The 72,089-nt window shown below is 35.5% G+C and overlaps 1 protein-coding gene across 1 annotated transcript; it reads left to right on the top strand.

The window, feature by feature from the left end:
- The first annotated feature begins 19,885 nt into the window (after window positions 1–19,885).
- On the top strand, window positions 19,886–66,057 carry Dnajc10 (DnaJ heat shock protein family (Hsp40) member C10). The gene is made up of 23 exons (XM_048345136.1): window positions 19,886–20,112; window positions 21,240–21,591; window positions 23,390–23,552; window positions 26,530–26,580; window positions 30,488–30,570; window positions 31,038–31,169; window positions 31,706–31,799; window positions 32,871–32,948; window positions 34,578–34,621; window positions 38,737–38,874; window positions 41,162–41,251; window positions 41,835–41,948; window positions 44,129–44,243; window positions 47,594–47,721; window positions 48,020–48,136; window positions 51,600–51,701; window positions 53,339–53,494; window positions 53,803–53,936; window positions 56,129–56,182; window positions 56,434–56,581; window positions 59,759–59,878; window positions 63,341–63,445; window positions 65,393–66,057. Exons 2-23 carry the CDS (start codon window positions 21,388–21,390, stop codon window positions 65,402–65,404), a joined length of 2,382 nt encoding a protein of 793 aa, XP_048201093.1. The 5' UTR covers window positions 19,886–20,112; window positions 21,240–21,387; the 3' UTR covers window positions 65,405–66,057.
- The last annotated feature ends 6,032 nt before the right edge of the window (window positions 66,058–72,089 follow it).

Genomic DNA, 72,089 nt, shown 5'->3' with positions numbered 1-72,089 from the left:
CTGGTAGAACCAATGAATATGAGATTTTTGTCCTAATGACTATTGCATCATATAGCAAGAAAAGGATTTTTGCAGATATAATTAAGAGCCCAAATCAATTAAACAAAAAGAAGGTGTCTGTGTGGCCTGGCCTAATGAGGGATCCTTTACAAGCAAGAATTTTTTCTGGTCAGCTTAGTAAAGAAAAGGAAATAGCCATGTTGTGAACTGTCTGCCTACATATGGTAGCCTACATAAGGCATAGCCTTTAGTAACTTAAAGTGGTGATCAGAATACCTAACAAGAATACTAGATCCTCAGCCCTAGAGCTGCAGGGAATTGAACTCTGCCATCCACTCCAAAGAGTTTGCATAATTCTTCATATCTGCTGAGAACCACAGGATAGCTGGCAGTCTAAGGGCAGCCCTGTGAACATGAGCAGAGAATATAGCTAACCAGTGCTGAGATGCCTGATCCATGGAAACTCTGAAAGATAAAACAGGGATTTGTTGTTGTAGTTGCTTTGTTTTGTTTAGAGACAAGTATGTAGCCTATAGCTTGGGCTGGCCTCAAACTTGCTGTCCTCCTGCCTCAGCTCCCTAATGTGTGTGCTGCCATGTCTCCCAGAGAATTGTTTTAAACTGCTCACTATGTGTAATTAGTTATAGTGCAAAAGAAAACAAACACAGCCGCACCTGAAAGAAACAAACACAGAGCCTGACTTCCTCTCCCAATGCCTACTATCAGTTTGTGATGGAAGGAATAAAAAGAGCTTCTGAAGGACATGTCTAAAATTGCAGTGTTTATTCCTAGTGAGATGACATTAACAGATGTTTAATAATAGCAATTTTGTCATAAATCAATTCTCAGTCACAGAGTAATTCCTTCGTGGTTATGACAGAGATTTAAAAGATTCTTAAGTTAACTTCGCCTCTGGATAATTTAAACTGCTATCCCAGATTGCAAAGCTCCAATCACTTTGCATTTAGGACCTGGGGAGGTTTTATGCCTGACAGAAATGTTCTAACCTGATGTATGTCCATGTACTGGAAAAAATATTTAGCAATCACCTGCTCTGAACCAGATATTTGACAAAATGCTGAGATCAAAAACAGCTTTCACATCATTGATTACAAGCAAAGACCATGGCTCAAAATGAAAGGTTGCAATTAAAATTTGATAGCCCCTGTCATTTCATTATTTAATGTGGTACAAGAAGGCTTCTGCATGAAGAAAAATAAGAAGCAATATAAAGATGGAAGCTTGGTGCTGATGACTCACAACTGTAATCCTAGATACTCAGGAATCTGAAACCTCTAGAGCTAGCGTAAACAGGAAAGTCTGTACAACTCTTATCTCCAATCAACCAACAAAATGTCAGAAGTAGAGATGTGGATCAAGTGAAAGAGTGCTAGCCTTGAACAAAAATACTGAGAGAACACCCTAGCTTTGAGTTCAAGCCCTAGGTCTAACATCAAAAAAGAAAAAAAAATACAAATATGGAAATGTTGAAGTTAGCAATGACAACTACAAAAATGACCTTATATACAGGTAGTATGACTGTCTATTCTAAAATCCTACAATAAGCCATAGACAAATTATTAAGACTAAATGGATATAATGTACCAAATATATTCTCATACATTAACAATGATAGCTAGAATATATATCTTAAAGATACTTTAAGTAGCAGTAAAATATATAAATTTAGCAAAGAATGTATGAAATGTTACAAAACCCTATAAAAGTATACAAAGGCTAAATACAGAAAACTGCGGTCTGTCCAATTAATTTATAAAACATGTAATTCCAGCCAAATGCAATTCTATGATTTCAACACACTGATTACTAAAATTTGCAGCACAAACAGCTAAAACTATTTTGAAATTTTTATTTAAAAAGAAACATGAAAAATAGAGTGCAGGGAGGGGAAGGTATGGAGACTTAACCAGGATTTAGCTACAGACATGCTTGATCACATAAGCCTATAATTCCAGTTCTTCAGCTGAGGTAAGAGAAAGGCAAGTTTGAATTCACCCTACACTATATAGCAGGACTGCTTCAAAGAAGAAGAGGGAAAAAGACTGATTACACAGCTTTCGATGATGCTACATGACCTCAGTCACCATAAATGACTTCATCTTTGGCAGCTAAATGCCACTTTGTCTGCACTGTTCCATGATTCTGTCATCCCTGCTAAAATCATAAATCTAGGGAAAGGAGAACCATGACAGTGACCTTTAGGGGGATGAGGATGGGAATGGGGTGTAGTCCAGTGGTAGACCATTTGTCTAGCGTGTGTGAGATACTGGGTTCAATCTCTAACACTTAAGGAAGAAACTTTTCAAAAACATAAACGTGGTAATGGGTGTTTCCCTTATTAAACTATTTGTTATTCTAGTGATTTGTTAAAAAAAATCCTCTAGCTTTTCTCAGAAGATTCTGTTAAGGCAGAGAAATATAGGATCCAAAGAACAAATTTGTTCTATCATTCCTGTCCCATGCCTAAACCTTCTTGTACTGGGCAAACTTTGCCCAGATTTTAAGTATTTCAGGCATTGTAAGTAAAGACTAAAACTCAAGGAGATTCTACCACAACAGGATTAAAATGTTATATCAAGAAAAGAATAATATCTATGTTCGACTTCCAAGACTACATTTTATGACTCAAGGTGAAGGTTTGATAAATTCTCAAATTTTTTCTAATAAAGGGCAAAGGCTCAGTGTCTAGAAGTAGGTAAATCTCAAGGCTCTTGTATATATGAATTACTTCAGTCCTAATAATACTCTCTGAGGTAGGCATTCTCACTTCTGTTTTTCCCCCCAAATGTGGGATCAACCAAGATATTTGAACTGTTCCGCCCTTCCTCCTGTTAACAGACAGCTTCCTGTTAGTAAGTTTTAACAAACTTTATATCTTACAATTAAGCCAATTTCTCAGCAATTTGCTCCTTACCCCCAATTGTTTAGCCCAAGACAACATCATTGCTATACAGTCATGTTTAAATTGAAATCACAGAACTGCATAACAAATTTCTCATCTTGAAAATATGTGTTAGAGTCTAGGAACTGATTTTATCCCCTTCATGTATCTCTATTTTGAGCTTAAGCTGATCATTATAACTGTTTTCAATATTATGGATGATTTATCATTTGAAAAATGTCAAACAGACCTTTCTGGTCAACGAGATATCTAAAATATTGCTCTCCCCCCTTCCCATGAAAGCCATTCTTGTCCCTTAACATGAGTCTGCATCAAAATGCCAGCATAAAAGGAGAAGACGGAACTCATAAGAACAGAAGCACTCCCAGCACTAAGAAAAGAACTTGGGCTTTGGGGTCTGATATACATGTATTTAAACATGGCCTCAGATACTTGCACTTAGCTAAGTGATTGTAGAAAGTTGCTTAACAATCTGAGCTTTGGGTTCCAACCAACAAAGTAATTCCAGTTGTCATAATCTTTCGAAGACTATTTATGGTCATTTGGAGGTATAAGGGATCTGAATGCTAGTTCCCTTCCTTGTCTTTCCTCAAGGACACTTCTTTCCCCCAGAGGAAGAATAGTGACAAATGAGCAATGAGATGGACAGAGAGGAAGCTGTTCTTCAAGGAGGACAAGATGACAAGATGATAAACTTGACTAGACAAGAAGACAAGATGGTACACTACCAGGAAAATTAAAGGACACTTACTTTCTCTCTTGCCCTCTTTGGTCTTTCTGTTCCCTTATATAGTAGGCACTTATGTTTTAAATGTTTGTACAGTATGATGACTGAGAGAGGGCCACTTTTACAAATCTGCCATCAGATAGAAGAATCAGAAACATGAGGATCAAAGGTTAGGCTTGTGGGTGGGGAGAAGTGGCTCGTGCCTGTAATCCTAGCTACTCAAGATGCTAAGATTGAGGATCATGGTTCAAAACCAGCCCAAGCAGGAAAGTCCATGAGACTCTTTTCTTCAATTAACCACCAAAAAGCCAGAAGTAGAATGGTGGCTCAAATGGTAGAACACTAGCTTAAGGCACAACACTCAGGCCTTAATTTCAAGGCCCAGTATCCACACACACACACACACACACACACACACACACACACACACACACACACACACACTTGGAGGGGGAAATTATAAGTCATTTTGAGATCTTTACCCTGGTTGACTCTGATCTTGCTCTTCCCTTTACTATATTGAAGAGACAAGTAGCATAGCTCCGCTCCAATGATAATAAATGTAAAATAATGATCACTATGCCTCAAGCCAAATGCCAGATCATCTCCTCCACTTTGAGGATTTCATCAAGCTAAAAATTGTTCTGTTTTCTATTCAACTTCCCTCAGATATTAGAAGAGTGACATTGAAGAGCAGCATTTTCCCCTAATAGTTGTGCTGCTAGGATGACTAATATCTATTCAAAATAAATATAAAAAAAACTCAGTGTAAGGCCTGAAACCTTAATAGTACTACAGAAACAAAAAGCAATACAATTTATTGGCATAGGCAGGAACTTTCTGAGTAGAGTTCCTTGGGCTTAGCACATTGAAGAGAGAAGTGGCAAGTGAGACAAGTGAGATTACATCAAGATAAAAAGTACAGTAAAGCACAGTAAAGGACACAGTTACTCAGCTGAAAAGACAGCCTACAAAATAGAAGATAATTCCCAGTTACATGTCTGACAAGGACCTAAGTAAGATACAAGGAGCTCAAGAATCTAAAACTTGAAAGAAATGATAAATCTGTTAACAAATGGGCAAAGGAGCCAAACAGAAACTTCTCAAAATAAGAAGAAAACATGGCTTTAAATAGAAACAAAACAAAAATATTTCAATAATTTTACAGATTGTAAAAAAATACTTGGTGCATAGAAACATGCTAATACCAATTATTTCAATGTGATGAATGTAAACGTATTTCTTTTTTCTATTCTTTTTTATCCTCTTACCTATTTCTATTATAGGGAAATAGTTTCTTTGAAGGCCTAGAAAATATTAGCATACAATGAGCTTGTAATTTTCCCATCAAACTGACTAGCTATGACTTTGTTCTCCCTTGAAGGCTGTTCTTGATGTTCATTTGAAGTTGATTTCATCCTGAAATGTATTCATGTGGGAGAACACAATATATTTCATTCTGAGACCTCTCTAGTTCCCAAGGGATATAGACATTTAATAATATTTGTCAAACAACAGGAAGATCAGGCAATAACATATTTATTATTCTTCGCTATTCATGATGGCATGCCTTTCCCTGCTACATGCCTTTACTACTAATAATAAATTATCTTGATCTATCCCTCTTTGACTCAAATCTCTTCTGATTATAACTCAGGGAGGAAGGTATAAGTTGTCATATTTGGGCCCCAAACCTCTCCTGAAAGTCCATAAAGCAATTGTGTTCATCAAAATAAGCAAGGCCTATAAACAAAGTCCAATACTAATAGCTGACCATCCATAGTTAAGTCCTTTTCCCAGCAAAGAAATGAGTCTGATCATGTGATTGCTTCAGGACCACAAAGTATCACATTATGATAAATGGAATAAATTACAGAAGTATTTTCTTACTATTTGGTTTCTAAAAATTGATATTATCAATTCACTGACTAGATCATAAATAAAGCACTGGTCATTTCGATGCAAATAATACACTTTAAAATAAACAGAAAAATCAAGCATGTTAATGCATTATTTTCTGTAAGGCATTTGTCATCTGAATTGAGTTAATCATTTTTCAAATCAAGAATCAAGAATATAGGAGATTACATTGAGTAGGTAGATTTTTAGATGACAATTGCAAACAACTAAGAAATATTTTTCCCAACCTAAAACGGCATGATAAAATAACATTCTCTGCTGCATGAATATTTTTGTATAACCAACAAGTTTATTTTCCTTTTCTGTTATCATTTGAGAAATCCTTCTTATATACCATGCTCCAGGGAAAAAGAATGGTCTTTTATAATTTTCAGAGGAATCCTGTAACATAAACAGAAAGATAGCTATTTTACAGATAAAGTCCAAGGTTAAGAAGGCATCGTTGGAATTCAAACCTATCTCTGCCCCATCTTTCTTTTTTTTAATTTAATTTTATTGTCAATGTAATGTACAGAGAGGTTACAGTTACATACATAAAGTAGTGAGTACATTTCTTATCAGACATATTACCCCCTCCCTCCTTTTTCTCCCACTTTCCCTACCCCCAGACCTTCCCCCCAAAACTGTACAGTTAATATCCAACAAATTGTCTTGTGAGTATCACTGCTGCATTGGTTTGCCCTTTTCCTTTGTCTCACAATTTGGATGTTCCTCTTCCCTTCTCTACTTCAGATAAGCATATATACAATACCCAGGGTGCCAAAAACAGTGACGACAGGGGATAAGTCATAGGAAAGAAAAATGAAAAAAGACATAATTTCACATAGTACATTAAAAATAACAAGGAAAAACCTCTTGTTTCCATATCTTGGAGTTCATTTCACTTAACATCATCTTATATAATCATATGTGTATATACCTATTGAGATATTGTGATCCTCTGCTAGGACTACCCTAGACATACATTAATTATTGCCAATGAGAGAAACCATGGAATCTATGTTTCTTTGGGTCAGGCTCACTTCACTTAATATGACTTTTTCCAAGTCTCTCCATTTTCTTATGAATGGAGTAATGTCATCCTTTCTGATGGAAGCATAGAATTCCATTGTGTGTGTCTATGTGTGTTTTTGTGTGTGTATATATATTACATTATATATAATATATAAATATATATTTTATATATTATATTATATATAAACATGTATATTAATATATATATTACATTTTCTTGATCCATTCATAATATGTATATATTACATTTTCTTGATCCATTCATCTATTGAGGGGCATCAAAATTGGTTGCATATCTTTGCTATGATAAATAATACTGCAATTAACATGGTTGTTCTGGTAGCTTTAGTTTAGCCTTGCTTGTTATCCTTTGGGTAAATGCCCAGACGTGAGATTGCTGGGTCATAGGGGAGCTCTATGTTTAGCCTTTTGAGAAACCTCCATACTGCTTTCCAGAGTAGTTGAATACATTTACACTCCAACCAACAGTGTAGCAGGGTTCCCTTTTGGCCACATCCCAGCCAGTATCTGTTATTAATTTTCTTCATAATGGCCATTCTAAGATGAGATAGAGTCTTAATGTTGTTTTGATTTGCATTTCTTTTGTGGCCAGAGGTGTTAAGCATTTCTTCCTGTGTCTACTTGGTTATTCCTCTTTCCTCCTCAGAGAAGTCTCTAAGTCTTTAGCCCACTTATTTATGGGGCAATTGTTTCTTTGAGGATTTGTTTTGGGAGAACTTAATTTCTTGAGTTCTAATTACATTTTAGATATGAAGCCTTGCCTGTCATGGCTAGGGAAGATTTTCTCCCAATCTGTGGGCTTTCTGTTTACCTTGCTAATTATGTCATTTGCCGTGTAGAAGCTCTGCAGTTTAATGCAGTCCCATTTATCCAACATTTCCTTGTTTGTTGTGTTTCTGGGTCTTTATTAAGAAAGTTTCAGGGCTGGGGATATAGCCTAGTGGCAAGAGTGCCTGCCTCGGATACACGAGGCCCTAGGTTCGATTCCCCAGCACCACATATACAGAAAACGGCCAGAAGCGGCGCTGTGGCTCAAGTGGCAGAGTGCTAGCCTTGAGCGGGAAGAAGCCAGGGACAGTGCTCAGGCCCTGAGTCCAAGGCCCAGGACTGGCAAAAAAAAAAGAAAAAAAGAAAAAAAAGAAAGTTTCAGCCTGTGCCAAGGAGCTGTAGTATTTATCCTTTTCCTTCCTTCAATGTTTTCAGGGTATCTACTTTTACCTCAAGTTCTTTGATCCATTTGGAATTGATTCTGATGCAGGGTGATATATAAGGATCTAACTTTAGTTTTCTACAGGTGTTTAACCATTTCTGCCAGCACCATTTATTGAAGAGGCTGACTTTCTTCCATTCTATTATTTTGGCTCCCTTATCAAAGATTAGGTGGCCACAGGACTGAAGGTTCACTTTTGGGTCTTCGGTCCTATTCCATTGGTCCTCAGGCCTGTTCTTGTGCCAGTACCAAGCTGTGTTTATTACTATCGCTTTGCAACAGAGTTTGAAGTTTGGTATTGATATTCCTCCAGCACTGTTCTTCCTGCTAATGATTGATGATGGTGTCTTTCATTGTTCCATATAAATTTTTGGATTGCTTCCTCTATTTCATTAAAGAATGATGTTGGGATATTGATTGGTATTGCATTGAATTTGTAGATAGACTTTGGTAGTATTGCCATTTTCAGAAGTTAGTCACCCCAATCCAGGAGTCTGGGAGGTTTTTCTACCTCCTTAGTTCGGCTTTAATTTCCTATTTCAATTTTTTCACTGTCCCTGGCTTCTTTTTGCTCAAGGCTAGAGCTCTGCCACTTGAGCCACAATGCCACTTCTGGCCGGTTTCTGTATATGTGATGCTGGGGAATTGAACCCAGGGCTTCATGTATATGAGGCAAGCACTCTTTGCCACTAGACCATATCCCCAGGCCCTCAAATTTTTAAAGTTTCTTTCACAGAGATCTTTCACTTCTTTCTTTAAGTCTTGCCCCATTTTTCTATAATCAATGTTCTTATCGATAAGACTCACCCTGCTGCCTACAAGATCCTACACTCCAAATTTACCCAGTCTATGAATAACATTATCCTAAGGCAAACCACTTCCTCATTCTGGCTATCATTGTGTCACTCTGTTTAAGGTTAGCATAATTAATTCTATAGTAAGCCACATTTCCCCAAAATAAAAACTAGTGGCTTACTCACTGGTTGAGTTGTGAAAACACTGGAGGGGAAATACTCAACATCTGAGCCATAAAGGAAATGAAAATAAAAACAATCTGAGATTCCATTTCACTCAAGTTAGATTGCCCAAGAAGAATATGAACAACAACATACTGGTGGAGATGGGGGGACAGGGGGAAGAAATGCTAAGTAGCAGAATTGTGGCTCAAAGTGGTAGAGCATTGGCCTTGAGTAAAAGAGCTCAGGGGCAGCACCCAGGCCTACACCCAGAGGTCAAGCTCCACAACAAACAAAAAGAACAAAACAAAACAAAATGAATGCTATTGCACTATTACACTAGTACAACCACTCTGGATGGCAATTTAGAGATTCCTCAGAAAACTAAACATAAAACTTTCCTCTAACACATCCATACCTCTCTTGGGCATTTCCCCAGAACATTAAAAGTCAGACTACAGTAAAATAAAAAAATACATATAAAAACAAAGTTTAAAAAAACACTTGGGCATCAATGTTCATTGCTACATTGTTCACAATGGAAGGGAAGGGAGGGGGAAGGGAGGGGAAGGGAGGGGGAGGAAAAAGGAGGGGGAGGAGAGGGGAGGAGAGGGGAGGGGAAGGGAGGGGAGGGGAGGGAAGGGAAGGGAAGGGGAGGGGAGGGGAGGGGAGGGAAGGGGAGGGGAGGGGAGGGGAGGGAAGGGGAGGGGAGGGGAGGGGAGGGAAGGGAAGGGAAGGGGAGGGAAAGGAAGGGTGGCATTAGCCAAAATGAATTGTATTCACTTGTGAAATGGTAACCCATCTGTATAACACCTTAATAATAACAGTAAAATTATATATTTTAAAGCACCTCTTGGCTTAGTTTTCTTCGAACTAAAACATATGGCAAATTACTTCTGAGAAATTTTCACATTAAAAATTAATCTAATCTGAAATTTAAGAAAAGTGAGAGAAAGGATAAGGTAACAGTGTTGGGTAACAATGTTAAAAGAGGTGACTCTGTACACAAACTGCTCTGTTGAATGGCAACTCCTTTTTACAACTGTATAAAGAAAATAAATACAACTTTTTGAAAATTAATCCATAAAGTTGTATACCTTGATTTGTTTTTAGTAAAGAAGATTTAATGATCCTCTCTTTAAATTTTATTTCATTTCATCCTAAATATTAAGGTCTGTCTTTTATACCTATGTCCAAATATCTAGAGTACTGGGTTTTTCCCAGACAAATCTCCCTTGTGATTCTGAATAGTCTTCAAAGACATGATAGAAGAGACCTTATCTATATTCAAAAGACAGAGCTTTTATTCCAGTAAAATTAATTGACACAGACAAGGCTACAAAAAAATGATTCATTATTTGGCTGTTTCTTGTATTTTGTGTTAACAATCATCTAAAGAAGACAAAAAATAAAATCTAAGGAAAAACAACTAAATTTTGGTAGGTTCTAAATTCCTCTTAATGAAACCAGCATAGAATTAAAAACTTAGTTATGATTTTAAAACGTCAGCATAGCTAATGAACAATTCATTTGTATAAATATTGGTCCCCCACAATAGGCAAAGCATTGTATTGCTTTCATTAACAAGATAAAGGTAAATGACAGGTTACATACTAATGAGGGAAAGGAGCAATGTGTAGACAAGGTGGTATGTGCTAGAGATATAACTCAGTGGTAGATCTTTGCCTATTATATGTGAAGCCTAGGTTCGATGACCAATACTGAAAAAAAAAAAAGGTGATATGTGATATACATAAAAGATATCTGATGAATGAATATGAGGGGTCTTTGTCCTTTTTTCACAATTATAAAAGCAATCAGAAAAATACTTTTGTGTAAAGTGGCACATAAACAATTAAATCAGATTCATATTTTTTGTGTATGCAAGACCTGGGGCTTGATCTCAGGTATTGAGGGCTGTCCCTAAGCTTTTTTGCACAAGGCTAGAGCTCTACCACTTGAGCCACAGCTCCACTTCTGGCTTTTTGGTGGTTAACTGGAGATAACAGTTTCAAGGATTTTCCTGCCCCAGCTGGCTTTGAACCATGATCCTCAGATCTTAGCCTCCTGAGCAGCTAGGTTTACAGGTGTGGCTACGGGCCTACATCAATGCTTTTAAAAGCTGTTTTCTAGTTTCTTAGAACTCTCTTAACTTACTTCCATATGCTATCTTAATAAGTTTTTGCTCTGAATCAATTTGAACTCTTTATTAGGAAAATGGTTGGCACTGTTCTTCCACCCTCTTCATGTAATTGAGCTCAACTCAAGTCCTTTCCTGATAGAAATGAAGTTAATAAATTGGTGACAGTTAAAATATATTACTTTGAATTTGTGCAGATTATTCACTATCTTTCTTGTGATCTTTCAGAGAGAAAAGCATACAGAGAATATGTTCTGAAGGATAAAACATTATTTTTAATGCTTTAGTTATAATGGCAAATAGAGATGAAAGTTAATGATGTGAATTTGTTCATGTACTTAGGCTGATTAGTAAAGTGGAACTGAACCATCCAAATTAGTCTAGATACTCTAAAAACCAGACCAAATTTCTTTTACATAGGGAGGAGAGGAAATTACATCAAGATGTACATTTTATGTTACATAAAAGCAGGGTTATTCTTAATAACATTTCATTACTTACTGACAATTTTTTAAGTTCTGTTAATTTCAGTTGACATTGTAGAAGAAACAGGCCTATCCTATCTTCCACATTAATTTTCTCAGCTCTTGAATAACTAGTGACTATGTTTAAAAAAAAAACAACTAGAAAGATCCCTATCGATAGCATATGGTATATACTTATGGGTGTGTAGGAGTGATTAGAAATACTGATTCTGATCAGTGAACTGAATAACAATGAGAGAAAAGAGGAAATATCCCAAAACAGCTAAGCACAACCCAGCCCTGGAGCCCTGGATGGGTCAAATTTATGCTCCCATTCTTTAAAAAAAAAGAATTTCTTAAGTGTATGTTATAATCTAGCCCTCTTAACACAGTCTAAAGAATAAAATTTGTTATAAAAGAAACTCAAAAAGGGCTAGGAATATGACCTAGTGATAGAGTGTTTGCCTCATATATATGAAGCCCTGGTTCGATTCATCAGAACCATGTATATAGAAAAAGCCAGAAGAGGCACTGTGGCTCAAGTGGTAGAGTGCTAGCCTTGAGCAAAAGGAAGCCAGGGACAGTGCTCAGGCCCTGAGTTCAAGCCCCAGGACTGGCAAAAAACAAACAAACAAACAAAAACCACCTCAAAAAGCATCTTCTATTCAGACAGCCCAGAGACAATTCAAACCATTTAGGAATCTCAACACCATGGGCTAGCTATCTTGAACAAATTTCACTTCTCTCATCCTCCATTTCCTCTCCATTAAAAATAGGTCAATTATGCATTTGAGCAGCTCAGGATTAAATATAAAAGACAGAAAGTATAAAACAGAATGTTAAACATACATCAGATGTCCACAAATAATATGACACTAGACCTGGTTAATGCTTGACTTAGTGATAGTGATAGATAGTTATAGATCTAGTATCTATAAAATTCAGTTCTTTAAAAGTTTATTACTTTTCTTCTTGCTCAGAGATAGTACCTAGGTCCTGAAGGAAAGCCCCAGAACCAAGAAAAAATAAAGTTCTCCAAAATGAAGAAGTATGATAATATGGTAATAATTTTTACATATCTTTAAATCTTGTGCATTTGTGGCCCTATAAAGAAGATAAGATCTTCATATCTGTTTCTGTATGCAGTCTACAGAGCAGGTAGTCTGGAAAAATGTCCTTATACACTTGGTTAAGAACAAGGGTGGGCTGGGGATACAGCTCAGTGGTGGACCACTTGCTTAGCATGTGTTCAGCTTTGATTTAAATCCTTGCCAATGAAAAACTAGACATTTAATAAAGAAACCTGATTCTTTAAAAACATGAATAAAAATGAGCATCTCGTTATTATCACAAAAATAGTTTGGGCTTTACAGATCTTGGAAAGAGATTGGGAAACCTCAAGAGCATTGGGTCATACTTCATGAAACACTGGTCATGCATACACTCCTTTGTTTTAATGATTATTTCAAATCTTCAAAGAAAATGATTTTTTTTACTTCTCAGATACATCTTCAAGACAGTGGCAAACTATGACCCATAGGAGGAGGTTTGCATTCACAAATATCTAATTGATAGAGAAAAATCCACTAGAAGGCTTAGTGTTGAAACTTTCGTAATACAGAAGATGGGAAAACCTTCAGGTATCTAGAGGTCCAACTATTGCATACAAGTTTATAAACAACAATTCTTTATGAAATTATGCCTTTCTCACTAGGAAGTCCTTTTCTTTCTCAATATATTTAGCAGCTCCTGTTGCTTAATTAATAGTGGGCAGCACCTTTTGCTGGCTCAGAGGCATTTTTTAAAATTGAACAAAAGCAATTATAGTAGCACCATAAAGAGAGGGCATAGTGACAATGTGCTTTCTACCATCAGCAGGAAGGCAATTGGCACTTTCAATGTTCAGTAATTTTTTTTAATTCTTTGACTAATTAACATTGCTAATTTTAAAAGGAGAACAAATTGAGATTAGCATTTTATGAGAATACTTTCACAAAGAATATAGTAATTCTTTGAAATAGGAATTCATCTCCATAATGGTTGTCTTTAAAAGAAAAATTCATTACAGAAAGAATTAAACAGTGATATTTAATGGCAGAATATTATTGATTACATTATTACACTGTAAAAATTTTTTATTAATGGAAAAATTCTTTTAAAGACCCCCTGCTAATGACAATAAACAGCAGATTTTGTGTCCACTTAATGCCAAGAGAAGTAATGTGAGATGTTGGCTGCTAGGGAAGACAAATGCAAAAGAAGCCATCATCAGGTCAGCCTTGTATCTAGACAGGAGCAGTGGTTCAGTGGTTCAGGGCAGGTTCAGTGTCTACCCCCTATCTGAAATCCTGTTCCCTCCATAAGGAACAGACAGCGCATCTTATTTATTTAGCAATTCCATGAAACCCTGAATGAGACTCTAAACATGATGGCCTACAATGGAATTGGAAGTTTTTTGTGTAATCTTATCTTTGATCATATCAATTTTGGCAATACCACATTCTGTTCTGCTTTGTGGTTTAAAATGTTGAAGAGAATAAAAAGAAAAAAACCTTCTCCTGAAAAATGACAGTTTTTAAAAAATCCCACTAGGGGTAAAATATATTCATTAAGAAGTATGTTAAACTTGAAAGTGGTTATATAATACCTGAATGAATACTGCTCTAAGATAGCCAAAGTAAACTTTTCTGATTAAAAAGAAGACAATTATGGATGCAACAAGATACGTTTGGGTTTGGTTTTAATATCCTACCTGCGTTTCTTTTTGTATTCTGGACACACAATAATGAAAGGCACAGGGCTGCTAAGGCAATCAGAAGTTGCTAAAGACAAATACTGGTGTTTCTCATCCAAAGTCTAGTGATTCCAAGAAACAAATTAGCAATAGGAGAATAACTGGACTTTAAAACTATTCAGATTTCACACTGATAACAAAGGAACAAGAATAGAGGTGACTTAAATATGTCCCAGTGTTTACAGACACAGAGGTTAAGAGAAAATTGAGGTTTCTCTTTATATCAGAAGGAAGAAAAACAAAGGTAAATTGAGCAAAGAAAATAATAGCTGGAAGCATAGCAATTATTATGGCAGGCACTATTATAAAGCACTTCATTTCTACAATACTCTGGTGTCTTTTATTATAAGGAGGTGTTAGTGGATTTCTCATCACATCCAAAGAAGGATCCATGGCCAATATATACATAAGAAAGGTTAGAAAAGATCATCCTTGAATTAAAACAAAGCACCAAGTATCAAAATGTATAGGATACTGCTAAAAGAATATATGGAAATGTATAGCTTTTGTGTGTGTGTGTGTGTGTGTGTGTGTGTGTGTGTGTGTGTGTGTGGTGTGTGTCCATGCTAGGGCTTGAATTCAGGGCTTGAGCATTGTTCTTGAGCATATTTGCTGAATGATAGCACTCTATTACTTGAGCCACAGCTTCACTTCTGGCTTGGGGGAGGGGGAGCTATTGGAAATAAGAGTCCCACAGTCTGTGGGACTGGCTGGCTTTGAACTGTGGTCCTCAGCTCTCTGCCTCAAATTGTTAGGATTACAGGCATGAGCCACAAACACCCTGTGGAAATTTATAGCTTTAAATGTATGTGGTAGGAAGAAAGAAAGCCATAAATATATCAATAATTTAAATAGTTATCTTAAGAAGTAAATCATTTCTACCCAATACAGACAAGGCCCTGTCTTATACCTGATCTTCTCTGGACAGTTCCATACTCTTAATTTCTTCAGTTGCTAAAAGATGGCTAAGCACATCTCCTCACAGAGATACAGTTAAGGCAAGTGCAGCATGAGGAAGGAAATGCAGACAGTCTACCGATGGGATGTCTACCAACAAACTGGATTAATTTTGCTTCTTCATTGAATTATTCCAGCTCATTATTGTCCACACATTCTACAGGTGGCAGAGTTCTTGTCTAGCAAGTGCAAGGCACTGAGCTTAACCCCAAAAAGAACTCCAGCCTTTAGATTCCAGGTTATTACAGTGCCTTGGGCACCAAGAAACAAGAACCATGCTTTGCATTCCCTTTTACATTTGGATTACAGTGTCTTTGAGCAAGTTACTGATGAATCTTCCTAGGTCTTTAGTTTTCTCTGGTTCCAAATTTTGAAATACTTTGAAGAATTTTTTTTAAATTTAGGAGCATCCATAATTTTCTCTAAGTCTCTTCTGTGTACTTCACCCTAAAATCAAGTCCCTGTATAGTGTTTACATTGCTCGCTTAACATTTACTTTCTGTGAATGTGTTCTTCCCTCATCTCCGCCATCCCAGACAACAACTGTAGGAACAAAGAGCTATTCTTTCCTCTTTGTACATAATAAATATTGATTTTTTCAATCAAATCTAGTGAATTTATTGTGTAGATGCCAAGTACTGTTCTAGTCATACATTGAAAAAAAGATTCTTGATCTCAAAGAACTCAGTATAATAGACCAACCAATGAAATGTAATTATAAGATGTTGTGATAAATGCAATAATAAAGAATAGAGTGATCAAATATACTTGGAAGGCTGCAGAAAGTATTTTCAAAGGAAATTGATCTTGGGAGGTAAGTGGTTCCCCAGATAGAACTAAAACAATGAAATGATCCCTTTATTACACCTTATCTCGTGTATACATGATGGAGCTGACGACTTTTGATTTATTGTACTGAAGCTGGCTCTGATTTAGTCCCCATAAGAGGACATCCTTGACACTAGTTATTTGAAGTAGAAATGTGTCTTCAAATATCTTTATCTTCCTCACTATGGACAATTTATTATGAAATCATCTATACTTTTCACTTTTTCTTACATTTAAAGAACTAGCAACTGCATGTACTCTAGATACACAGCACTTTTGATGTATGTATACATTCTATACTAATTGCTATAATTGAATTGATTTACATGTTTGTCAGAACTCATAATTACTGTCATGGCAAAAATAAGAACACAGGATATGTTTTTATCAAACTTCAAGTAGACAATGCAGTCTATGCTGCACATTATGCTGCACAGTCACATGCTGCACATTAAAATCCCAGAATATATTTATCTCATAAATGAAAGCTTGTTTTCTTCCATTTCACATACCAAAGCATTTTCTGCATCCCTTTACCCATGCTCCTGGAAATCACTGTTTTACTCTTCTATTACTGCAATATTTTAAGATTCTACAGGTGAGATCATACAGTCTTGGCCTTTTGTTGTCTGGAATCTTTTACTAAGAATAAGATCCTAAAGATTTATCTATGTTGTTTCAAATAGTGTTTTCCTGGTCCATTATATATGTACTACATTTTCTATTTGGATTGTTAAATGAGTACTTATGAATAAACATTCCTTTATTTCTTTACATCTGAACTAATGCCATCCAAACCACTGTCTACCATCTGGGCCATTTCAGTTATCTCTTACATCTACTCTTGATCTTTTTCAATATGTTCTTAAAATGTAGTTTAAAGTGTGGATTTAATAATAGTTGTGGCCTTTCTTTTTGTAGCAAAATAAATCATTACATGGACTATGGCAGTGTCAGAGACCAACCAGTATGAGGGCAGGGGCAAAAGGCTCTGCACAACTTGCAGTATGAGGCAGAAATCCATTTTGGCACAGACGGGAACCTGAATGGAATGAACAGTCCAGTATAAATTGTGGAATACTAAAAGCAATTGCATAGGGAATAGGCTAGCATCAGCGATGGGAAATTGATAACATAAGAGGAAAATGAACAAATGAAGATATGAAGGATAATGGGATTTTCATCATCAGGGAAAGGAAGAAAAGACAATAAATGCTAGTGTGTTGCATTGCATTGCAATTCCAAGTATTGCTACAAACTCTGTTACAAACATATACATACACAGAGGCATGAGTTGGTGGCTATGTATGTGTGTGTATGTTATATGCACATGTTCCTACCTTTGTCTACAGAGAAGCAACAGTATCTCAGTTGAATGGATCACACTCAGCACATTTTGCCACCAAAATACCATTCTTAAAATGAACCAAGATTATTGAGGTGTGACAATCCCAGCACTCTGGAGATGGGGGCAGGAAGATGTGGTAGGTTTAAGGTCAGCCTGGGATACCGAGTGAAAACTTTCTGAAATACAAGGGGGACAGGGTAAAAATGAAAAAAGGAGAGGAGTGTAGTGGGGAGGAGGAGAGAAGAGGAGGAAAGGTAGGGAAAGGGGGTGGGGAAGGAGGAGGAAGAAAAAGTTTTCTTCTTCTGCAGAAATGCCTGATACCAGGACTGAAGCAGAAAAAGTCCTTGAGAAACTTGGGATTTTGTGCACTCGAAAAAGTCTAAAAGAATGATGGAAGCATCTGGGACCAGAACTGAAGCTGCTGGAGAAGTCCCTGGGGTTGAGTAAGGAGAATAAATACAGTGCCCAGGGCAAGCGTCAGGCCCTTCATAAAGAGTTGTCCCATGATGGAAGAAACCAGTTAGAGTTCCGGGCCACCTCTTCAGATGGTCTCCCCAAAACCTCAACAAACTTTAAATTCCAGTTGTTCAAACAATCAATGGTCCAAGTCTAACAAGATTGACCACTATAGCAACTCACCTAGTCAAGCAAGCCAACAAAGAGTATTATTTGCTGGGAAATACTGCAGAAGAAAAAAGTTGTAGTTCAGCAGTGGTTAGAATACAGAGTCACTCGTGTAGCTGGACATTCCAATAAAGAAGATATCCACACTCTGTTGAAGGATCTTAATTCATATCTTGAAGATAAATTCTACAGTACAGAAAATAACTTTACCTTAGCAGATATCCTATTGTATTATGGGTTTCATCACTTTATAGTTGACCTGGCAGTTCAAGAAAAGGAGAAATATCTTAATCTGTCCTGCTGGTTTTGTCACATTCAGCATTACCCAGGCATCAGGCAACAGCTGTCTAGTGTTGTCTTCATCAAGAACAGACTGTAGGGCTGGGGATATAGCCTAGTGGCAAGAATGCCTGCCTCGGATACACGAGGCCCTAGGTTCGATTCCCCAGCACCACATATACAGAAAACGGACAGAAGCGGCGCTGTGGCTCAAGTGGCAGAGTGCTGGCCTTGAGCGGGAAGAAGCCAGGGACAGTTGTGCTCAGGCCCTGAGTCCAAGGCCCAGGACTGGCCAAAAAAAAAAAAAAAAAAAAAAAAAAAAGAACAGACTGTACACTAATTCCCACTAGAAGATACCCCTGATATGAAGAAGCCTACAGAAACACTGAAAATGTTTAATGGAAAATGTATTCTGGACCTCAGTGCTAACATAAATTGATGAGTAGTCATTGTTAAAGTTTGTTTGATTTTTAAAGTACAAATTGGTGTCTAAGTACTTTATTTCTCTAAAGTTTTGCATTTTATGTAGAAATTGAACTGCTATCAAAAAAGTTGAGATCAAGTTATAAATTACCTTGTTTTTGGTCTAGGATAGACCTATCAGAGGGTAACAATAACTCAACAATTATGTATGGATGATTATATAAGATGAGGTTAAGCTCATGAACTCCAAGAGAAGGAAACAGGAGGATTTTATTGTCTTTAGGTTTAATGCACTAGGTGAATTTCCTTTGGCGTATCCCATGTGGTTACTGTATATGATTTTGGTACACTGGATATTGTTATACATGCTTATGTCAACTAGGGAAGGGAAATAAAAATGAGGGTGTAACAGAAGTGACAAGAAGGGTACTCACTACCTTATTATGTAACTGTACCCCCTCTGTACATCGCCTTGTCAATAAAATTTAATTTTAAAAAAGCTCCACTAATGGAGTAATTTTAGTTGAACAAAAAATAATAAATTGCCTTGTTTTATAGATGAGATTTATTTTAATGATAGTTGCACATCAGTGACTTAATCTTAAAAATCGGTAGTCCTTTCAGTGGTTGAAATGTTTGGCTATTAACCTCTCTTTCGTATTTTAAAATTTATTTTCCTTTTGTGGATATCTACAGTAGTTTATTAGCCCCTCCAGTAACTTATGCCAAGAATACAGATCTATTTGTTTTCAAATGTTAATGTGAACTAGTAAATGTGATTGAAAAAGAAAAAAAACCCGAAAAAAAAAAGAAAAAAACATAATGGGTTTTTCAAAAGAACCCCGAAGCAACTTGACAAAATTCCTTTAAGTGGCGTCTAGACCCACCTAAGTGTCTCAGTGAGTAATAAACTTCTTGGTGAGGGTAAACGGGGTGTGGAGCCAGGATTTCCCCGTCACCCCCGGCAACGGGAGCAGGAAGGGGCGGGGCCACTCGTCCAGGCTTCCGCCCTCCCGCCGCGCCGGCTACTTCATGGCTGGGGCTGCACCGGGTTTCATAGGCGCCTACATCACCTACAGGTTGGAGCCGGACCTAGATCCGGACCCGGATCCGGACCTAGATCCGGAGCTGGCGCCCGCTCACGTAGCCACGTCCTCCTAACCACGCCACGATCCCCCACCCCGCCTCAGCGGCGGGTGTCCCAGGCCTGCAGCTTCCACGCCTTTCCCACAATGCCCCGCGCCCGACCTCGCCCCGCCCAGCTCGCCGCGGAGACCGGCGCGAGCGGCTACCGGAGCCGGCCGCAGTCCTCACTGCTGGTACAACCGGCCGTCCTCCCCGCCCCGAGTCCCGAGCTCGGCCACCCGGCGGCTGGAGACAGCGGCTGACTGCCTTCATTCCGTGCACACGGGCTGGGCACCTCTGGGCTGGGTCTGCCACCGGGGACTGGGGATGGGGAAGTAGCTGCCGGACCCCACACTGAGGTGGGCGCGGGCGAGGGCTGGGGCGGCCTGGGCCCTGCGGGAGGGGCGGGGGACACCGAGGCTCGGGCCCTCCCTGTGGAACCTCGCTCGGAGCCTTGCCTGCCTTCCCTCTTCGCCCACCTCCGGTCCTGGCACCCCCGCCTTGGACTCGGCATCCTCCCCCCGACACACCTCTGCCCGTCGGGGCTCTGCTGGAGCCTTAGTTTCTCAGACTCTCCTCTCGGTCAGTCCAACCTGACAGTAGGGGCACACACCTGTTTCCCCCGCCCTTCCCGCCCCCCCCCCGGGTCTCCTACCCTCTCCCTCTTCCCCCTCCTGGCTGAGAAGTACCCTGAGGCGAGGAACACTTTATCTCCGGGTGGTGGTTGAGATTTGTTCTTTTTTCTTCCCATCCATTCTTGCTTCCTAACTTCCCCCCCTCCCTTCCCCGTCTATCTCCCCTCCCCTTTCTCTCCTCCCCAGGCCGCTTCTCTTTCCTCTTTTCTCTCTTCCCTTTCCCTCCCCCCATCCCTCCACATCCCCCCCCCTTGGGGATTCTCAATCTAAACCTGGATATTCTTCCTCAGGGTATTTTAGAGGTATATTTTTGTGGGATGAGGATCGTTCACATTTGATAAAGAGACAATTCTAATTACTAATCACTTGGGTTTATGAAAGGAAATTGAAGATGATAGGAAAGTTAAATTTTCATGAAGCTATTATAGGACCATTAACTGCGAAGTGACTATCCGTCAGAGATGAGCATGTCTGCTTCCCTTGTCCTTTCCTGTTGTCATATTTTTATTTATAACATACACTTGTATCCGCAAACTTACACTAACTTGCCATTGTCCCTTTTTTATTTGTAAAGTAACCTATTAAAACACTGTAAATACTTAGAAAACGGTGTAATGTTGTAAAAATCCATGTAAGCCATCTATTGTGTCCTATCATTCTCAGACATTTTAAAGGTGGCATGCATAGTACAAACTCCTTGGAAGAATGTGTTTCCTACAGTTGCTATCTGATCTATCTAGCTAAATACCACCCCTACATTTCCTTTAATGCTTGAATGATTTCACAAATCTGATTTTGTTATGGCTGTTCAGTTTGCAATGTATTTTAACTGCCTGGTTTGCTTTCTTTAGATAAATGGTTCCGGAATCATTTCGGGATGCTCGATTCACCCTTGAAGTAATGTGGACAGAAGTTCTCAAAGTTTCAAATTATATCAGCTGTACCCTGAAGTGTATACTAAAGTTCGCTTAAATTGGAACTTTAAAAAAAAAAAAGAGAATGGGAGTCTGGTTAAATAAAGATGACTACATCAGAAACTTAAAAGGGATTAGTTTCTGTCTTCTGATAGTGTATATGGCCGTTTTAGTAGGTACTGATCAGGATTTTTACAGTTTACTTGGAGTGTCCAAAACTGCAAGCAGTAGAGAAATAAGACAAGCTTTTAAAAAATTAGCATTAAAGCTACATCCTGATAAAAACCCGGTGAGTGAAATTTTATTTGTAACAGCATGTCTTTTAGTATGTTTTGATGTGTATTTTAAATTGTTTTTATATATATTTAAAGGGCTTAAGATCAGTTACCTGTAAAAATTGTAATTCAGGGAACAGAGAGGTAAATCAGTGGTATAGACATCTTGCCTAGAATATTCAGGGACCTGGCTTCCATTTCTAGCACCACACACAAAAAAAGTTTTTTTAAAAAAAATGCAATTTGTATGCTAAAAGTAGATGCAACGGAATGTTCTCGTCTTCAATAGGGCAAAAATTTGGTCAGAGCAAATGTGCAGTTCCCTCCTAATTTGTAAACTTAGTTTCCAGCAGATGTGTTAAAAGATATTAATCTACACCCCATGCTGTCTATTAAGTAAATGAAGCATTATTTATAGTAAAGAAGGTTAAGATCTAGTCTTCTAAAGAATTGTCAGAAAAAAAAGTTTTCTTTAGAACTCATAAGGTATATTTTGCTAGGAAATAACAGCATGCTTTAAATTTTTTTGTTTTCTGTGCACATGGCACAGAGCAGTTAGTTTTAGGAATTAAAACATGAGAATAGTTAAAAAATTAAGAGCAAATGGTAGCCCTTTTGTATTACTTAATAACAAAATTGAGAGCAGCCAAATATACCTTCAGTTATAAGTATTTCATTTGTATCTAATTATAATTATATATTTTATATATTTATATAATATATATTTATATATAAATATATAATATATAATTGTATATAATTATATTTGTATCTAATTATAGTCTTTAAAATTTAAATTACTTTTAATTTTTATAATTTAACTAAATGAGATTTAAACTCTAGTTATAAGTGAGGACAAGGACATGTAATTTTCTTTCTAAGCAGGATTTTTAGGTTTGATAACATCTTATTTTGATTGTCTTTCCCAGAGATCTATATTTTTTTTCTTTCTTCAAAGTTTTACTTTAAAATTTCAGAACACAACTTATAACTTTACATATAAAAACTGGTAGACTATCTTAATTTAAATGAAAGCATCCTTCAGAAACCTTCTGCAAAACTGAATCAAAAGAAAAAAATATTTCCAGTCTAGTTTTGAATAGCTTCTGTGATCAATTGGAACACATATTTTAGCTAGTGCCTTGATTTAGATTGAAATAGAAAAATAACCTACAAACATTTGCTATCATTTTGAAGGTAAGTAGCATTATTGGTAATTGTGTGTGTGTGTGCGCGCGTGCTCGTGCGCGTGTGCCACTTTGGCGCTCTTAGCATTTTTGTTCAGGGCAGGTATGCTGCCATTTTAGCCACATCTTCATTTCTGTTTTGGTGGGGCTAAGTGAAAAGCATATTTACCGGCTAGTTGGAGTTAAGAGTTTCATGGACTGTTCTGCCTGGGCTAACTTCAAACCCTATTCACACATCTTAACCTTCTGAGTAGCTAGGAATAACAGTACCATTCTTTTTAAATTAAGGGCTTTGAAGTTTTCTCAGCTGTATTAGAAGCAGATTTTTAGTCTATATCCATTATTAACATGTTTTAGCCTACTTTATGTAGTAAGAAGAAATTGTATTACCATATCTGTTAACCTTTTGGACAGTTTTTATTTCTATTACTTCCTTTTTTGGCAAGAAGGTAGCTTCTTAGATAATACTTCCCTATCCCATCCTGTGATAACTTACATTGTCCCCTCCCTTTTATGTTGGTATCTAGTTTCTTACAAATCTCTGGGTTAATTATATCTATTTATTCTAAAGAGACATGGATGATATATCTGAAATAAGCTCTACTATGTCTGATACTTTTAACAGAATAACCCAAATGCACATGGCGATTTTTTAAAAATAAATAGAGCATATGAAGTACTTAAAGATGAAGATCTACGGAAAAAGTATGACAAATATGGAGAGAAAGGACTCGAAGATAATCAGGGAGGACAGTATGAAAGCTGGAACTATTATCGTTATGATTTTGGTAAGTTGTAATATTTATGAGGTTTTTTTTGAGTTGAAAAATCATTTTATCTTACTAATTTTTGGTATTTTACTTGGCATCTTGATTAGCACTTTGTAACTCTAGTGAGATTCAAAAGGAAAGTCTGTATAGAAATTATCTGTACAGATAGGAAAATATATTCATCAAATTATATTTAATGCTTGTAAAATAAGAATTCCTGTGTATTTAATAAGGAATTGCATTTGAAAATATTAAATATTGAAACCATTATGATTTGTAAGCCACATAATTTATGACAAAGACTAAACTCTTAAGTTCAACAGTGGTTTCTTCCATAGAAATGCCTCCCTTGTGTTGTAGACCCTTATTGATAATTTAAGATGTTGACAGGAATAGGAAAGGCCATGAGCAAAGAAGTTACTGAAACTAAGGGAGAGGAAAAGTAAATAAAGGTATCAAGGCAGCAGGGTGTGTTCAAATAACCAAGGTTTCTGATCATCATTACTTTACCTCATATGTGGTCTAAGAATTGAAGTATGCTTTTATATGAATCACTTATTTCTGGAGACTTTGCTTGTTGAAACTGATTTTCTTTGCAAAATAGTAGTTTCAAATATATTCCCACAGTCTGCTAGCCTGTATCAGGTATTGGCAAACTGAATTTCACTGGCCAAATCTGACTCACCACCTGTTTTTCTCATTTGTTACATACTGCTGATTATTTTTTTCCATGTTGAAGGAAATATGGAGCATTTGTGACAAAAATATACCCCATACAAATTCCAAGGTATTTACTAGTGCCTTCTACCAAAAACATTGGCTGCCCTTTAACCTGTATTCATTGTCAATATTATTTGGATATTTTCTATATTCCTGAGAAATTTTCTTACACTGATTTAAAATTATGTTAGATAAAATTTGAAGGGGAGGGGCTGGGAATATGGCCTAGTGGTAAAAGTGCTCGCCTAGTATACATGAGGCCCTGGGTTCAATTCCTTAGCACCACATAGAAAAAGCCAGAAGTGGCGCTGTGTCTCAAATGGTAGAGTGCTAGCCTTGAGCAAAAAGAAGCCAGAGACAGTGCTCAAGCCCTGAGTTCAAGCCCCAGGACTGGCAAAAATAAGTAATGAAAATTTTTGTTTGCTTTTTTTTGTTGGTTGTGAGTCTTGAACTCAGAGTATGGGTGCTGTCTCTAGGGCTCTATGTGCTCAAGGATAGAACCATACCAGTTGAGTGACAGCACCACTTCCAGTTTTTGAGTGGTTAATGAGAGGTAAGAGTTACAGAGGGACTTTTCTGCCTGGACTGGCTTCAAACCACTATCCTAAGATCTCAGCCTCCTGAGTAGCTAAGATTATAGGTGTGAGCCCCAGGTGCCCAGCTAAAATTTGTATTTTTGACTAAATGTTTCTCTCTACCTCTGCAAATTTTGTAATGATAAGGTGTTTTAGCAAAGGAAAATATTTTAAAGTGCTAATACTAATTAGACTCCCTGTAATCTGAAATTTTAATGAGTCTGTAGTCTAACAATCATGTATTGTTGTTCTAAGTGTGGGTACTTTACCATGTCATCATCAGATTTAAGTTAATGAAGAGTTTCAAAAGGGTCATACTATTTTTTTTCAATTTCTGCTCTCTCTCTCTCTCTCTCTATATATATATATGTATATATATATATATATATTTTTTTTTTTTTTTTTTAGCCAGTCCTGGACCTTGGACTCAGGGCCTGAGCACTATCCCTGGCTTCTTTTTGCTCAAGGCTAGTACTCTGCCACTTGAGCCACAGCGCCACTTCTGGCCGTTTTCTATAGATGTGGTGCTGGGGAATTGAACCCAGGGCTTCATGTTTACAAGGCAAGCACTCTTGCCACTACGCCATATTCCCAGCCCTCTCTATAATTATTTTAAAATAAAAATGAAAATTTATTTTAAAATAAAACTTAAGATTTTCTGTAATTATGAGAAGCTACCTCTCCCACACAGACTTCTGGTATAGATCATGTCAAGAAACTAGTGTCTTTGAGTTGCTCTTTAAATGTGTCACCAGTAGTGTTATTTACTTTAGATTTTTCTTTTAGTTTGTTGCATATTGAAAGTGAGGTGTAGTATAATAATCTGATTTTTGATGATTTGAAAGAAGAGGAGTAGGGGGCTGGGAATATAGCTGAGTGGTAGAGTTCTTTTTTTTGCCATTGCTTTTATTTTTTATTTTATGTATATATATTTTTATTATCAAACTGAATTACAGAGAGGTTACAGTTTCAAACATTAGGCATTGGATACATTTCTTGTACAGTTTGTTACCTCATCCCTCATTCCCCCTCCCCCCTCCCCTTTCCCTTCCCCCCCCATGAGTTGTTCAGTTCATTTACACCAAACAGTTTTGCAAGTATTGCTTTTGTACTTGTTTGTCTTTTTTTACCCTGTGTCTCTTGATTTTGGTATTCACTTTCTGAGTTCTTGCCTAGAAAAAGCCAGAGGTGGCTCAAGTGGTAGAGTGCTAGCCTTGAGCAAAAAGAAGCCAGGGTCTGTGCAGAGAGAGAGAGAGAGAGAGAGAGAGAGAGAGAGAGAGAGAGAGACAGAGACAGAGAGACAGAGAGACAGAGAGAGACAGAGAGAGACACCCTGGGTTCAATTCCCCAGCACCACATATATAGAAAAGGCCAGAAGTGGTGCTGTAGCTCAAGTGGCAGAGTGCTAGCCTTGAGCAAAAAGAACCTAGAGACAGTGCTCAGAGTTCAAGCCCCAGGCCTGGCAAAAAAAAAAAGAAGAAAGAAGAAAGAAAGAAGAGGAATAGGAAGTGGTGCTGTGACTCAGAGTGGTAGAGCACTGGCCTGAGTGAAAGAGCTTAAATGTAGCTCCCAGACCCAGAGTTCAAGCTTCAGGACTGAGAAAGGAAGGGAGGGTAGGGGCGGGGAAGGGAGGGGAGGGGATAATTATGTAGTAATATGTTTTTATGTGGTAACTTATTTTTATATACTTTTTAAATTAGGTATTTATGATGATGATCCTGAAATCATAACACTGGAAAGAAGAGAATTTGGTAAGTTTGTGGGCATATGATTTTCTAAAACAAATAGAAGTCTAGTCTCTTACCTAAAAAACTCTTAGGTCTATAGGTATAAACAAGGTAGAAGTTGTTTAGATTTTTGAATGGGAATACAGTATAGACTGTATTTTAAAGCAGTGTTGCTAGAAGAATGTGGAAAAAACTCTAATTTAATTTCTACAGCAGAACGCATAAATATATATCAAATAAGAGAAATAAAAATAGAACTGAGATGTGACTCAAGTGGCAAAGTGTCAGTCCTAGGGAAAAAAAAAAAGCATTAGACTCTGAGTTCAAGTTCCAGTGTAGGTACACACACACGTACACAAGAGAAGTAAATATATAGCTTCATATAGTTTAGATCAAGTTTGGGTGTCAAATCAGCTTGCCTCCAAACTTGTAAAAGACTTGCCATTTCAAAACGTTTTTATTCCAATGCTTTTGATAAGTATAAAGTTTAATTATATGTGATTTATGTGAAATGCATATAAGAATACAGTTCTACAGGGAGCTGGTAGCTCATGTCTGTAATCATAGTTACTCAGGTGGCTGATATCTGAAGATTGCAATTTGAAGCCAGCCCAGGCAGGAAAGGTATTTAGACTCTTACTTCCAATTAATCACCAAAAAAGCCAGAGGCGGAGGTATGGCACATGGGGTAGAGTGCTAGCCCTGAGCAAAAAAAGCTCAAGGACAGCACCAGGCCCAGGATTCGAGCCTTAGTACTAACAACATTTTTTTTTTCTTTTCAAGAACTTTTATTTGATCTAGGATTTAATGATTAAAGGCCAGGTGAACTGAACACATTTGATAACAGTTTAAACTAGAATTAAGTTTTAATGTTCTATGGAGATTGGAAATTACCATTCATTTTTTGGGAGCAGTAACTAGAAAACAGCTTTAGATATAATGAAGATACAAAGGATAAAAGACAAACCAATGCAACAGCAATACTTACAAAACTATATGCTGTAAACCAGCTGTACAACTCATGGAGGGCACAGAAGATAAGAGAAAAATAAGGAAAGAGGTACAAGTTGGATAAGAAATGTACTCACTGCCTTATGTATGAAACTGTAACTCCTTTAACAATAAATTAATTAATTAACAAAAAAGGAAGAAATTGCTAGTGGACACAACATAGAAATGTTCTAATATAAGATGTTATCAGAAATACACCAATATAAATTTACAAATACATTAATAATGAAAGGACTAAAAAATATTTTATCCTGATGTGAGACTAGGGAAAAGAATGTGGCAATGGCTTTATTGAGTGGATAAAGTACATTTCTGAGCAAAGTAACAACTTTTTTTTAAAGAATACAGTTCAGTTCCACTGCCTTCTATTTTTCTTTCTTTTTTGTTTTTGGCACTTTAGAAAATTTTAATACTGGATTAAATTCTTATATGATAAAAATAGATTTAATTATTAGAAATGAATAAAAATATGTATACTTTATAAAGAAAATGGTAAAATTTGATTCTCTGTCATTATAGGCATAAAAAGCCAATTCAGATGTTGTGCTTTGGACCTTTAAGAGGACTGGTCACATTTTAGATCATTTTTATATACAGAACCCTTCCGTAGATGTTTTTATCCTCTATCCCAATAAGATAGTCAAAATCTCTGCTCAGCTTTTTGCTTTCATCTGTCTCTTCTCCAAAGTGCAAACATTGGCTCTTTAATTCTACCTTTTTCCCCCCACAATGCTTTACTGGTAACTCTCTGATCCTTTTTCAACAAAGATTGATATTCTGTCTAGTTTTCCAGTTGTTCATAGTGAGAGAATTAATCCAAACTACACAATTCAGTTCTATAAGTAAAGGAACCCCATGATGTTCAACTTGAGTGTCAAAAAGAAAATGTAGTTAATACACTTTTCTTACAAGTGCATGTGAAATATCCTAATTGATCCTTTGCATCAGACATGAGCATATTATCTTTTTACAGTATTATGTCGGGCATTATAATCAAGTTTTATATACTGTTTACAGAAGCAGAGAACATCCCACATACATACTTGTTATTCTGAATAATGCTACATAATACAAGCTTTCTTAGAAAGAGAAACTTCTAAAAACAGGAATTCAGAGCATTTCTGCCTTTTATATTTTTTTGTTAGGAGAATCTATATAGCTATTAATAGACAGTTGTAGTTGTATATAGTAAAGACAAAAGCACGTTTTAAAATATTCTCATCTATTCTGGGTCACTGAGTAATGAAAAAGCATTGTATTGTGCTATGGTGAAACACTTATAGCCAGGCACAGTGGCCCAAACCTATTGTCCGAGCTACTTGAAAGCTGAAGATCAAGGTGTCATGGCTTGCAGCCAGCATAAAAGTTTACCAGAATGCATATAACTCAATGGGCAGTTGCAGTGGTATGTACCTGTCATCCTCAGTAACCCAGAAAAGCACAAATAAGAGAATCACAGCCCAGACATTCAACTAGACCCCACCTTGAAAAATAACCAGTGTAAAGAAGGAGACACACACACACACACACACACACACACACACACACACCTTTTAGCCCAATATTGTGACTGTCAGCTACTTAGAGGCTAAAGCTAAAGGATTATGACTTTGAGTCCAATCTGCTTAGGATAACCAAATGTTGTCCTTAAATTAAATAAATAAAATGAAAATACTTTTAGCCTTAATTACTCAGCAGTCAGAACTGAGCAGTTAAGTTAGAAATGCTCTGTTAGAAGTACCAAGATTAGTAGCTGTGTTATAAGTATATCAAGTTTATACATTTTCATAATGAGGTTTTGTATCAATTGCAATTTCGATCTCTTATATCTCACTTTTAAGACTTATGAACAGAAATACTTTGTGTGCTTTTTATATGTAAAAAATCATTATTTTTCATAATAAGATAACCTCTTCTAATAAAATTTTCATTCTTTTAAGATTTTTACCTAAGTTATTACTATTGGTAGTCTACTCTAACATAGCACTTATTTTGACTATGTAGATCAAGTAGTCTATTTGTCAGACTTTAACCACCTGTAAAAAACAATTGATAAAATTGATAAATTATGTATTTTGCCTTTTTCAAATTGTTTTCTTTATATATGTTTTGGCATTGAACATTAGGCAACCAGTGAGTCCTGCTTTTTTCCAATTAACCTGAACATTTGCACACATTTAGCACAGTGTGCATGTCTTAATGATTATTATCATGTATGAAATTCTTGTTTTTAAGTTATAGTAACTGATTTTGATATATAATTATATAAAAACTTAATTGCCTTCACCGTGTTATCAGGAATATCAGAGCATATCCTTATTTAGAATTTTATGGTTAATCATATTAACTGTATCATGCCATTTTACAGATTACAAAATATACTGCTGGTCAGACATATGTTGTGTTCATATGTGCTATTCCAGCAAATATATCAATGTACTAGAAATGATGAAATCTTTGGTATTTGTTAAGCAACATGATTTTCCAAGTAAATATCTTATTTGGGACATCCCTCATATTCCCTCTTTTAGATCTTTATGGATTTGAGGTAGCTATGAGAATTGACCAGATTTAACCTATGTGTCCACAGCCCAGAGTGCATCCTTCCTAGTTACTTTTATAGTCTTCCTTATTCCTCCTATCCACACACAAGTCTTATATGAACATTGGCTGTTAGTTCTTTCTGCTTCTTACCATATATATCTTGTAGTTCAAGGCTACTTCTTATTCAACTATGGACTTAAGAGAGTTTTTAAATTTTTATGTTGGCTTGATATTTGAAATGCTTTCATTTGAAAAGGAAACAATTTCACCGACAGTGATAAAGATTTTTGCAACTATCTATTTTATTCTGATATCTCCAAAACGGTTTTTAACTGAAATGTGCACTGTTTAGTAAACATGATTTTTGTAATTTTAGATGCTGCTGTTAATTCTGGAGAACTGTGGTTTGTAAACTTTTACTCCCCAGGATGTTCACATTGCCATGATTTAGCTCCTACTGTACGTATTTTTTTTTACATCCTGGTTATTAAAGTTTTGTTTCTAAATGAACTGAACTGTTATCTATGCATTTTTTTCCTCTTTTAAAAAATATGTTGGTTGGGCTGGGGATATGGCCGAGTGGCAAGAGTGCCTGCCTCATATACATTAGGCCCTGGGTTCGATTCCCCAGCACCACATATACAGAAAATGGCCAGAAGTGGCGCTGTGGCTCAAGTGGCAGAGTGCTAGCCTTGAGCAAAAAAGAAGCCAGGGACAGTGCTCAGGCCCTGAGTCCAAGCCCCAGGACTGGCCAAAAAAAAAAAAAAAAGTTGGCATTGTTTTAATGGTTCTATCAAGTAATTGAGTACTTTCACATATATATGGTTTCATTTGATAAAGTTTTCTTCTTTAAAATTACATAACTTCAAGTGTTTTCAAGAGAAGTAAATTGACTTTATCAGAAAAGTACTTTCTTTTTCTCATAGTGGAGAGACTTTGCTAAAGAAGTGGATGGATTACTTCGAATTGGAGCTGTTAACTGTGGAGATGATAGAATGCTTTGCCGAATGAAAGGAGTCAACAGTTATCCCAGCCTCTTCATTTTTAGGTCTGGAATGGTAAGGGATAAGTTAACATTTTGTACATTTGCCTAACTCTATGAAAGCAACTGAAATACTAGAGGAAGTGCAATATATGAATTGTTACAATGTATTGGTTTTTAAACTTAACTTTAGATAGTAAAATCTAGTAATAATCATTTTGGATTATTTATGAATACCTTTAGATTATATTCCTTTTACTTTACTGTATTTCACAATTAAATATTTACTAATTTCAATTTCTTAATTTATTCAGAATACATATTTTGCTTTGTACTTCATATAGATTTTGTATATTATCTCAGTGAACATAAAAGCTCTACCAGCTTTTTTTCCCCAATTTCCAAAGATGAAGCTGCAACTAAAATGATATTAAATGCATTAATATCTTTTATAGCATCTGTACGTTCCCGATTGTGTTTGGAAATTTAATGTACTATTGAGAGACAGCTTTCTTCACTGTTCAGGATAATGTAAAGTCAACATATTTGGTATTGTTTAATGAGCTTGTAAATGAAAAATAAAATGCTTTTTTTTAAAAAAAAAATCAATAGGCTGCAGTGAAATACCATGGAGACAGATCAAAGGAAAGTTTAGTGAGCTTTGCCATGAAGCATGTTAGAAGCACAGTGACAGAACTATCAACAGGTAATTTTATTTTCTTAATTTGCTTTGACCTTCAAAAATATTTTGAATCAGTATTTTGAATTTTACAATGGCAACATTAACAATTGGTTCACAACATTGGAATTTTAATGTATTTTTCCTGCTACATATTAAAGGAGAATGTATCATAACTGATTTCTTCTTCTAAATATTGGGTATTCCAGCAAACTGTATTTGTGTAGAGTGTAAAGCAGTTAAGGTGGTAGAAATGGATATGAAATTGGACTGGGTGAAAATACAACTAAATGTTCAAGCTTTTTTTTTTCTTTCATAAATACAGGTAGCAAATACATGCTTGTCCAGTTTAATTTTAAAGTTCAAACACATTTCTAAATTTAGACCTTTAACTCACTAAGAGATTTTTAGGCTGGGTGTTTATTAATCAAATCCCTGAAGTAGTCAGTATTCCTGGCTAAGTGACTATTCATTCGTTGAGCACTGGTTATGTGTGAGAAACTTCAAGAGCTGCAGCAGCAATAAGGCATATAAACCCTGCTATCACCAACTCAGTATTTCAGTGAGGAAGATACCAACAACCCATTAAAATGCAATGTAATGGCTAATACCATAAAGGTAAGCTTAGAGAAGCATAAAGGATAAGAAAGCATAATCCTACTCAAGTGAGCAAAAGGGAAAGTTAGAAAATACTTATACAAAAGGTCATTCACAATATCTTTTTCTAAAAGGAAGTCTTTAAGGAGTACTATATATTTTAGAATTGCTTAACATGTCATGAAGAGGTGACTGTGGGTTGGGTTGTATAGGGAGAAATAAGGCTGACTAAATTGGTACACAAAAGCCAGATCATATGGAGCCTTAACTTGCCAGTTTTACATTTTCTTCATAATGAAATAATGAATATACATTTTATGTCATACAAAGCCAATGAAGGAATTTAATGTTGCTCAAGAAATTTCTTTAGAAAGGTAACTTGTAAAATAGAGGATAGATAAGAAAAGGGTAAAATTAAAGAGGAAAAAAATGGTATTTGGAAAATTGCTTCCTATTATTGAGTAATGGTAATCTTACCTATTTGCTTTCCTTTGTTTTAAGGAAATTTTGTTAACTCCATACAAACTGCTTTTGCTGCTGGCATTGGCTGGCTGATCACTTTTTGTTCCAAAGGAGGAGGTAAAGTTATCATTTTGTTTTTAGAATAAAATGCTATAATATTTTAATTTTAGGTTAAATGTATTATTATTGGAGGCTTTCAGTCAATAATTAACTAATTAAAATTACTATTTATACTCAGATTTACATTTTTAATGAACATACACACCCTATTGTCAGTAAATAATTATTTTCAGTAAATAATTAAAACTACTATTTATACTCAGATTTGCATTTTTTATGAAAACATACACCTTATTGTCATTTTATACTTCAGAGGTTATCAAAATTATTACTTTATGAATATATATCATATATTAACCATGTGTTAGGTTTGCCTTACAAGTATTTGATCTTCATTGTACCCATGATAATTTGTGCCTTAGTTAGCCACAGATACATGTGACAGCTTACAGAAGTAATTAGTTATCAAATATGGTCTTTCCCAAACAATGGTTTTTGAAATTGTAGGCTTTGCTTAATATGCATATTAAAACTTTGCCTTCTAAAATTATTAATGTCAAGATGAAACTTCTTGCTTCTAGGATCTTTCCTTTCATAAACTAAGTTGAAAATTTAGTATTAAACTATAATGAAAGTTGTATTTAATAAGATAAATTACAATGTATCCCAATATGAAAAACTACCCTAATTTCTTAATACTTTCTCATGTAATCCCACACATTTGACTTCCAGTCTGCACTACTTCATTAAGAAGGTATTATCACTAGTTCTTGACTTGTCACTCATCTCATCCTGTAAGACCTGTGTTAATGGTTTTGAGTAAAATCAGCCTTAACTGAAGTCTTTTACCAAAGAGTTTTGTTTTATTCTGGCCCAATTACCAGATTTCAGTCCATCCTCACATGATCAAAACTTTCATTAAACGTTCTTACATTTTTTTCTTTTCTTTCCAATTATGGGTCTTGAACTCCGGGCCTGAGTGCTCTCCCAGAGCTCTTTAGCTCAAGGCTAGTGCTCTACCACTTTGAGCCACAGTACCACTTCCAGCTTTTTGGTGGTATTAAGAGACTCAAAAAGGCAAACGACTACAAAACCAATACTTGTAAAACCATTTGGTGTAAACCAACTGAACAACTCATGGGAGGGGAGGGGGAGGGGGAGGGGGGAGGGAGGAATGATGGAAGAGGTAAAAAACAGTACAAGAAATGTACCCAAGGCCTAATGTATGAAACTGTAACCTCTCTGTACATCACTTTGACAATAAATAAGAAAAAAAAATTTAAAAAAAAAAGTCTCATGGACTTACCTGCCTACACTGGCTTAGAACCACAATCCTCAAATCTCAGCCTCCTGAGTAGGGAATATTACAGGTATTAGCCTCCCTTTCTCAGTGAGATTTTTTTTTCTTATAGTTAGAAATCTTCTTACCATGTGACTTCTGTGTGGCTAGAAATCATGTGAAATTAGAGGAAGGAAGTAAAAGAATCTGAAAGTGAGAAAGAGAAAGAGAATATGAAAGTATCAGTGAGACTTTAGTCTCCATATCTGTCTATTAAAGGTTTCAATATTACCAGTATATAGCTCAGTTATTTGCCTTAAAATCCACATGGTACTTTGGGAGAAAGTCATGAGAACATAGGCTTAATAAATCTAAAATAGGCTCATAAAATTATCTTTCTCCCTCAGATTGTTTGACTTCACAGACACGACTCAGGCTTAGTGGCATGTTGGTAAGCATCTATCACTTTTACAAAACTAGCACCATTTAAAGAAGCACATTTAGAAATTGCCTCCAGATTTTTTAATAGTTTTTTAAGCAACCTAGGCTTTCTTTTTTTGATACACATTTATAGCTATAAGTTTATTTCTAAATAGCTTTGTTCAGTAAATTCTGACATGTCTCTTTCATTACAGTTCTATTGTTGGTTTATTATGAACTCGCTAGTATTTTTTTTTTTTTTTTTTTTTTTTTTTTTTTTTGCCAGTTCTGGGCCTTGGACTCAGGGCCTAAGCGCTGTCCCTGGCTTCTTCCTGCTCAAGGCTAGCACTCTGCCACTTGAGCCACAGCGCCGCTTCTGGCAGTTTTCTGTATATGTGGTGCTGGGGAATCGAACCTAGGGCCTCGGGTATACCGAGGCAGGCACTCTTGCCACTAGGCTATATCCCCAGCCCCTCGCTAGTATTTTTTGACATTTATAAACTATATCTTTGTTCTTCTGTTTTTATATTTGTTATTTACTTTGTTCATGTCATATTATGGTCAGTGAATATGGTCTGTATGATGTTTTCTTTGATGTTATTGAAGTTTCCATTGTGCTATTCAAGTTTATCATAAATTGGGAAAGTGCTACATGAGCCTCAAAACTAGTAAGTTTCTATGTATGTTAAGTCTGCTTTTATATCTATTTATATACATATATATAAAGTTAGACTATATACAGTCTGCATCATTTATTTTTATCCCATTGATCTATAATTTCTGAATCATTTAAAAATCTCCAACTGCAGTCTTTGCTTTTATTTCTATTATTTACTTGCATATATAATCACATATCACTTAATGATGGCGATATAGCTAAGAAACATTTCATTAGGCAAACCATTATTGTGTGAGCATCATAGAATATATAAACACAAAATTAGGTGGATATGATCTGCTTTCCACCTACCCTGATGGTATAGACTAATGCTCCTAGAGTACACTGTATTACTATTCTGACAATTGCAGACAATTGTAATACAGAACTATCTGTGTACTAAGCAGGGAAAAATGTACTTATGTAAGTATGTTATAAAAAAACAAAAGTGTAGAGTTTCATAGGGCATTTACTGTGAATGGAACTTAAAGCACTAGAAGTTACTCTTGATGTGTCAGTCAATTAATGATAAGTGAATTTGAAGGTCTAGGACATAAGTGAGCACTATAGTAGACTATAAACATATGACACTTAGGCTATACCAAATTTATGAAAACAACCTTAGCTTACCACAAGTTTTAAATATTTTTGTTAAAACTAAAACACCATCTTTTTATTTAACATTTGTTTTGTTTCATTGATTCATTCACTATTTCCTTCCTTCTACTTTCTTAGAGTTTAATTTGCTCTTTTAAAATTGTTGAGATGGATGTTTAGGCCATTAATAGTTACCTCTTTAAGATGTGAATTTAGACTACAAGTTAATAATTACACATAGCACATACTTGATATGTATACTTTGAATGATCAATTTGGAATGTTCTCTAACCGTTCTTTGGAGGTTTTCTTTTAAACTAAATTATTTTATTTAGTAGTAGATGTTCCCAAACATGGAGGGGATTTTTATAACTAGCCCAAATTAATAGCACAGGGATTTTATTGTAATTATTCCATAGATTACTACAATTAACTTTGAACAAGTTTAACCCTAAAGTGAATTTTTCTTAAGTTGTTTTGTATTCTTTTGTTAATTACGAACAATTATCTTAATTTCATCATGTGGAGAGTTTCAGTTTTCAAGAGTTTCAGTTTAAGATTATTGAGCCTTGCTTCATGGCCCACTGTGGTACATTTTTTAAAAATAAATATTAGTACGCATTTTTAAAAAATTCTATAGTTCATAGTTCTTTAAAATCTGTTGGGTTAAGTGGGTTCTGTTCAAATCTAGATCTTAATGTTATGCCTTTAATCAGTAACTGAGAGAGGTATCTTAATATCGCCCACTGTTATTGTGAATATTTCTGTTCCTGCCTTTAGTTCTGTCAACTTTTTCTCTACATATTGTGAGCCTCTGTCATTATATGGAGACTAGTTTAAAATTATCTTCTCAAGTCTTTGTTGATATGAACTATGGCAACTCCAACTTTTCTTCCATTAATGTTGGCATTATATAACTTTTCCTACTTTCTTTTCTTTCTTTCTTTTTTTTTTTTTTTTTTTTTTAGACAGGTCTTGCTAAGTAGCCCAGTCTTTCTTAGAACTCATGACCCTTGTAAGCACTGGGATTACTGACAGTACACCTCAGTACCTTGTGTCTTTCTTTACTGTCAATTTTTCTGTCCCTTATACTTGAGGTGTATTATGTAGTCAGAATATAGTTAGGCTCTTATCTAGTTACATTCTTTATTCTTAGTCCATTTAATATTATTCCTGGTATATTTACCACCTCATAAACATATGCATTTCCCGTATGCTAACCTATGTTATGAAACCTTTTCTTTTTTGTCTTCTTTTGGATTAATCAAGTAGGCTTCTAATTTCCACTTTTCCACTGTCCCTCTAGTAGCTTCTTAACTGCTCGTTTTTTGGCCTTTCTTTCAGTGGACACAACATGCCTTCCTGATTTGTCTATCTCCTAGACAAAGCAAGAGGCCTAGGCATTACTCTTCCAGAATGTATGCTTTCATATACTTTAATCCCATATGGAGTATATTTTTCCCTTTTTAAAAATTATGTGTTAATGAACAGTAAGTACATTCGTTGTTGCAGTTCTGGGGATTGATCGAAATCTTACATAGGTGATATCCCCATCTTAAGTGAGCACATCTTAAGTATAACTTAACTTTTCTATTCATGCTTCCATGTAGTATCACCTAGATATTTATCCTTGCAGCTTTCAAAGTATTTGTCTCATTTTCTGAAGTTCTGTTAAGATTCATTTAGGTGCAGATTACTTTTGTATTCTGCCTTGAGGTTCATTGGACTTCTTTTTTTTTTGGCCAGTCCTGGGCCTTGGACTCAGGGCCTGAGCACAACTGTCCCTGGCTTCTTCCCGCTCAAGGCTAGCACTCTGCCACTTGAGCCACAGCGCCGCTTCTGGCCGTTTTCTGTATATGTGGTGCTGGGGAATCGAACCTAGGGCCTCGTGTATCCGAGGCAGGCACTCTTGCCACTAGGCTATATCCCCAGCCCCTCATTGGACTTCTTGAATCTATAGGTTAATATCTTTCATGGTTTGAGACACTTCCTAGTTGTTATTTTAGTTGTTGATTTTTTCCACACTTTCTCTTTTGTCTTTCTTGAGTCCCAGTTAAATATATGTTCCTCCTTTGTGTGTTTTTTACCAACCTTCCTAATCCAGAAATTTTTTTCAATAACTTGGAAGTTCTGGGACATGTTCTTTCCTTTTCTGTTGGTTCACTTAGATAGCGTTTTAAAATGTAACTTAGGCTGATCTTGAACTTTCTGTATGGCTCAGACTAACCTTGAACTCTTCATCCTTCTGCCTCAGCCTCCTGGAAATATATTTTTCATTTAGAATTTTAGAGTTCATTAAAGGACCTCAGCCACCACTAGGTGAAAACTGACCAGGTACTAGTCTTAAATGTGCATTGTAGACACACATAGAATATCTGATAAGCTGTATAATACATATTGAAAATACAGTCATAGTGATAAATCATGCACAGGTTGATTTTTTTTTTTTTTTTTTTTGGCCAGTCCTGGGCCTTGGACTCAGGGCCTGAGCACTGTCCCTGGCTTCTTCCCGCTCAAGGCTAGCACTCTGCCACTTGAGCCACAGCACCGCTTCTGGCCATTTTCTGTATATGTGGTGCTGGGGAATCGAACCTAGGGCCTCGTGTATCCGAGGCAGGCACTCTTGCCACTAGGCTATATCCCCAGCCCCTACACAGGTTGATTTTTTAACCTAAGATTGTTGAACCACCTTCTATAAGAAATTGTAAGTTCTAGTAGACTGATAGAAAAATATATTTAAAATAGATGTGTATTATTGAGGGAATACTACATTTTGTTTCAAATAATAATTGAGTATGTTTAAGAAGTTTAGGTTTTCAGCTATGTACAGGTGAATCTCTTTGACTTTTTTTCTTTCATTTACCACATGTTTTTGTTTCTTTCTATTTTAGGATGGTCTAGTTAATGTAGGATGGATGGACTGTGCAACCCAGGACAACCTTTGTAAAAGTTTAGATATTACAGCAAGTACTACTGCATATTTTCCTCCTGGAGCCACTTTAAATAACAAGGAAAACAATAGCATTTTGGTACGAATAAGTTTAAAGAAATTTCTTTACATTACAAATGTGTACATGCTCATACTTGCAAAATATTTTGTACACAGTGGGAAACAAATCCATTTATATCATTTGGTTACAGAACATTTCATTACTTATCACTAGTATATAATTCTTAGTTTTTTTTATGTATACTTTAGTTTTTGAAAGTCTGAAAGATTATTTTAAACATCATATTTAAAGCAAATACGCTTTTTTGCGGTTTTAAACCACAAAGGTTATTAGGAAGGCATTTTTGGCTAAATGAAAACATTTATATCATGAATCTTCATTTAAATGGTTATTTTCCAGTATTTAAAAGACAGATAAGTAGATTCATAAGTAGAGTAAGTATGTGAAATTTCTCAGCACTCTGTAAATTTTTGATGTAAACCCAATTTGGAAATACAAGATTCTTCTCTCTACATTTATGAATGAATGAACTGAAACTAAAGGTAGGTAGCTGTCAAGGTGATAAGGTGAATAATAATATGCTTGGACAGACCCTTTAGGAATCTCAAAAGAGTAAAAGACTCGGGGGGGCAGGGGAGAATTCCTTAGTTTCTTGTGGTTTAATTTTTTTAGATGTTAATACATAATCATTTAAGAAATTCATGTACAGCACAATATTATAGTAAAAAAAAGTTTTGTAAGTCTAAATTCTTGTGAACAACCACCATGAAATCTTGATTAAATACTTTTTCAAGAAACCTACAGATGACTTTCAATTTTAACTTCACATTACATATGTAGACACAGCTCACACCTGTGTCTTCTACTCTAGAAGTATGATATGCCCAAATACACACACACACATATACATATAATACTTTCTGTTCAACCTCTCTAAGATACTAGTATTTCAAATCCAAATGTCTATTAACTATATTGCTAATGTCCCCATATAACTACTTTGCTTATAGTTTCAGTATCTCAATGGATCAAAATACTATCTTCTATTTTTCAGGGCAAATATTTAGAGTCTCTATAATTTGCTTATTAAATTTAAGTGGTTCACTGATGTATGCCAAATGCCTAAAAGGGTTCTGGTATGTGTGTCTGTGTGTGTGTGTGTCTGTAACCAACTATGTACACATAGATATATGTATACTACATATACCTGTATGCATGAAATAGATGAATATATGCAAAAATTATTTTTATAAACATGGTCTTATAGTAGATTCTATTTCATGATCTTGTCAAGGAATATATTTGTGTATAGATTTTCTATTTAAGTGTGTATATATTATCATTTTAGTAATTACATCACTGAGCCTTATCCACTAAGTCAATATGACATATAATTATGTCATATCCAGTTGCTTGTGGCTGCAATCAACAATCCTAGCTATTTGGGAAGCAGAGATGGTGGATCACAGTTCATGGCCAGCCATAGCATAAAAGTTTTCTAGACTTCAACTCACTTCGTCACTGGGCCTAATAGCACATACACATGTTATATCAACTACAGGGGACCTAGTGGCTAGGCATAGTGGTCCATACTTGTCATCTCCAGCAACAAGAGGAAGCACAAACATAAGAATTACAGTCCAGGCCAGCCTGAACATACAGCAAGAGACTCTACCTCAAAAACATTCAAGGCAAAAAGGACTTGGAGGCCTGATATAGTGCCTATCCAATGAGTGTAAATCCCTGAGTCCAATTACTCAGTACTTCCTCCCAAAAGTAGAGCATTGTCATTCTGTAGAACATTGTTACCATTAGAAACAAAGTGAAAATAATGTATTTCCATAATGACATAGAAGTCACTCTGAATGAAGAGAATTACCACAAAAAAATTGCAGTTAAAGCCTGGCACTGATGGCTCACGCTGTTATCCTAGCTACAGGAGGCTGAAATTTGAGGATCATGGTTTGGTGCCAGCCTGGTCAGGAAAGTCCATGAGACTCTGAACTCTAACCACCAGAAAACCAGATATGGTGCTGTGGCTCAGAGTGCTAGAACACTAGCCTTGAGCTGAAGAGCTCAGGGACAGCACCCAGGCCCAGAGTTCAAGACCCATGACTGTAAAAAGGAAAAAATGAAGTTAAGGGAATAGTCTGATTGATTGGTTTTTAATATCACCATTATTTTTTAGAGCCTAGTTACATAATATTTGAAGTAATTACAAAATGTTACTTTTAAAACAGAAAAGCACTTGTAAGTTTTTAAAACTTCTGCAATTGTTTTCTTTAAAGTTACTCTTTAGAAACGTAAGAAATGGTAATAAATTAATATTTCCACAAAAAATTACAATATGATCCTTTTATTTTAGTTTCTTAATTCATTGGATGCTAAAGAAATATATATGGAAATAATACACAACCTGCCAGATTTTGAGCAACTTTCAGCAAATACACTAGAGGTAATGTTTTTATAATAGTAATAAATGTTGGTTACACTTCAAGTCTAACATTTTAAAGTAAGCATTTGTTTTATTCATTGCTAGAGAGAATTGAAGGTAGCAGTTTCAAAGGAGTATATGGTAATGAAGTCTAAGTTAAATTTCTATTACTGAAATTCTGGCTAAATTTCAAATGCTTTTGTACTTTTGGAAAACCCAGAGTTTTTCTTAAGGATTTTACTTTCCTATGGATCCTAGACCATTCTAAGCTTGTATTTCTACTAAATCTTTTATTAAACATGAAAAGATTATACCTTTTCAACCCCACCCCAAATTTTTACCTACATATTATTAAAATACTTTTCTTTTTATCAGTTATCTAAGGTTTTGTAACTCAGTGGCTTACCCATCTATAACATAATTGATTTACATGCCATTTCTCCTAGGAAACAACAAAATAACTGTACAGATAAATTTAAATTTTAGGTAATGTTTTGAGATAAAAGATAGGATAGCTAACACCAACTTCAAGTAAAAGAAAAAAAGATCAGAACTCTCAGAATTTGCTGCCTCTTACATTGTTTTTCTCTTTATCACAATTAAGAGTCGTTTAGCACATCATCGCTGGCTCTTATTTTTTGATTTTGGAAAAAGTGAAAACTCAAATGATCCTGAGTTGAAAAAACTGAAAACACTACTGAAAAATGATCACATTCAGGTAAGAAAAAAATATTTCATTTATTAAATTTTAAGTAACCTAACAATGTTTATTGACTTCCTAGGTTAAATATCACGTAGGTACTTTTGGTTTGGGGTTGTTATTTCTTCTTTTCTCTTTTCTTTTTTGTATTAAAAGTTAACATCATCCAGGCACTGGTAGCTCATGCCTGTAATCCTATTACTCAGGAGGCTGAAATCTGGCAATTGAGGTTCCAAGCCAGCCTAATCAGAGAAGTCTTTGGAAACTCTTATCTCCAGTTAACGACAAAAAATAAAAGCTAGAAGTAGAGGCTGTGTGACTCAGTGTTAGAGCACCACAGCCATGAGAAAAAAAGCTAAATTCTTATGAGTTCAAGCCCCAGTACCAGCATACACACACAAAGAAACTTAACATCATATCTGAAAGTGGCAAGTTTTGACTTCTTTAGCATTAAGAAACTAAAACAATTTTTCTGGAATGTAAACACTAGAAGATTGTCTTCCTCTTTCTAAAGTAGTATGTTTTGTTAGCCCAGTACATCCAAAAGGTCACTTCAATATGGTTTCATGTTTTTAAGTATATACATAATATTTCTAAATACAAGATGCAATAGTTCCATATATATACACACCACACATATGTATATCATATGTATGTATAGGTAATCTCAATTAGAGTAATTAGCATTTCTGTTATCTCAGGCATTTATCATTTCTCTCTGTTGAAATTCTGCCTCTTCTGTTACTATTTATGTTGAAATGTATCAGTTGGTGGAGACAATAGTTACACAGATAGATACATAGATACATAGATAGACAGATAGAGATTGCTGTTCTAAGTGATGCAGCTGTCCCCTGCTCCCTTCTCCTTGGAGTGTCTAATGACCACTGTCCCACTTTCTTCTATGGAATCAAGTGTTTTAGCTTCCATAAATGAGTGCAAACATTCACTTTGTCTTTCTGTGCCTGATTTATTTCACTTAGCATGATATCTTCTAGTTCCTTCCTTGGAAGTGAAAAGATTTTATTCTTTTTGTAACTGAATATATTCCAGTGTGTATGTATACTGAATCTTTCTACCATTCATTTGTTAATGAATACTAGGTCACATTTCCTACTTTTAGCTTTTGTGAATAGTGTTGTGAGTTGCCTCTTTGATACAATGACTTAGTTTCCTTTGGATCTATACCTAGTGGAATTAAAGGACATGTAGTAGTTTGATTTTTAGTTGTTTGTTTGTTTTTCAATGTCTGTATTTATATGTTTTCCATTTTTCTTATCGATTTTTCATTTGCTTGTGATCTGAAAATACCATGATATTTCATTTTTTGTATAACTTGCTGAGTTATTTTGTAGCTTGCATTTTATGTATATGTACATATATATTATGTCTATGTATAGAGCTGATTAATATATTTGGGTGCTCTATTATTGGGTACACATATATTTACAGTTATGTCTTCTTGCTGAATTTATCCTTTTGTTGATATATAATGATCTTTCTTTTTATTTGTTTGTTTACTTATTGTTGAGTTCTTGACTGAAATGTTGTTAGAACTCAAGACTTCTCTTTTGTTTCTGACTTGAAGTCTGTTTTATGTAATATAGTGTTCACTTTCTTCCTTTTGTTTGTTTCCTTCTGTTTCTTTCTATTTGTTTGGAGTAGCTTCTTCAAATTTTAGTTTATTTGTGTCTTTACCAATGAAATAAGTTTTTGTCGGCAATTTTTAGTTGGAGTGCATTTTTTTAAAAGTGTATATATATTTGTGTGTATATATATATACATATATATATATCCAGCCAATCTTTATTCCTAACTTGTAGAAATTTATCCATTTACCTTAATAACTTTCAGATTATCATCATTCATTGGGGGTTATAAATATACAGGTATTAGAACTAGGAAACTGTAAGGGAATACCAAAATCTAGAGACACAGGGTAAAAAAGACAATTACAAAAGCAATACAAAACTGTTTAGTGTAAATCTACTGAACAACTCATGGGGGGAAAGAGAAAGAGGGAGGGAATGAGGGAGGAGGTAACAAACAGTACAAGAAATGTATCCAATGCCTAAAGTATGAAACTGTAACCGTTCTGTGTATCAGTTTGACAATAAAAAAATTAAAAAATGCAATAAAAAATAAAATTTAAGTAGTAAAATTCATGTTTTTATTAAATTCAGTCTTCTGTTTTCTAGGTTGGAAGGTTTGACTGCTCCTCTACACCAGACATCTGTAGTAACCTCTATGTTTTTCAGCCATGTCTAGCAGTATTTAAGGGGCAAGGAACGAAAGAATATGAAATTCATCATGGTGAGAATAGGAAAAATTACAAAATTCATCTTTCAAATATTAATTTTCTAATTATATTTATCCATACTTTCTGTGAACATGTTTATTATAAGTAACTTTTACTCTCATTTTGAATTATATATAGCCATTTAATTCTGTTTGTGCTCTTTAAATCTCCTTAACATTATTGGTCACTGTTTCAGCAAAATATCTGGTTGGGAAGTGTCAGTGGTGTGAGGGGTTTGCATGCTAGTACAGTAAGGAGCACATGAAGCCTACGTTGTTGGGTGCCACATAGCATCTCAGTGTTATATAGGTAGATTCTAGACATCATTTTGAGTTTTTCTTCTAGTAAACTGCAAACTTCTCTATTGTTATTTACTTTGTTATCTTTTACATTTATAATTATGACTCTTATGTTTCAGTTTATTTGAAGCTTTGGTTTTTTGAAGATTTGGTTTTTACATTCATGTAGAGTCTCATTTCCACGAGTTAGGTAGACATTTGGCTCAAACACATTTGGGTTCAAAATCTATCTTGACATTTTGTAAACAAAATAGAACCCTTGTCCTGAAAGAGAACAAATGTTACAAAGGAGACCCACATTTTTCCAATTATATTGCAGTTAAGTGAATCAAATACTAATGAAATGCATGTTAGAGAAGATGATAGGCTATAAAGTTTAAAATGTGAGCTCTGCTCTCAGAAGTTTTTGTTTTTTGTATTTTGTTTTGTTTTGTTTTGCCAGTTCTGGGCCTTAAACTCAGGGCCTGAGTACTGTCCCTGGCTTCTTTTTTGCCACAGCGCCACTTCTAGCCATTTTCTATATATGTGGTACTGAGGAATCAAACCCAGGGCTTCATGTATAGGAGGCAAGCACTCTTGCCTCTAGGTCATATTCTCAGCCCTCTCAGAAGTTTTAAAATACAATTTAGTAGGGATAGAAGAAGGAAGATCTATTCAAAAACATGAAATAATGGCCATTATGCATAAAATAATCAAATATAATTCTTCATAGCATCAGCCAGGTGCTAACAATTCAGTAAAAAATGCCATTTTCCAAGTAAATACAGAGGTACAAGAAGTGAGTCCCCGTAGGTTGAAGGGACTGTGAACTGCTATGGATTCAGCACTTGCTTCATGTACTACATTTTGCTTAGGGTGTTCCCTAGATGATCCATTTTCATATTCACAGCAGCCATTGGAGAAAAACCAGATTCAGAAAGGTTAAATAGGCTGCCTTATAATGCATAAGAAAGGTAAATTTTTGAACCCATATTTGTGACTCCAAAAGCTAAGCTTGTAGCTACTAAACAGCCAGACCCTAAAAGTACTAGAAGTGACTGTTAGTGATGGAATTGTATTAATTTTTTTAACCTCTGAAGTACATCCCATTTGCTTCTTTGTGTTTGTCATTTTGCTAGTTCCTTCACCACTTTCATCTATTGTAATACATCTCTTATAGCACTGCTATCTCCACTTGCTGCTCTTGGTTTATTGTTTCATTTGCAGTTAGTTTCCTTTTTGTATCACCTTTCTGCCTTTGACTCTCTCGATTTCTTTTAGAATATAGAATAAACTTCAGAATAACCTGAAGTTTAGTATTGGGAAAGGAATAAGACTTTAAAGCAACACAAGTCCAAATTATATATCTAATCTATAGGTAAAGGAATTGGGACTATCTTGGAGGGCAAAGAGGAGAGATGACAAAAGTAGGCTTACATTTTAGAAAAGTGACCAGTGGCTTAGAATGCATGAAAGTTTGAAAGGAATGAGATTAAGCAGAAAGAGTCCTATGTAACCATATGTAATAACATGTTTATCTTACAGAGAAAATGATGAAGTAGACAGGTAATTTAATTCCAAAGTACAAACTGAGCTCAGTTTAACTTGGTGATTGTTGGGGGTGGGGGTGTCGAGAGAGAAGAGTCAAGGATAAGACCCATGTTTCTGACTTGGTTCTGTCTTAATTAATTGCTTTTTAATAATTGAACCATTCAATGAAGAAGAGAATACTGGGTGAGGAATTCACAATAGACACATCTAATTCACAATTGAGTTTGGGCTTGAGCTTCATGAAATAAATTTGTACTACAGTAATTATAATTAAGGATGAGTGTGCCTAAGAGGAAATAGAAAAATTAAATTAGAAATCAGAGTGATCAGAAGCACCTGTAGGGGATGGTCAGAGATAGAGAAATCTTGTTAAACAGTTCAAAAAACTACAGTTAGGTAAGCACTGGTGGCTCATGCCTGTGATCCTAGCGTCTCAGGAGGCTGAGATCTGATGATGACAGTTTAAAGCCAGATTAGGCAGGAAAGTCCATGAGACTCTTACCTCCAGTTAGCTACTAAAAAGCCAGAAGTGGAGCTGTGAGTCAAGTGGCAAAATGCCAATCTTAAGGAAAAGAAAAGAAAAGCTCAGAGATAGCACCCAGGCCCAGAGTTCAAGCTCCAAGACCAGAAGAAAAAAAAAAAAGGAAAGAAAACTAAAACTACAGCTAACATGTAAGAAAAAAAGGAGAATGCTCTAGTATTTATCACCCCATATTTAAGCGGTTGTGGAAATGTCTATATTTTGTTGAGTTTTGAGTTCCTTAAGGAGAGAAAAATGCTATCTTTTCTTCATCTTAACATTTCAAATGGATTTGACATATAACAAATGCTTAACTTAATTTAGACAATGGAGTGAATAAGCCTTTAAAGGGGCACTAAGGAAAGTAAACTCTATTCTAATTGAAGAAAATCTTATTTGACAAGCTAAGGAGTGTGTTCTTTAGGCAGTGGCAAATCATTAGCTTTTAGGTTGACTATGGGAACAGTGTAGAAAATGGGTTACTAAGGAAGGCTGGGGGCAGAAATACCAGCTTGAGTATTGTAATTAGCCATATTGAACTCAAGCAGTGAAGTGGGAGATATGGTAAAACATAGAATGGATAGAGTTATGATACCAGCACAGGAAAAAAAGGCAATGATCACTCTGCAAAATATTATTTAGTTTTGTGGTTCATTACCACAAGACCCAGAATGTAAGAAGAAGAGCATATTTGGGGAGAAATAATTTAGTTTCAATTTGGATATATGAATTAGGTCACAGTAATAGCATAAAGAGCTAAAAAATCATAAAGAAGTAATTATTTTATCTCTGGCAATTTATAGAGGTCTTGATATTTTAACTAGGTCAAGAATGTGCATAGAAAGGGTACTACCCGTAGAGCAAAGCCATGTATAATATACAGAACTCTCATAATAAATATCACCAAATTGACCTGTTCATAAGTTTTCCTCTTTTAATATTTTGAGAATAAGAATATTAAATGTTTCTATGGCTAAAAAAGAATACAGATTAATTTTTAATCTTAATTTCAAAGGAAAGAAGATTCTATATGATATTCTTGCATTTGCCAAAGAAAGTGTGAATTCTCATGTTACTACACTTGGACCTCAGAATTTTCCTGCCAGTGACAAAGAACCATGGCTTGTTGACTTTTTTGCCCCTGTAAGTTATTTTTACCTGTCACATATGATTATTGTCATATTTGTGTCTTATGATGACAAAAGGACATTTCTGGATGATCAGAACCTTAGGTACTAAAACTGTATAGTTCAGTTTGGCCACTGTTGGCATATGTTTCTCTAAATAAGCACTGATGTAATTACTAAGACTTAACTACATACACAGAAAATAGTCCACTAAGTTTAGTTTATCTTAGTGGATATATTGCTTATTGTAAACATGATGGTGTTTTGTTTGTTTCATTTGGCTTAGCACTTGTGAATACTTTTCTCTTGCCCAGTGGTGTCCACCATGTCGAGCTTTGCTACCAGAGTTACGAAAAGCATCAACACTTCTTTATGGTCAACTTAAATTTGGTACACTTGACTGTACCATTCATGAAGGACTCTGTAACATGGTAAGACAAAGTATAAAACTTATAAATGTTTTGTGTTTTGTGAAATAGAGACCTTTGACAGTCTAATAAAAGCATGACTTTTCCAAGTTCACATCTATCTTAAATATCAACAAATTAGTTAATTTCAGTAAAATTTTAAATTATGGTTGGATTAATTCATAGATTGTTAAGGACTTACAAACTCAGGATAATACTTAATTTACTTGATGAAATGCTTCCACCATTTTTCATTTATTTATTTAACTGAATTTTACCTGGCTTTCTTAATTAAACTTGCATGAAAATATTTACTTAGGTAAATAAATATTCACTTCCCAGTCAGTTCAAGGAAGGAACTGTCTCCTACCTCTTGCTCTAAAAACAGAGTGCCATCTATAAAATAGTCCTAACAGAAAAACAAAATAACCCAAAAGCTGAGGAAACATTCAGATTTATTGCTGTGAAGGACATATTAAATGGGTACAGGTTATGTGACACTGTGGGCATTCAATCTACAAATCTCAGCATGTGGAGAACCTTATATAGGACACACAGATTGCTCATCAAATATATTGAAGGCATGGGAGATGGGAAAATAAGAGACAAAAAGATATTTAATTCGGATGCAGTGTTTAAGCCTTGCTTGAATTAAATAAACTTCAGTGAAAGAAGTAATTGGAAAATTTGATAACTGACAAGATACCTGATAATTTCAAGGAATTATCATTTTTAGATGTAAAAGTAGTAATATATTTTATTGGGGAAATTCTTACAGTTTAAACATACTGAAGTATTTCTGGATTAAATGATAGTTCATCTGAAGTATACTTTAAAATAATCTTGGTGTAGGAGTAGAATACAGTGAGAGTATTAGGTAAAATAGGAGATGCTATAAGTGATTATTGTGACTACATAAAACATGAAAGTCTTTCATTTCTGCTCTTGCGGATGTTTTAATTCAAAATCTAAAATGTTAAAAAAAATTGGAGAATAGAGAAATGGAAACAAAAGAAGGGCTTGTTTTTAATAATAGTAGAAGGAGACAATTATTGATATCTGTATACAGAATAATTTTTGGTTTCACATTCACAAAAATATGAAGTTAAGGCTAAAGTAAGGGTAAAATGGATATGACTACATTAAATATTCAAACTGCCACCAAAGAGATACTATAATACTAAGACAAACCTCAGCCAAAAAAAAGTGAGACATTATGTACACTTTCTATAATTGAAAATCAAATAAATAAGTGAAAAATATTTGACTTTACTAGTCACGAAGACAATACTAATTACAGCAATAGTAAGATACCCTCATTACCAATCAAATTGACAAAAATTGAATATCTGACAATAACAAGTACATGAACAAATTAGTCAGAGTACCAAGCTACAAAATAGTTCAGTGGTAAGAACACTTGCCTACATGCTCAGTTCAATCCCCAGCATGGAAACAAGAAGTTTTTGCCAACATGAGTAAATCTAAAAGACATATAAAATGAGAAAAGCAGATAACAGCATACCATAAAATTCAATTGAGCTATAGAAAGTTTTTAAATGTTTAAAATATTACAATATATTGTTTATGACACACATGTAACAAAAGCATAAAAACATTAGTAAACTAGCTATACTCTAATTTCAGGATATTCATATATCATTGTATCAGGAAAGGAAGGGACCAAGGAGTGGGATCAAGGAAGAGAATGTCAATAGTCAGTCAAATTAAGTTTGTTAATTACAGGGGTATATCTGAAAGTATTTGTTAAGTTATTCTTTTGTTTTCATTATGTTTGAAATTTTATTTTTTTTAATGAAATAAATATGGCCTTTGTTTTCTAATGTCCTATATGTGACTTGGAAAATAAATGGCCTCTCAAACAATAAACTGGATGTGATGATGCATGCTTATCATCTCAACTACTTAAGAGACCATATGTACCAGGATGTTAGTCCATGCTGACCCTGGGCAAAAAAGCAAAACCCTATCTAAAACAGTACTAATTATCAAACACAAAAAGGTCTAACGGTATGGCTCAAATGTTAGAACACTTGCCTAGCAAGTGAGAGGACCAAGTTCACACTCCAGTTCTACAATTTTTAATCAACTTATTTGAACTCCTTCAGTTTTTCTCCTTTTTAATCTAAGCCATTGAAAAGTATATGATTGACTAAATTGTAAGGGTTTATAATAATGTATCAGATTTACCTGAAAAAGAGTCCAGAGTTCACTGTTCACCATCAAATTGGTTTGCCGTAACCAAGCCTAGCCACTCAGTACTCTCAGTTTCTTCATCTGTAAAGTAAGCTGTGTAATTCTAAGTACTGAATAGAATAGAATTGTGAAGAATAGATGAGTAAACTCACAAAACTGTTTGAGCCCTCTAGCTTCCTCCCACCCTATCCCCACCCATGACACTAACCCTCCCTCTACCCCAGTCCCCATTATGTCTCATGCCTCCTGACTCTCCTCAGGTCACCATGGCATCCCTTTTCAGCTTTCATCAAAGTTTGATCTAGTCCTTTGAATTGCGAAGAACTTGTTAAATTTTAGCTTCATTTTGTTAATTAAATTATGTGAATTTGTATACATTTTTTTCAAATAGTTAATAAATGTGGCTGCTTTTGCTAAACTATTGGTGAACCTTGTTTATTTTGCTAATAAGGGCTATGGAAAAGTCAGACTCAGGGATCTTTGTGTAACTTTAAAAAGTGAAAAGGACAATATTGAGAGATACTTCTTGGGCTTATATCGCTGCTGATTCTGAAAAGGAAATTAAGCATTTTGTATCAGCAAGACTATTTTGAATAAGAATGAAAATAGATGTATTCTTCGAAGCTGACTCGAATTTTTTAACCTTAATTGTATTATTGTAGACAATAATTATGCATTTTTTTCCTTGGTCATCTACTTTTAGAAAATAGAATACTGGGCTGGGAATATGGCTTAGTGGTAGAGTGCTTGCCTCGTATACATGAAGCACTGGGTTCGATTCCTCAGCACCACATATAGGAAAAGCCAGAAGGGCACTGTGGCTCAAGGGGTAGAGTGCTAGCCTTGAGCAAAAAGAAGTCAGGGACAGTGCTCAGACCCTGAGTCCAAGCTCCAAGATGGCAAAAAAAAAAAAAAAAAAGAAAAGAAAAGAGAATACTGCCTATTGTTTCCAAAATATAACTGGAGATAATAGATAACACCTACTCTTCAAAGCCTCTTCCCATGTTGTTTTGGAAGAGTAAAAAGAAGCCAAGTACATAATAACACATGCCTGCTACAGTTTTTGTGGCTAATAGAATAATAAGTTAGAATCAGAGATTTATCATTACAAACTTGGTCCCATTTCCTTTACTAAATTAGGCTAAGCTAATTTTATTTAATCACCAGAAATTTAGTTACTACTTAAGGCAAGCTGGTTATAAAATTGAAATTGAAACAAATAGTAAACTGTATGATATTCTCATTTAGTTTATATTGTTCTTCCTGACAGTATAACATCCAAGCCTATCCCACAACAGTGGTATTCAATCAATCCAGTATTCATGAGTATGAAGGACATCACTCTGCTGAACAAATATTGGAATTCATAGAGGTATGTTAAATTCCAGCCTAAGGCTACTGTTGGTATCTATACTCTGAATGCTTAATAAAGAGACTTAATTTATTTTGTGCCAAAACATTATAGTCTGTTAGGGAAGTTATTTTAATTTTTGTTTTATTAGTTAGTACAATGTGCATAGTGTTTTATATCAGAACCAACTGTTTGTTGTGTGTATGAAATTACAATGTGGCATTGTCTCTATTTTCTGTGCAAGCAGAAATGCTGTGTGCATAAAGTGTGGGTGGCTATGCCATGTTACAAAATCATTAACATAGAAGCCCCTGCGTCTACTGCACCTCCTTTGCTCTCAGCTATTATCCTTACGTAAATAATTACAGGGGTTCCTAAAATGGAACAATTCTAGCTTATAAATTACCTATTTAATAACCATTCTGCTCTCCTGCTTATTTCTTCTCCCTCTGGATAATGTGATATGTTGTTTTGTTTTGGATGAAGATAGCCTCCTCGATTAATTTAAGCTGAGTCCCAGTTAAAACAAAACAGCATTGGAAGCTGGGCACAGTTGGGCACTACTCAGGAGCTGAAATCTGAGGATCATAGTTTGAAATCAGCTAGGAAAGGGAAGTCTATGTGATTTTTATCGCCAGTTAACCTTCAAAGAGTCTGAAGTGAAGCTGTGCCTCAATTGGTAGAATACTAGCCTTGACAACAAAAGCATATGTGCCCAGACCCTAAGTTCAAGCTCTAGGACTGGCCACATGTATGCATACACACACACACACACACACACACACACACACACACACACACACATATAAAACAATAGCATTTGGGATATGTAATCTCTGGAAGGAAATCACTCAATATTCCAGTAAATAATAGTTACTTTTCATTAAAAATAAAAGATATTTCCAAACCAGTTATTCTTGATTCTAGGACAAATCTATATGGTCTATGTTGCCATCTGAGCAGCTCTTGCAACACTATTATCCTTTTTTTTTAAAGTTTTTATTATAAAACTGATGTACAGAGAGGTTACAGTTTCATACGTTAGGCATTGGATACATTTCTTGTACTGTTTGTTACCTTGTCCCTCATACCCCCCCTCCCCCCTCCCCCTTTCCCCCCCTGTGGTGTTCAGTTCACTTACACCAAACAGTTAACACTATTATCCTTTCTCACTCTACAGTGGTTTTAAATAGAGGTAAGAGGGGAAAAAAATACCTTGACTTAAGAAAATTGATGGAGGGCTGGGAATATGGCTTAGTGGTAGAGTGCTTGCCTTGCATGCATGAAGCACTGAGTTCAATTCCTCAGCACCACATAAACAGAAAAGGCCAGAAGTGGCACTGTGGCTCACGTGGTAGAGTGCTAGCCTTGAGCAAAAAGAAGCCTGGGACAGTGCTCAGGCCCTGAGTCCAAGCCCCAGGACTGGCAAAAATGAAAAAAAGAAGAAAGAAAACTGATGGACAAATATCAAATCTAAAAGATAAATTTGGTAACGTTTTTATTTTTAAAACCATTTACTGCAGATTTCCCTTATATAGTCTTAAACACCTTTAAGATTTCTCTAAAACCAGAACTTTTAAAATGATCTATGCCAATATTTGCCAAGAATACATAGCAACTCTTTTTATATCTATTCTAATAGTCTGTGTTTTCTTTAGGACCTTAGAAATCCTTCAGTGATCTCTCTTACACCTACTACTTTCAGTGAATTAGTTAAACACAGAAAGCATGACGAAGTCTGGATGGTTGATTTCTATTCTCCATGGTGTCATCCCTGTCAAGTCTTAATGCCAGAGTGGAAAAGAATGGCCCGGGTATACTAAAATCATTTATTGTAAATATTGCTACTTAGAATGTTTACATAACAGTTATTTTGAAATTGAGATCATTGAATTTACAACTAGATTATTACTTAATAAAAGCCCTGATCATACCTTTAAGACCCCCATCTTGGTTCACATAATAATACAAATAGTTATATTGTTCTTTGGTGACAGTCACTGATAAAGAATATATCAACCATTTCACTGTGACTGTTTAACATATGCATATATATGTATAATGGTATAGGGATAATTTTAGTCACTGATATGTATTTATCACTTCTTTTTTTCTTCTGTAGACATTAACTGGACTGATCAATGTGGGCAGTATGGATTGCCAACAGTATCAATCTTTTTGTGCCCAAGAAAATGTTCAAAGATACCCTGAGATAAGATTTTTTCCTCAAAAATCAAATAAAGCTTATCAGTATCAGTAAGTATTCTTCACATTTAAAGACATTTATTATAATCAATTATAGTTAAGATTTAAGTTAGCACAGTAAATACTGAAAGGATGTCATATTTAAGAAAATATGTTAATGAGCACTTCAGAAGATTAAGAGAAAATTAAGCAGGATTGTTTGTGAACTTAAATAGACAAGTCAAGAAAATGAGGAATGGAAAAGCTAGTGTTATTTCTGTGAGTCACATCATTTCTCCTAGCTTTCATATATACCCTGTGGGAGGAATTGCTACTCTCCCTATTGTTTTAGAAAATCTGATTTTCAGCATTTAGAAAATTTTTCAAGCAACATACCCGTCAAGGTTTGAAGCTGGGGTTTGAACCCAGGATTATTCTAGTAGTCACACATGGTATTTCAGGCCAAACACTCAGATGTGAGGTACAGTATGATGAATATCACTTAAAGAAATAAAAGTGAACCATAGTTTTGAAAGAAGAAAGGATCACAGCTGTGGGGCAGTCAAGAAAAGAGAATGAGCTTGAGGCAAGAAGTTTTTAAAGATGAGTGGAAGTGTAACACTCACAACCTAAATTAAGGTTCAGAAACCAAAGTTCTAGACATTTTGAATTTGTTTTTTTTTGTGTTTTTTTTTTCAAATTTTTATTATCAAACTGATGTAGAGAGAGGTTACAGTTTCATACGTTAGGCATTGGATACATTTCTTGTACTGTTTGTTACCTTGTCCCTCATACCCCCTCCCTCCTCCCCCTTTCCCTTTTCCCCCCCTGAGGTGTTCAGTTCACTTACACCAAACAGTTTTGCAAGCATTGCCTTTGTAGTTGTTTGTCTCTTTTTTACCCTGTGTCTCTCAATTTTGGTATTCCCTTTCAATTTCCTACTTCTAATACCAGTATACACGGTTTCCAATATACTCAGATAAGATTACAGAGATAGTGTAGGTACAACCACAGGAAGGTGATACAAGAACATCATCAATAATAGAAGCTACAGATACAGATGGGACGTTGAAAGTAGTTACAACTGTGATATAACAATCGTTTCCATAATATGGAGTTCATTTCACTTAGCATCATCTTATGTGTTCATAAGGGTATAGCTATTGGGCTCTTGTGATCCTTTGCTATGACTTGCCTAAACCTGTACTCATTATTCCCAATAAGGGAGACCATGGAGTCTATGTTTCTTTGGGTCTGGCTCACTTCACTTAGTATAATTTTTTCCAAGTCCTTCCATTTCCTTACAAATGGGGCAATGTCATTCTTTCTGACAGAGGCATAAAATTCCATTGTGTATATGTACCACATTTTCCTGATCCATTCGTCTACTGAGGGGCATCTGGGTTGGTTCCATATTCTAGCTATGACAAATTGTGCTGTGATGAACATTGTTGTGCTGGTGGCTTTACTGTGATTTTGTTTGTGATCTTTTGGATAGATACCCAAAAGTGGGGCTGCTGGGTCATAGGAGAGTTCTATATTTAGCCTTCTGAGGAATCTCCATACTGCTTGCCAGAGTGGCTGAACCAGTTTACATTCCCACCAACAATGAAGTAGGGTTCCCTTTTGGCCACATCCCCTCCAACAGTTGTTATTGTTAGTTTTCTTGATATATGACATTCTTACTGGGGTGAGATGGAATCTCAATGTTGTTTTGATTTGCATTTCTTTTATGGCCAGTGATGTAGAGCAGTTTTTCATATGTCTCTTGGCCATTCTCATTTCCTCATCAGAGAAGTCTCTTTGTAAGTCTTTAGCCCACTTGATGAGGGGGCTATTGGTTCTTTGTGGTTTTGTTTTGGAAGAAGGTAATTTTTTTAGTTCTGCATATATTTTAGAGATGAGGCCTTTGTCCGTTGAATGGCCAGTAAAGATCTTCTCCCAGTTTGTGGGCTTTCTGTTTATGACATTTTGAATTTGTATATTTCTATAAGTCTGTTGATGTCCAAAAGAAGGTAGATATTCTAGATTATCAGGACCAAAAAAAAATAACGAAGTTAGGGCTAGTGGGTGATGATAGCTCAGGAGTAGAATACATGCTTAGTATGCTTAGCTTACCCACCCACAATTCAATCCCCAGCACTTCCTAAAGAAAATAAAGACTCCAAAGACTAGAGAAAAATATTGAGGAAGTCATGTAAGTTAATGAACTAAATTTATTTTTTAATTATGTTTGTTTACAACTTATTTTTTTTCTTCTTCAGTAGTTACAGTGGTTGGAATAGAGATGCATACTCCCTAAGAATTTGGGGTCTAGGGTGAGTAATTAAAATATATATCATTGTATGAAATAGATTTGAAGCTGTTTACTTTCTTTTTTGTCTTAAACTTTTCTGTGAATTAAGCACCTAACATTTTAAATTATTTAGTAAAGAATTTATTCATAAAGATATAACTGAGCTTCAAAGTTGCTACATTGCTATTCTTTGGAATCATTTTAACTTGGAAAATATTGCAATATTATTACTTTTTGTCTTTGTTTTCATATTATTTTAATTCCTTGCCACAGATTTTTACCTCAAGTGTCCATAGATTTAACACCTCAGACTTTCACTGAAAAAGTTTTACATGGGAAGAATCATTGGGTGATTGATTTCTATGCTCCTTGGTGTGGACCGTGCCAAAATTTTGCTCCAGAGTTTGAGCTCTTGGCTAGGGTAAGTATTATTACCTACTTAAGTAAGTTGTAGTCACATACATGTTTTAAGATTTGGATAAAACATTTTAAGGATAATTCTTAATTTAAATCTTTTTTACAATTTATTTTTATTTTTTTACCAGTTTAATTTATTTCAATTTTATTTTTTAATAATAATTACTCATTTATTGTCAAAGTGATGTACTGAGGAATTAGAGTTTCATACATAAGGCCATGGGTACATTTCTTGTACTATTTGTTGCCTCCTCCCACATTCTTAATTTAAATCTTCAAAATTTTCTGATAATTTTTTAAAAACTGTATTCCATTGCAATGACTATAATTTTTGTAGTAGATTTCCTGTTTTATTTTAGATTTCCTTTTAATTACAGTGTTTAGCTAATATCTTCTCTATCTTAGTTGACAACCTGATCTCCCTAACCCTAAAAATGATACACATTTCATTTCCCTCTTGTGTCTGTTTTCTTTCCCCACCAGTGATACTCTGTTGTCTTTCAGCCAGCCAACAGAGCCTGTCAGTGATGTCTTGTATCTGTTCATCTCACTGCTATCTCTATTACAGGCTTCATCGTATCTCTATACTTTACATATTGTCAGACTTCCAACTTCAATGCTGCCCTAGTGATCTTAATTCCTTCCTTTGCTTATTAACCAGATTTCTTCATATAAGTCCATTAACTTCAGATCTCTGATCTGACTCTTCCTCTTTTTTCAGCTTTTTCTCTTTCTCTCACCTCTCACCTTACACTCCAGTCACAATAAAATAACCTAGATTCTCTGAACATGTATCCTTATATACATGCTGTTTCCTTTCTCTAAAATACTCTGCCTTGACCTTTGTCTATGGATTTTTTTCTCCTCATCCAACACTGCCTCTTTGTCCTTGTGCCCTTCTCATTTAGTCAGTGTCATCTTGATATTCTATGAAATGTACCTTATTCTTATACATATCTGTCTTTTCCATAAGACTGAGGTTCTTGAGGGCTAAAATCCATGTCTTTCTATTCCTAGTTCCTAAATCAGCAAATGCTTACAGAGGTGAACAACTGAATATCTCCACTCCATATAGTCTGAGTTTTGTAGTTTCCTTCTGAGCAACCTTACTAAAACTCATGCAGATTTATAGCTTTCTTTTCTTTGGACTTCAGGAACTCTTGCCATTAGTATACAACACATTAGAATAAGAATGTCAGCACCAATTCCACCAGACCAAAGTAGAAATTTAGTATCCTAATCCAGAGAAATATTTTTCGGCAGGATTTTTAAAGATTATTTTTAAGTTATTGACATTATTTTAGTTATTGAAGTTATTTTTGTTCTTTTAGTTATTTTTAGTTATTCAAACAAGAGGTTATTCTTTTTTATTGTTTAATCTTTTCTTATGCTTCCTTTTTATCAAATAATTCTAACAATATTTTACTCCCTTATCCATCATGTACTGTAAGCCAACTTACAAACTCTGTAATGCAGCAATGTCTGGAATATAGCAGAAAAGTGTTAAATGTGAAAAGGACCATTCATTCCATTAATCCAAACAAATGGTATTATTCTAGAAACTAGAGCTACAAAGATGAAAAGATGGAATATCTAAGAGTTTTTTAAATTAGTAGAACGATATATTGCAAGTAAATACACAAAAATATAACAGGACAGTTGCTAAAATTAAATCAGAACAAAGCCAGAACATAAGGAGAAGAATGGAAGAATCATAGTAAGAGGAATCGAAAAGTTATTATTTGAGTCAGTAATTACAACATGGTTAGGATTATCCTTCAGAACATAGTTTATAGGCATTAGAGAAGAACTGTTGTGTATTGCAAGGCTCATTTGCATTTTTTGAAAGATCACAATAGTAGACTGACAAAAGCCAATAAAAAGTCCCAAAAGCACTTTATAATTGAAATTATAAATGAACCTATATCACCATTTTGTCAATGACATGGAAAGTTACTAAGAACCACCTTTCTTGATTTCTCTAAGTATCAATATGTGTGTCTATCTGCATCTATGCTTATTCCTGTGGCTTTGAGAGTGTCCTATGGTAAATTAGTCTGCTTGCTATATATCACAATAGCCATGTGAATCAGACGAGTCATTTTAATTGTCCTGACATTAGGTCAGAGAACTTGAACCAGGATTAGGCAGTGTTTATGAAGTGGTCACAAATGACAGGCCAATGCATGGTATGAAATCAAGGGGAGGAATTGAAAGGTAAAGAAGGGGGTCCCCATGTTCTATCTCCATGTTAGAAAACAGTAGAGAGAATAATGAATAGAGAGAAAGGAGTGCACAGCCGTATCAGGTGGCCAAGAAAGCCAAAAAGTGTCCATTCAGTTTTATCAACAAGAGATCACAATGAACTCAGAGCAGTTAGAACAGAAACCAGACCAAAATGTCACATAGGCAGATGATGACAGAAATCTTCTAAGATGGGCTGGGGATATGGCCTAGTGGCAAGAGTGCTTGCCTCGTATACATGAGGCCCTGGGTTCAATTCCCCAGCACCACATATACAGAAAATGGCCAGAAGTGGCGCTGTGGCTCAAGTGGCAGAGTGCTAGCCTTGAGCAAAAAGAAGCCAGGGACAGTGCTCAGGCCCTGAGTCCAGGTCCCAGGACTGGCCCAAAAAAAAAAAAAAAAAATCTTCTAAGACTATGTCTTAGAACAACATGAAAAATGAGACTAAGTTGTGTGCATACTAGTAGCTAAAGGAATCATTGGAATCTTTCTGTATAATCACTGAAAAGAATTAAGAGACCTGACAGGGAGGGTCTACAATATAGTCAGCCTGTCACTAGACAAAGAATACAAACCTCAGCACATCAGACTCAAAACAGGAAAAGGGAAAAGAAGGGGAGAAAGAAAAAGGACTAAAAGCACAAACAGATGGGGGCTGTTGGGAGAGGGCAAGGTAGTTCTGGTTCAGGCAGGCTTCTTTGGTTTTCTTGATAAGGAAAAGGAAAATTTGCTGTTGGAGAGAGAAGTGGTAGTGGGAAACTTCAAGGATCGTGGGGGATAGGCACATATTTACAAATATTTTTCTTGAATGGAAAGGATTGAAACTGCATAAATGACAAATCCTGAAATAAAGATTTAAAGTATTTTTATTAATGTTTTACAGTTGCCAAATAATTTATACCAAAAAGAAAATGACAAAACATTTTTCTTTTTTCAGATGACTAAAGGAAAAGTAAAAGCTGGGAAAGTAGACTGTCAGGCTTATGCCCAAACATGTCAGAAAGCTGGCATCAGAGCTTATCCAACTGTTAAGCTTTATCAGTATGACAGAACAAAGGTATGTACATGTTTTCTCTCTGTTCTTTCCTTTAGCCGGTCAAATGCAGAAAATTTGCTACCAGTCTCCTGCTAATTTCACCTCTGTTTGTCATTTTCTTTTATTGCCACACATTATTGAAGCAAACTATTTGTGTATATACTAGGTAATTTTCAAAAGGTTTTCTGTCTAGAGGCATAACTCAGTAGTAGAACACCCACTTGACAAACAGAAGGCCCCAATTGTGGGGCCCCCACCAAAAAAAAAATTATGTCTCATGGTTGTTGAGATTTCAGTTGCTTTCATATTTGTACTCTTGAATAGAAACAGGCATAATGTGGGTGGGTAATTATTGTGTAGTAGAATCCAAGGTAATGGCTTTCTGTTTAATTTTATATTGTCTACTTTTTTATAGAATGAACATATATTGTGTTTTAAATATCCCTTTCCATAAAGGAAAATTTTAAGAGAATAGTTTTATAATGCTCTTGAAATTGTCTCAGAAACTGAGCATTTACCAGTGGTATAAGGTTACAAAATAAAATTTTAAATAAGAGTCCTTTGGTTTAATGGAGACTCTACTCTACCCAAGGGGAAAATCTACCAGTGGGTCTTAACAAAATGCAAGTGACCACCTCAGATATTTGATACAAAAGCTATCTTTTAGTATGTATAATTAGTAACTTTTGCTAGCTTCTCAAGCAAAAGTATTAAAAAATTTTAAGAGAAATAAAGCATCATTTCAACAAGAATTTTGATTTTTTTTTTAGACAGGATCAAAGACTCAATTTCTAAAAATTTGTAAGAAAGTAAATGAAGGAGGATATAGCTCAGTGGTGGAATACTTGACTAGCCAAGAAGGCTAGTCTTCTTAAATAAATCGTATTCTGCCTAGACTGCAGCTGATGACATAATACCCTATTAAATCTTGATGTTGCCAGTTGAACTATATATAAACAGAACAGCCAGGTACCTGTAGCTTACATCTGTAATCCTAGCTATTCAAAAGGCTAAGACTAGAGGATCTCAGTTCAAAGCCTGCCCAGGCAGGTAATACAATCCAAAACACCCTTATCTCCAATTAGCCTGCAAAAAGCCAGAAATGAAGGTGTGGCTTAAGTAGTATAGCACCAGCCTTTAGTTGAAAACCTAAGAAGGCACAAGGCCCTGAGTTCAGGCCCAAGTACCAACACACATATATACACACACAAAGTAAGAACAACAGAAATTTATAGTGGCTATTAGGACATTAAGAATGCCTTGTAGAAATGAGAATGGCCAAGAGACATATGAAAAACTGCTCTACATCACTGGCCATAAAAGAAATGCAAATCAAAACAACATTGAGATTCCATCTCACCCCAGTAAGAATGTCACATATCAAGAAAACTAACAATAACAATTGTTGGAGGGGATGTGGCCAAAAGGGAACCCTACTTCATTGTTGGTGGGAATGTAAACTGCTTCAGCCACTCTGGCAAGCAGTATGGAGATTCCTCAGAAGGCTAAATATAGAACTCTCCTATGACCCAGCAGCCCCACTTTTGGGTATCTATCCAAAAGATCACAAACAAAATCACAGTAAAGCCACCAGCACAACAATGTTCATCACAGCACAATTTGTCATAGCTAGAATCTGGAACCAACCCAGATGCCCCTCAGTAGATGAATAGATCAGGAAAATGTGGTACATATACACAATGGAATTTTATGCCTCTGTCAGAAAGAATGACATTGCCCCATTTGTAAGGAAATGGAAGGACTTGGAAAAAATTATACTAAGTGAAGTGAGCCAGACCCAAAGAAACATAGACTCCATGGTCTCCCTTATTGGGAATAATGAGTACAGGTTTAGGCAAGTCATAGCAAAGGATCACAAGAGCCCAATAGCTATACCCTTATGAACACATAAGATGATGCTAAGTGAAATGAACTCCATGTTATGAAAACAATTGTTATATCACAGTTGTAACTACTTTCAACATCCCATGTGAATCAGTAGCTTCTATTATTGATAATGTTCTTGTATCACCTTCCTGTGGTTGTACCTACACTATCTCTGTAATCTTATCTGAGTATATTGGAAACCGTGTATACTGGTATTAGAAGTAGGAAATTGAAAGGGAATACCAAAATTGAGAGACACAGGGTAAAAAAAAGACAAACAACTACAAAAGCAATACTTGCAAAACTGTTTGGTGTAAGTGAACTGAACACCTCATGGGGGGAAAGGGAAAGGGGGAGGAGAGGGGGGGTATGAGGGACAAGATAACAAACAGTACAAGAAATATATCCAATGCCTAACGTATGAAACTGTAACCTCTCTGTACATAAGTTTGATAATAAAAATTTGAAAAAAAAAAGAATGCCTTATAATAACATGCTGGTATCTAGAGTAATACTTCCTTTGAGTATTTTTATTCAGAACTCTATGCTACTTAAAAAAAATAAGCTTATTCCTTTAGGGAAACACCTGTGATGAGCTAAGAAGTAATTGTCATGTATTCACACTTGATGGTAAAATATTCAAAGTAATTCTGAACTTTTTTCCTTTTTGAGGGAGCATATTGGCCTTTACCTGATAATTATTGATAGCTCTAATACATTTTGATAGAGCTGAAGAAATTAAATGATGAATTTCAAAACTCTAGAATTGTTACAGGTCTAGGTTTTTCATTGGTTTCTGATATATCAATAAGTTATCTCTGTCTTAACAGCCTGAGGCTTACAGAACAGTACAAATTATGTTCATCTTCAGTCCTTTTAATGACTATAGCTCTATTTTACTGGTCAAAGTGACACATGTCTGTAATCCCTGCACTTAGGAGGCTGAGGCAGCCATTGATTGTCAGCTACACAGCGAAGATCCTGTGGGTTTTGTATTTTTTTTGAAGGCTATTTTCCAGTTTCTAAAGTAACTGAGAAATGTCTAGCATTCATGTAAAATGAAAATCTAAAAGTATCAATATAATAAGCCTTCACAAAGTTAATCAGGACATAGATATGGAACCTTTTGAAAAGATGACATTACTATGTTTCCTGAGGACAAAGTTAGATGTCTGCCCAAATCAAAATAAAGAACAAAATCTTTGCACACAACATAGACTTTGGGGTTCATAGAAGGAAAGGGAACCAGTGCTCCATTTAGAAGATAAATGAGACTGCTTTTCTGCCACCTTCTGCAGTGAGCAGATGGAAACTGGGAGATCTCCATTAGTGTGGCTGAGTGAAGTTCTGTCAGTGCTTATAGTTGTATTAGATTAGAATGCAATGTATATGTTTTTTCCAAAAATTATTTTATGTTCTCATAACACTCTTAAAGAGGATTTGCCTCAGGTACTGGTTAACTGTGCTTTTGTAGAATTTTTTCCCTGAGAAAAACTGAATTTCAGACACTTAGGATTTGAAACACAAGTTTAACCATTTTATGGAAATGTCATGTTCTAATTAAATACTTTAAAAATAACATTGTCTTCATTCTAGAAAAGTATTAGAGAAGAGCAAATAAATGCCAGAGATGCAAAAACAATTGCTTCCTTCATTGATGGAAAGTTGGAATCTCTCCAGAGTCAAGGAAAGAGAAATAAGGTGAGTTAACCTAGAAATAACTTTGGCAAAAGTTAACAAGATTATTAGTGTGTGTTCCATGTAAAATGACGGTTCAGAAAATAGTAAGAGAAATGTTTCCTATGAGAAATATGACAAGATATGGCCTCTAGACAGTGAAATGCTGCGAAATTTGTACAAGTATCATTTAGCAGATAGTAATATTAGGTTCCATACATTGGTACACATAGTGAAATGAAATCCATAATGGCATACATTAATAGCAAAAATTCAAAACCAAATGTCCTTCAGTCATTGGATGAATAAAGCAAAATGTGATACAGCTACACTGACACATTTTGCAGCCCCCTCCCCCCCAAAAAAGGGATGAAGTACTGATCCATGTTATTTCATGGTGAGTCTTGGAAACTTATTCTGAGCGAATGAAGCCAGTCACATATGGCCACATATTTGAGGGTTTGTGTGAAATATTCTGAATAGACTAATCCATAGAGACAGACAGTTTAGCGTGGTTCCCTTGGGTAAGGTTGAAAAGAGCAGGAATTGAGTGATTGCTAATAGATAAAAAGGAATTTTTTGGAACATGAAAAAAAAATGTTTTGATGATAGTTTTGATGATATACCTCTACCAAATCCCCCTAAATTCTAATTTTTGTAGTATGTAGATTTATAGATTTTTGTGGAATATATAATAAAGCTATTTGAAGTGGTGATTTATGGCCATTAACTATTTAAAATTTGTTCAAATGTATATAGAACATTGAATTAATGCAAATAACTTCTAGAACTTCAGCCCATTTGGATAGAAATTTTTCTTTTGTTCGTGGTTTAGTCAGGACCCATAATTAACTCTATAATCATTTTGGGGCCTCCTTCAATTTTAAAATCTATTAAGCAGTAATTCAGGCTCTTGTTACTCTTCAATAGGCAATTTATTTTTTCCCCCTATTAAATCAGTGTCAGTCTTAGGCATACTTAAAAGCAGCCAAAAGAGCCCATGAAAGTTGGAGTGATTTTTGAATGTAATTTTAAAAATCACATATGAAGTGACTTGGGTTCTTTCCTGATAAGGCAAAGGAAGAAAGGAACAAGACAACCTCTGGAGAGTTGGCTAGAGAAATCTGATTTGATATATAATCACTTTAGAATTCAAGCTCTGCTATAATCCAGTTCAGAACTATAGATCCCAATAGAGAAAGCTCTAAAGCCTGCTTCTTGAATATTGTAACTAAATGTAAAAGATAAACTATTATGCGTTATATTTCTTGATTTACTAAACAAACATGTTTTTTCTAGTATTTTCTACAATTTTAAAATTTGTGATTTTCTTTCAAGATAAATATTTGAGCCAGGCGCAGGTGGCCCACACCTATAATCCTAGCTACTCAGGAGGGCGAGAGCTGAGGAATGCAGTTCAAAGCCAGCCTGGGCAGGAAAGTCTGTGAGATTCCTTATCTCCAGTTAACCACCTCCAAATGGTGCTGTAGCTTAAAGTGGTAGAGCACTAACCTTGAGCAAAGAGAACTCTGGGACAGCACCTAGGCCCCGAATTCAAGCCCAACAACTGACAAAATCTTACACACACACACACACACACACACAATATGTGTATATAGAATGTATTTGTATATATATAATATACATAAATACTTATATATGTTTGTGTATATAATTTTTAAATAGGCATAAATCAAAATGTCATACTGAATTAGTATGTGAAAATGTGATTTAGAAAACATGTAAATATATAGTTCATAATATCTTCTGTAGACAGATATGAATATAAGATTTTTCATTCTTTCCCATTGTTACAGTGAGACGAGGTGTGTTTTATGTCCTGGTCCATTAAATAAGAACATTTGAGTATTTTTGAAATGCTATAGTGTTAGCTCATTTATATTTTATCCCATTTTTAATCATAAAGTCATCTTTCTTTTTCTTTCAATTACCTTTACATTACAAATATAGGATGAACTTTGATGATGTTGAAGAAGAAAAAATCAGAAAGAAAATAATCCAAACAGTAACATCCAAGAAAGAACCTTTTGAGAATGTTAACTACATTTGTGGTGAAAATAAATGAACATATTTTGGGTTGTAATTGCACTGCTCAAACTGCTCTGTACAACATTGGTAAAATGAAGAACCAGCAAATGTATTGTGTAAAGACAAGATCTCAGATGTTTTAGGCTTTGGTTGTTGTTTTTAATGATGTTAATAAACTCATTACATTCTTAGCTCAGGGCCATCAAAAATGTTCCACAGGCCAAATTCAGTCAGTGGGCCTACATTGGTGAGCCCTGAAATGAGTGTCTTGTGTGCCTGGCCCTATAAAAAATGTGGTCTGTGCTGTTTTTCTTTCAAACTACATGAAGGGATTTTTTTTTTTTTTACTTACAACTTTTCTAGCTGGCTTGATTCAACCACCTATTTGCATAAGAATTCTGTCTCTGACCGTATACCTGATTGAAACACATTCACAAAGTGGTAAAACCCTGTTTTCATACTATAACATAGTGAAGAAATTCTTTGTTGTTTTTGGTGTTGGTAGTGATGATGTGCGTGTGTGTGTGTGTGTGTGTGTGTCTGTGTGTGTGTTTGTGTGTGTGCAGTACTGGGGCTTGAAGTTGTCCTAGGCACTATCCCTTAGCTTTTTTGCTCAAGACTGGTGCTCTACTACTTAAGCACTTGAGCCACAGTTCCACTTCCTGGTTAATTTGAAATAAGAGTCTGTCCAGTTTGTCTGCCCAGGCTACCTTTGAACCACAATCCTCAGATCTCAATCTCCTGAGTAACTAGGATTACAGGCATGAGCCACCAGTGCCTGAGCTTCATTTTCTTGTAAAAGTTGAAGACGTGGGGCTGGGGATATGGCCTAATGGCAAGAGTGCTTGCCATATGACATGAAGCCCTGGGTTCAATTCCCCAGCACCACATATATAGAAAATGGCCAGAAGTGGCACTATGGCTCAAGTGGCAGAGTGCTAGCCTTGAGCAAAGGGAAGCCAGGGACAGTGCTCAGGCCCTGAGTACAAGGTCCAGGACTGGCCAAAAAAAAAAAAGTTGAAGACGTGACCTTAATTTTTCAACTGAGAATCTTTTTTGTATCAGTAAATGTAAACTTTCTGTAGACTATTATATCATCCAGGGAGAGCCTTTATAGCAGTTAAGTTAGCATTGTATAGTATCCCACTTATGTCAACTATGTTAAAGATAATATGTTCTTTTTTTTCTGAGTTACTTTCAAAAATATGTTTGCAGTGATGGTTGATTTCTTTCTGTTACATAATTGTTTTCTGGGTTTTCTGTTTGATTTGAATCATTTACATTGAATTGTATAGTTTATCAATCATGTGCAATCTATTCATTATTCAAATAGGAAAAATTATTTTAGATTCTTTTTAATGTAACCGAAAATGATACTGTTAATTATTCCAATTAGTGGTTTACTGTCAGAGACTGCTTTTTTCAGATAAATGTTGACACATAATTGAAGTTATTTTTATAAGAAAATCAAGTATATAAATCTAGAATGGAATCTTTCAGTTCTGAGTTCTGACTCAAAAAATCATATTTCCTTGCATTTTAAGAAAACTAGCTTGTAGTTCAGTTATAATTCAGAGTGATAAATTTCAGTTGATCAAAGGAGGTAAATGAATTAAAGAATAACTGAATTTTCCCCCAAATCTAAGATTACTGTTTATTTTTTCTGGAAGAAATTTGCTTATCATTTAAGCTGCTTCATGATATTTCCTCACCAAGTATGTATAGCTATAATCTATACAAAAAAATAATAGACTTCTCTTTTAGCTCTAACCGTAGAGATTTCCCCCCATATTTTTCTGTAAGCCCTTAACTCCCATATTTACTTTATGTATATATATATAAATATATATATATGTAGTTATCACAAAACTTTTATTATGATTCATTATGGCCAGAACCTTTTACTTATTAAAATTTTAAAAAGAAGTCTTATTTAGTAAATATGTACTGAGTTAATATACTGATTACATGCACACCACAGTACTGTACACAGACAGATGCACACAGGAACCTAAAGCACAGTCCCCATTGCCCAAGGGTCTGCTATTCATGGCTCTAGCACTGAACTCAAAAGTACAGATACTTGTATTACCTATAAAGTTTCATCCTATGCTGGCTGAGAAATGGTTTAGGCAGTAAGTAACATCTTAAACCTTAACTTAGGCATCTGCAGGATCAGCTGTGAAGCCACCTGGGCATCAGGTGAGGTGAGCTCTATCATAAAATAACTTACATCGGAATCTTTCAGAAGAGGTAACAGCCTGAGGTTTTTACGTGCTGTGTTGGTTCAGTGAATCTCCTCTAAGAAGGTTCTAAGGATAAGGTTCTGGTTCCCCAGTTCCATGTTCCACAACTCTTAAGGCCATCAACCTTGAAATTTCAGTAGATTTAAAGTATGGCTATACAAAGCCATTTGGAGCTTGTGTTTGAGCAATGATGTTTGATTGTTTAACGTTCCAAGTGTTATTTAGGACATTCATGTCTTTTTATTTGTTTAAAAGAATCAGAGTGGTTCACACCTGTAATCTTATCCTCTCAAGAGGCTGAGATCTGAGGATTGCAGTTTGAAGTCAGCCTAAGCAGAAAAGTCCATGAGATTCTCATCTCCAGTTAACCACCTCAAGTGGTACAGTGCTAGCTTTGAGCAAAAGACATGGTCAAGAACAGTGCCCTGAGCTCAATCCTAGTACCCACACCAAAAAAAAAGAGTATGAAATTAAGATAAAAGAAAAATGACATTGTCACATAATAAATGTAATAAAAAGTTCTGGAATTAATAAAGAAGTAAGTCAGAAAAGGGCATAGAAGGGGTTCACATAGGGTAAGAAGTCTGACTTCCTATTTGCAGATGACATGGTCTTATACCTCAAGGACCCAAAAGACTCTATTATGCCCAAGCTCCTAGAGCTGATGAACCACTTCAGCAAAATACCACAAAATTAACCCACAAAAATCGGTAGCCTTCTTGTATTTCAACAGTGAACAAGCAGATAGGGAAATCATAAAACTAACTACATTTGCAGTACGCCTCAAAAAATACCCTCTGAAATCATACAGATTGCCAGATACAGATAGTGTGCAAAAAATTAAGACACTCCATCTCACTAATAAGGACATGTACATCAAAACCACAATGTAATGTCCCACCCCCGTTAAAATATCAACTCAAAGACAAAAAGTAACAAATACTGGCAAGAATTTGGTGGGAATTAAATTAGAGCAGGCATGTTAGGAAATGAGAGATTCCTCAAAAACATCTAAAAGAATTTACTTTCAGTTCCACTACTGGAAAATTTCATTCAAAGAGGATGAAATCATAATGGATATTTGTACTCCCATATTGTAACATAATTCACAACAGCCAACAATTATCCCGGGTGTCGATCAGTGAATGAATGGATAAAGAAAAATTGGTGTGTATACACACAAGGGAATATTTGACCGGAGGAATGGAATCTTGTCATTTATAGCAACATGCTTGGAATTGGAGCTCATTGCATTGAGATAGGCCAGACCCAGAAACACAAGTGCCTCATCTTCTCACTTACTTGTAGAAACTTAGTAAGGCAGTCCCACAGAAGGGAGTGAAGTATGATCACCACAGCAAGGAAGAAGAGAGATGGAAAGAAAGATAAGAGGTAGCAAAAGAATGTTGAGGGGTCACTTTCTGGTTCTTCCTTCACACCAGTAACAACAATCTACTGAATATTTGAAAATAGCAGAGCAGGAACTAAGCAACACGTAAAATGCAGTGTTCGAAGATATTTGCTTATTTTTATAATTATTGCACATTATGAACATTGAATTACCTTAGTGTGGCTCATAAGACTAGTAACAAAAAACATACAGTTGATGTGTGAGTTTAATTAGCAGCCTTTAAAATGCTCATGTAATAGTTTAACATTTCAGGGTGTTATTTCTATTGTAAAATATTACTCGTTCTGCCTTCCAAGATAACAACCATATTTTTTCAAAAGGGACTTGACTCAGAGCTTTTATAGCCTCATAATTTTTTTCTCTATTGTGTGTGTGTGTGTGTGTGTGTGTGTTCTGAAAGGCTCCTCTAGGGGTTTTAATTAGAAATATCATTCACCAGTAGGTGGCAGTGAAAAATAAGCAGACATTTCATTTCTCCCAGAAATTGCCATTTCTACCTCACTACATACTGCCCAAGAATCAGAGGGCCTGGTATGCCTTTGTTTTTGCCCTAAGATAATCCTGAATAGTGATCAGTGAGGAAATTATGAAGAAAATACAACTACTTTGCATCCAAAATTTGCAATTTAATGGAATAAGAAATGCTCAGACACACAAATAGTATTAAAGAATAACAAGAAAACCATATAGGCACATAGAGTTCTTTGACAATAAAAAAATAAACTTTTTTTTAAAAAGCAGTCTGAACAGATACCTGAAAATATTACAGGAAGGGAAAAGGAAACACTACTGCTCCTAGGCAGGGGTCAAAACTTCCTAAGATCCAGAATCAAAGCAATCCAGAAGCAAATCAAAGAAAGACTGGATAAATGGGATTACATCAAACTAAAGGACATAGCTAGGAAGATAAATAGAAAGCTCACAGAATGGGCTTCTGACTACCTATGTATCAGACCAGGGCCTCATATGTAAAAATTTAAAAAAGATTACCTCCCCTCCCCCAAATAAACCCTCAAAGTAACAACATCCCTGTTAATAAATGGGCTAAAGACTTAACTAGAGACTTCTCAGAAGTAAGAATGGCCACTAGACACATGAAGAAATGCTCAACATCTTTGGCCATAAATGCAAATCAAAACATTGAAATTCCACCTCACCTAGTTAGAATGGCCATTATCAAGAAAACTAACAATAACAGATGCTGGCAGGAAGGTGGCCAAAAGGGAACTCCACTACACTGTTGATGGGAATGTAAACTTTTTTACCCACTCTGGAAAGCAGTATGGAGGTTCCTCAAAAGACTAAACATAGAACATCCCTAGGACCCAGCAATTCCACTCTTGGGCATTAATCCAAAAGACCACAAGCAAGGCCATACTAAAGCCACCAGCACAAACATGTTTGTTGCAGTATTGTTTACCATAGCCTAGACATGAAATCAACCAAGAAGCCTCTCAGTGGATGAATGGATCAAGAAAATGTAGTTTATACACACAGTGGGATTCTATGCTTCCATCAGAAAGAATGACATTGCCCCATTCATACGGAAATGGAAAGAATTGAAAAAAAAAATTGTATCCAGCAAAGTAAGCCAGATCCAAAGAAACGTAGACTAGTTGTATGGTTTCCATCAGCAGCGTTGTGAATGAAGCTTTGACAGAAACCTATGCCTGGGGACTCCCAGCACTTTTTCTGTTTCAAATGCTGCATAATAAAGTTCTAGTAAACTTTAGGTTAAAAAAATCAAAATATCTTTATAATTCAGATAAAACTAAATTTTCAATCCCAAGTCAAAAATCGATATCATCTGTTTTCCCATGTACCAGTTTAGTGAGGAAGAGGTAGGAACGTGACAGGATGGAGATGGAACTGTCTGACTAGGAAGAGCCAGTTTGGAAGAGAGCAGGAATAGTTCATTCCCCTGTCATTGCTACCACTAAAGCTTAGAATCTAAGTTTCATATCACTTCTCAGAGCCTATTTAACTGACTCAAGCCCAGAAAATGATGTAAATTAGAGTCCTGTTCCCTCAGGAAATCACGACTTAATTCTCAAGCAGAAAGAATTACTACAGACCATCATAGTCAAACTAAACTGTCATGCTGTCTTCAGCAAGGAAGATCAACTGAATCTGCCTGAAGATCAGGGTGCAGCATTTTCCTAAGGCCACCTCTGCTCTTCCCAAGGAAGTGGCCATTAAGTGACCAGATGCCCCAGCTTTGCCAGGGAGGATGTGGGGGAAATCGTCTCCTGTACTAAGTGAACTCTCCCTCTGTGTCTCAAGATCTCAGTGTTAGTCACTCAGTAGTACTCTTGTATACAAAACTTGCACTTACAGAAACTAGGCTTTATCCCCCCAAAAAAAATCTCTTCAAGGGTATTTTTTGCATTATTCAACATATAAGTTTATATTTAGAATTTTGAATATTGCTTATTGAGCAAACATTCATGGTCTATATGGCGTGAATGTTGCTGCAGAAACAACAGTAAATAATCATATAATCAACATGACTGACCCACATGGATTCTAGTCTGCACACACATGCGCACTCGTGCGTGTGCGCACACACCCACACACGCACACACACATACACACAAATTTTTTTGAGTCCTAAATCACTGCACAGAATTTCACCAAACTTTCATATTCTTTGTTCTATAGTCCTTTTCACCCTTCCCATGTATTATGTGGCAGAATCCAATATTCCTTTTGCTTGTTCAGTTTTGTTTTTTGCAATGGGATCTCGGTGTAGCCCAGGTTGGCCTTGAACTTGAGTTCCTTTTGTCTCACCTTCCTTGCAGCTGAGATTATAGGTTCATATCATCTGGCTTCCATCATTCCTCTTAGTATTTTCTCTTAGGTGATATGTATGTCAGGAACCTAGAAATAACAAGATTCTTTGCATGCATGCCCCAGCCATCAGGTATAAAAATTTAGAAAAAGAAGTAGATGGGTTTATATA

Source organism: Perognathus longimembris, chromosome 4, assembly GCF_023159225.1.
Source record: "Perognathus longimembris pacificus isolate PPM17 chromosome 4, ASM2315922v1, whole genome shotgun sequence".
Lineage (NCBI taxonomy): Eukaryota > Metazoa > Chordata > Mammalia > Rodentia > Heteromyidae > Perognathus > Perognathus longimembris.
This window is presented reverse-complemented; position numbering and strand designations above follow the sequence as displayed.

Bases quoted from the DNA above. Each gene is read 5' to 3' on its own strand.
- Dnajc10 (XM_048345136.1), top strand. From the start codon at position 21,388: ATGGGAGTCTGGTTAAATAAAGATGACTACATCAGAAACTTAAAAGGG. The intron at 21,592-23,389 runs GTGAGTGAAATT...TACTTTTAACAG, and splicing joins TACATCCTGATAAAAACCCG to AATAACCCAAATGCACATGG. The intron at 26,581-30,487 runs GTAAGTTTGTGG...TTGTAATTTTAG, and splicing joins ACTGGAAAGAAGAGAATTTG to ATGCTGCTGTTAATTCTGGA.